Here is a 72,089-nt window from a genome sequence, read left to right as displayed (position 1 = left end):
GGGTTAACCCGCAGAATGATTTTTGATGTGTTTTTCCCCAGTGGCATGAGTTGGGCAAAATACTTTTGTCACTTCAATGGTAAATTGCAATACAATTGTTTCTCTGCACTACTCACTTTGTATTACATTTGAGCCAGCACCTTAGGGGTTAAAATGCTCATACAAGCCTACATACATTCTTTGAGGGGTGCCCTTTCCAAAATGGGTTCACTACTTGGGGGTTTCTATTGTACTGGTACCTCGGGGGTACCCCCCATTACCAATCTAGTGAAAACAAAGCTTGAAAACCTAAATTGTGCTTCTTTCTTCCTGACCCCTGCCGTGTGCCCAGCCTGTAAATTATTGGCACATGTGTGGTATTGCCGTACTCGGGACAACCCGCAGAATGATTTTTGGGGTGTTTGTCTAAAGTGGCATGGGTTGGGCACAGTACATGAGGCACTAAAATGACATTTTTGAGATAAAAACACAATTTTTACTCTGCACCATTTACTTTGCATTCAATTTTGGCCAGCACCTTAGGGGTTAAAATGCTCATACAAGCCTACATACATTCTTTGAGGGGTGCCCTTTCCAAAATGGGTTCACTACTTGGGGGTTTCTATTGTACTGGTACCTCGGGGGTACCCCCCCATTACCAATCTAGTGAAAACAAAGCTTGAAAACCTAAATTGTGCTTCTTTCTTCCTGACCCCTGCCGTGTGCCCAGCCTGTAAATTATTGGCACATGTGTGGTATTGCCGTACTCGGGACAACCCGCAGAATGATTTTTGGGGTGTTTGTCTAAAGTGGCATGGGTTGGGCACAGTACATGAGGCACTAAAATGACATTTTTGAGATAAAAACACAATTTTTACTCTGCACCATTTACTTTGCATTCAATTTTGGCCAGCTTGTGGGGGGTTAAAATGCTCACCACAACCACCGATAAATTCTGTGAGGGGTCTAGTTTCCGTAATGGTATCATTTATTGGGGGTTTCTATTGCACTGGCACCTCATGGGCCCTGCCAACATGACATGGCACTCCAAATCCAAACGTGTGAAAACGGAGCTGGAAAATCAAAATTTCACTCCTTCCGTTCTCATCCCTTCTGTGTACCCAGTCTGTAAATTATTGGCACATGTGTGGTATTGCTGTACTCGGGACAACCCGCAGAATGATTTTTGGGGTGTTTGTCTTAAGTGGCACGGGTTGGGCACAGTATATGAGGCACTAAAATGACATTTTTGAGATAAAAACGCAATTTTTACTCTGCACCATTTACTTTGCATTCAATTTTGACCAGCGTGTCGGGGTTAAAATGCTCACCACAACCACCGATAAATTCTTTGAGGGGTCTAGTTTCCGTAATGGTATCATTTATTGGGGGTTTCTATTGCATTGGCACCTCACGGGCCCTGCCAACATGACATGGCACTCCAAATCCAAACGTGTGAAAACGGAGCTGGAAAATCAAAATTTCACTCCTCCCGTTCTCATCCCTTCTGTGTACCCAGTCTGTAAATTATTGGCACATGTGTGGTATTGCTGTACTCGGGACAATGCGCAGAATGATTTTTGGGGTGTTTGTCTAAAGTGGCACGGGTTGGGCACAGTATATGAGGCACTAAAATGACTTTTTTGAGATAAAAACGCAATTTTTACTCTGCACCATTTACTTTGCATTCAATTTTGACCAGCGTGTCGGGGGTTAAAATGCTCACCACAACCACCGATAAATTCTGTGAGGGGTCTAGTTTCCGTAATGGTATCATTTATTGGGGTTTCTATTGCACTGGCACCTCACGGGCCCTGCCAACATGACATGGCACTCCAAATGCAAACGTGTGAAAACGGAGCTGGAAAATCAAAATTTCACTCCTTCCGTTCTCATCCCTTCTGAGTGCCAAGTTTGTAAATTATTGGCACATGTGTGGTATTGCTGTACTCAGGACAACCCGCAGAATGATTTTTGGGGTGTTTGTCTAAAGTGGCAAGGGTTGGGCACAGTATATGAGGCACTAAAATGACATTTTTGAGATAAAAACGCAATTTTTACTCTGCACCATTTATTTGCATTCAATTTTGACCAGCGTGTCGGGGGTTAAAATGCTCACCACAACCACCGATAAATTCTTTGAGGGGTCTAGTTTCCGTAATGGTATCATTTATTGGGGTTTCTATTGCACTGGCACCTCACGGGCCCTGCCAACGTGACATGGCACTCCAAATGCAAACGTGTGAAAACGGAGCTGGAAAATCAAAATTTCACTCCTTCCGTTCTCATCCCTTCTGTGTGCCCAGCCTGTAAATTATTGGCACATGTGTGGTATTGCTGTACTCGGGACAACCCGCAGAATGATTTTTGGGGTGTTTGTCTAAAGTGGCACGGGTTGGGCACAGTATATGAGGCACTAAAATGACATTTTTGAGATAAAAACGCAATTTTTACTCTGCACCATTTACTTTGCATTCAATTTTGACCAGCGTGTCGGGGGTTAAAATGCTCACCACAACCACCGATAAATTCTTTGAGGGGTCTAGTTTCCGTAATGGTGTCATTTATTGGGGGGTTCTATTGCACTGGCACCTCACGGGCCCTGCCAACATGACATGGCACTCCAAATCCAAACGTGTGAAAACGGAGCTGGAAAATCAAAATCTCACTCCTTCCGTTCTCGTCCCTTCTGTGTACCCAGTCTGTAAATTTTTGGCACATGTGTGGTATTGCTGTACTCAGGACAACCCGCAGAATGATTTTTGGGGTGTTTGTCTAAAGTGGCATGGGTTGGGCACAGTATATGAGGCACTAAAATGACTTTTTTGAGATAAAAACGCAATTTTTACTCTGCACCATTTACTTTGCATTCAATTTTGACCAGCGTGTTGGGGGTTAAAATGCTCACCACAACCACCGATAAATTCTTTGAGGGGTCTAGTTTCCGAAATGGTGACATTTTGGGGGGTTTTCTATTGTACTTTTACTTCAGGGGCTCTTCAATTACACTGTGGCACCACAAAATATTTGCAGCCAAATTGGCCTTCCAAATTCCCAGTATCGCTAACTCTGGACATCGCTGTGCGGGGAAACAGCAGTTGACATCCACATGTCTGGTATTGCCGTACTCGGAAGAAGCAGGGCAAGAAATTAGGAATATATATTTACCTCAAATTCCTTCTGAATGTATCCATGTTAGGGCTAAATTGGAAAGATTGAAATCAAAAATTGAAATTTCAAAATTTCCACTCCATTTTCATATGCTTCCGGAAAAATAATTAAAGGGTTAACAGACTTCTTAAATGCTGATTTGAATAGGTTGAGATGTTAGGTTCATAAAATGGTGTTACTTGTGGGGGTATATAGTACATAAGTCTTTATATGGCACTTCCAAACTGAATTGATCACCAAAAACTTCGCATTTTTCAAATTTCAAGAAAATCTGAGAAGTTGCTACTAAAACTTCAAACCTTCTCACATCCATAAAAAAAATGGAAACTTGAAACAAATCATGGATATAAAAAGAAGACCAATGGCAAAAGGTTTCTATCAAAAAAAATTTGTGGTATCACTTTTTGTCTAAAAAGTATAACATTTGAAACTTTGAAAATAGTCATTTTTTTAAAATTTTTCCTAAATTTTTGAATTTTTACCCCCCAAAACAGGAACGGATCACCGAAATGACACTACTATCATAAACTACAATGTCTCACGAGAAAACAATTTCAAAATCACAGAGATATCTGTTGAAAAGTTATTACCACAGGAAGAGACACTGGTCAAATTTCAAAAAAAAGTTGCGAGCCTTAACCTGCAAACAGGCTGCGTCCTTAAGGGGTTAATCTATAACACAGAATCCAAATAATCTGTCACTTGGCAAGACAAGCAGGTATAATACAGCTGACACCCACCAGCCAGTGAGCTCTCTCCATACTCCCCCCGCAGCAACAGAGGGGCACATTTACTAAGGGTCCGCAGCCGTGAATCCATCGGGTTTTTCCCGAATATTTCCGCTTTGCGCTGTATATCACGGGATTGTGGCGCACGCGATTGATTTATGGCGCCGACTTTCACGCGACAGAAATCGGGGGGCGTGGCCACCGGACAACCCGAAGGATTCGGAAAAACCGCGGAATTTAAAAAGCTATTTGTGTCGCAAGATCAAGCACTCACATACACCAGAAAAAAGCAGGTGAACTCCGGCGGACCTCGGCGCAGCAGCGACACCTGGTGAATATCGGTGCACGGACCTTAGTGAATCCCGGCAGAACCCGAATCAGCGTCAGAGAACTCGCCGCTGGATCGCGACTGGACCGGGTAAGTAAATGTGCCCCATAATGTTATACTATATCCTGGTGCGGATAGGGGTTCAAAAGTAATTCAATTGGATCTTGTGCACCTGGTCTTAGGCTGCATTAACATTATGTGGCACATTTAAGGTGATGGCACACATGCGTTTTGGACCGTTTATAAGCAGTCCGTCACAAATGCATGCATTTTTGCCACACTGCCTAAAGAAGCCCAAAAACGGGTTCAAAATGCCACATGTACCACCACCCTCACTAAGGGCTGTGCGCCATTTTTCTGGTGGACTTTTAACATTCTTTCTACGTTGGGTCGAGGGGGCCCCATTTGGAGTTTTGCCCCAGGCCCCAGAGGACTCTAGTTACACCACTGATTGCAATGTGTGAATATATCCAGAGGGTCAAAAGCCACCATGACAGGAAGACAATTAAGGACAGCTGCATGCCATTACTCATTGGGGATTCTCCCAGATCTGTTGGGTGTGGAGAGAAACCTCAAGTAACTTTTTCTTGTCCTGCAAGATGCTTTGATCTCCAAGGAAGATATCTCTGCATATCTCTGGATATATGTCACACTCTACATCATCACTGGATAGGCCAAGACAGAAATTGAGTTGTTCCAGGGATGCTCAATGTTTGCTTGTTTTTCATGACAGGAAGACAACAAAGGACATCTGCATATCATTAACCCCTGGGGGTCATCTTTTTATCATGCAAATCAGATGACTGCTATGGAGTGTAAAGTGTAAATCTATTATTGAAGTGGACATGTCATAAGGATTTAGGCCTACAAGGCTGACAATAATATCTAAATTCTTGGATGTTCAGCATTCTAAAGTTTACTATTATCATCTGCACCATTGATTTATACGATTTTGTTAACCCCTTAACGACCAGGCCCTTTTATGTTTTTGCATTTTCATTTTTCACTCCCCACCATTTCCATGTAGAGAGCTGTATGATGACTTGTTTTCTGCATGACAAATTGCACTTCATAGTGACGGTATTTAATAAAACATGTCATATACTGGGAAACGGGAAAAAAAATCCAAATGCAGTGAAATAGGTGAAAAAATGCATCTGCTCCGTTTTCTTGTGGGCTTGGATTTTGACATGTCTACTTTATTCTATGGGTCGGTACGATCATAGGGTTACCAAATTTATATAGGTTTATATTGTTTACATACATTTACAAAAATTAAAATTTCCTGTACAAAAAAAAAAAATCTTTATTTTGCCCTCTTCTGGAGCTAATAAATTTTTCATGCTTTGGTGTACGGAGTTGTGTGTGGTGTAATTCTTTGTGACGTTTGATGACATTTCCAATGCTACCATTTTAAGGACTTACAGCCTTTTCATCACTTTTTATTGATTTTTTAAAATATTTTTACAAATGGCAAAAAAGTGGCATTTTCGCTCTATTTTCCATTACGGGGGTTAAATGCTGTGAAAATCCATTATTATATTTTTCTAAATCGGACATTTTGAGATGCAGCGATACCTAACATATTTATGATTTTTACTGTTTATTTATATTTACTTTCAAGGGGAAGGGGGGCGATTTGAATATTTAGTTTGTGTCCAGCAGAAGAGAAGGTTATGCAACAGAACTCCCTACCCCCCCCCCCCTCCCCCCTTTATCTACTCTCCACATATCTCCCATGTGATCTATTCAGGTCCCAGAAAGTATATAGCCTGCAGCCATGACGTCAGGCTAACAGAACGTGACTGCGGCCTATCACTGGGATGTTTTGCTGAGGCCGATGATAGGCTGCAGCAGTCATCTTCCATAAAACAGAGACTGGCATTATTGCTGGAAAGAACGGAAGAGAGCTGAGTTTTCTATTGCTATTTTAACCTTTTAGAGCCAAAGAAAAAAAACTGAAATTATTAAATTAGATTGCAGCCAGTCAGTTTCAGGCAGTTGTAATAATTTGCTTTTCCTAAAAAATAACTATTTGTAGTGAAACTCAGAATCCACTAAACATTTCCCTTTGTGTTTACAGCAGTTAAAGGCATCTTCTATCATTATACCTGTGCCAGATACGCATTGTTTTTCTCCCCCGATGTTATCATTTCTTTTCAGTATTAATTATACCCTATAGATTATCATCACAGTTTATCTTATATTTTTAAACTGCACATAAAATGCCATGGGGAATGCGGACGGCATCATGAAAACGTTCTTTGTGATCTGGATGTTGGATTTAAAAAAAAAAAAGAAAATTCAAATACATTAACCTTTTTGTATGTATTGACAATGATCTGATTGTCAGATCAGACCTGGCCTTTTTTTTTTTACGCTAATATTATGACTTCCGATATAGTGTCCAATATAAACACTATATGTCCCAGGAATTTCTATTACTTGGCAGGCCAGTTAATTGCATTCAGCCAACTCCCCAATAAAGAACAATGAAAAAACATTATAATGATCCAGGGCACAACATCCTCTGTCACCCACTACATAAGTGACTATAAAAGGTAACACAGCTACATAAACACTGCCATCCAGGGGCATAACTAAATGGGGCTGGGTCCCATAGGAGACTTCTGCATGGGCCCCCGCTTCCTATTAAAATAACATATTTGTATACACACTGGGTTTATACAATCAAACTAAACTGATATATAAACTAATTTATATAATCACTGTTTATACATATATTCTTTGTTTATACACACACGTGTACACTTTTACACACATACATACATGTATACATTCATACACACATGTATGTACTCCCAATTAGATTTAGTGGCAGTGGAACATGGGAGCTTACTGTGGCTACTGTGGGGGCCACTGTAACTATTGTCTGCTGTTGGGGGCACTGTGACTATACTAGCTACTGTGCTACCCCTATAACTATATTGGCTACTGTGAGGACTAGGTAACTATTTTGGATACTGTGAGGCCCATGTTGGCTATTGTTGGGGGCACAGTTTTTATATAACTGTGAGGAGAACAGTATGAAGTTTGGGTTCTAAAGTTTTTTAAAATGTTTGTGTTAATATAAAAAGATAAGTCATGGCTGAAAGAAGCTGAATTGGTGGTCAATAAGAAGAAAAGGAGAAATTCTCTAATCAAATAGTCATCCGTCACCAATATAAGGCCGTCTGTCTCACTCTGCGTGGTTCTATTGCCGTTTTTCTGTAGTGATCTTGATTCTGGTAATGTATCTATGTAGTAACTTGGTTTTAGTGCTCTTTCTATTTAGTAATCTTGCTTCTGGCCCTATCTCTATGCATTATCCTCTGGTGCTGTATTTATGTAGTAAGCTTGCTTCTGGTGCTCTATCTATGTAGTAAGATTGGTTTGGTACTGTCCCCATGTAAAAAGTTTAGTTATATTTTAGTTCATATGCACACATTTTGGTAAGTTACTGCTTTTATGCAGTAGAGACAAATAAAACAAATATTTACCAAGAAAGGAGGCACTAAGAATTGGGGCAAAAAAGAGGACATTTACTAAGAAATTGGGATTAAACACAAGATCAGATGGAGGCAACAAAGAAGGGAGCAGTAAACATAAAAGGAAGTAACCTAAAATTGGAGACTAGTTAATGCCTCATGCACATGAACATGTTTTGGGGCCATGTGTTAGCTGTTTATTCAGCTGCTGGTACAAAGTCCCTTTACTTTGTATGGGTTTATGCACATGGCCATGGATTCCATGGCCATGTGCGTGAGCCAACTACCCAAGCCAGAAAAGATAGAGCAGGTCCCCAATCACCAATGACAGATACGCCACAAAACCTTAAGATACTACATGTAGTACACTACAATACACGGAAATGGGAGGGGGCTCCATTAGGAAATTTGCCCTGTTACATTACTGAAAGCAGGTATATGCACACTGACCATCAAAGTGTAACACAGATTATTAATATTCTCTCTCATCAAGCGTGTGGGCGTGTACATTGAGCATCAAGGTACAAAATGATCAAATAATGTTTTATTAAAAATGAGAAAAAAACGGTTCAAATTAAATCTTCCTAGTGAGAACATTTGATTAGCAAGTTTTTTAAATGTGATTTTACCTTTCTAAATGAGCCAAATACCAATTTGATATATGAATTACTGTATATACTTGAGTATAAGCCAAGTTTTTTAGCACAAAAAATGTGCCGAAAAACTCTTATTCAGATTATACTCTAGTCTATGGGAAAAAACCTTCTGTACTCACCTTTCGGATACCCCCCGCAGGTCCTCTTCTGTCTTCCGAAGCTCTGGTTCCGTCTTCGGATCCCTGCTGCGTCGCACACACCATGACATTAGCCTCTTTGCTGACATCATACTGTGTGCGCCTCAGCACACAATATGATGTCAGCAAGCGTCTGACATCATGGTATATGCATCAGCAATGCACGGCGACCCAGAGACGGAGCTTCAGAAGCAGAAAAGTACATACTAGGGGGTGTCGGAAAGGTGAGTACAGTTTTTTTTTTTTAATAGGCTGGGCATAGGGGGATGCTTGCTATATACTAAGGAGGCAGACACTTGCTATATACTAGAGGCAGAGACTGGCTATATACCAAGGCTTTGACCAAGGCTTTTTCCACTTAAGTCAGTAGGTTTTCCCAGTTTTTTGTGTCAAAATTAGGTAAAACTCCAGTATATGAGGTAGGTTGTTCATTCCTGCAGCTTTAACCACAGTATCCTCTGAGGTTCTTGATCATAACTTCACAGCTTTTTTTGTAAAAACATATGATTAATGACAAGGGCACCCTTCCTTATCCCACAAAGCCATTTCCATGACATTGCAAACACATGGTCAGCAGAGCCTCCTTGTGTGGCATTCCCTATAGGGAATGCCACAGCCAATATTAATTGCTTTTGCACCAAGTCATTATTCTTTCACACAGACTGAAAAATAGGGCATGTATGTCAGTTTTTTCATTGTTTTTTTCACATTTTTAGGCCGTTTTTTCCTTCCTCTTCTGCAAAAATGATCTACTTGTCATTCATATAGCATCTGTTCTTGCATATCTGCAAAAAACGGAAGGCTCACTTAAATTATGTCATTGGCTTCTTGCTTCTACTGCAACTTGGTCATATGATGATTTCCTTGACATGTGAGTTGTATCTAAATGGTCTGCAAAAACAGGAGACCATAGATTTCTACAAGAAGGCACTAGACGCAAAACCAGCTAAAAATAAGACAGGACCTGAGATTACAGTCACACAAACACAGCACTAGAAAAAAAAATAAGCAAGAATGAATTCTTTACACAAAACAGAGACCTAAGTTATCCGCAAATACTTGTAAGGGAAAACAGATTACAAAAATTTTTATGTGAAAGGAGCCTAAGAGTTTCATGGGCCTCGAACTGTAAAGATTATAATAAGATTGTGGACCTCCCAAAATGTCTTGAATTTTTAGATGTTGAAATGTTCAGTGCACAAAAACAGTAATATAATATAACTTTCTGTGTAGAAACAATAGCATAACTGTGTTACAAAACATAAGCTTATAAAATACAGTACTAGAACATAGATTACTACATAGATAGCGTAACATAACCAAGATTACTATATAAGATAGAGGACCAGAACCAAGCTTACTACATACACTCACCGGCCACTTTATTAGGTACACCTGTCCAACTGCTCGTTAACACTTAATTTCTAACCAGCCAATCACATGGCAGCAACTCAGTGCATTTAGGCATGTAGACATGGTCAAGACAATCTCCTGCAGTTCAAACCGAGCACCAGTATGGGGAAGAAAGGTGATTTGAGTGCCTTTGAACGTGGCATGGTTGTTGGTGCCAGAAGGGCTGGTCTGAGTATTTCAGAAACTGCTGATCTACTGGGATTTTCATGCACAACCATCTATAGGGTTTACAGAGAATGGTCCGAAAAAGAAAAAACATCCAGTGAGCGGCAGTTCTGTGGGCGGAAATGCCTTGTTGATGCCAGAGGTCAGAGGAGAATGGGCAGACTGGTTCGAGCTGATAGAAAGGCAACAGTGACTCAAATCACCACCCGTTACAACCAAGGTAGGCAGAAGAGCAACTCTGAATGCACAGTACATTGAACTTTGAGGCAGATGGGCTACAGCAGCAGAAGACCACACCGGGTGCCACTCCTTTCAGCTGAGAACAGGAAACTGAGGCTACAATTTGCACAAGCTCATCGAAATTGGACAGTATAAGATTTGAAAAACTTTGCCTGGTCTGATGAGTCTTGATTTCTGCTGCGACATTCGGATGGTAGGGTCAGAATTTGGCGTCAACAACATGAAAGCATGGATCCATCCTGCCTTGTATCAACGGTTCAGGCTGGTGGTGGTGGTGTCATGGTGTGGGGAATATTTTCTTGTTACAACAAGATATCCCCTTCCACTAGGGAGGGGGAATATATATATGGACCCCGTTAGTGTATACTCCAATGGTGGCTGGGTAAGTAAACTGCTCAATTCAAATTCCAAAAAGTCGCACGGCCAGCGACCATAAATACCCTTTAGCCACCAGGGCTAGGTATTAAAACTCAACTTTTATTGATTTTGTATTAAGATTTAGGGAACAATGAAAACACTTTAAAATTGACAGACTGACAATAGGGATGGGTCAAAGAATTAGGAAGGATGCTTCATTCAGGCTATAGTGTGATGTTTTCTCATAAGAAAACATCACACTATAGCCTGAATGAAGCATCCTTCCTAATTCTTTGACCCATCCCTATTGTCAGTCTGTCAATTTTAAAGTGTTTTCATTGTTCACTAAATCTTAATACAAAATCAATAAAAGTTGAGTTTTAATACCTAACCCTGGTGGCTAAAGGGTATTTATGGTCGCTGGCCGAGGGAATATTTTCTTGGCACTCTTTGGGCCCCTTGGTACCAATTGAGCATCGCTGCAACGCCACAGCCTACCTGAGTATTGTTGCTGACCATGTCCATCCCTTTATGACCACAATGTACCCAACATCTGATGGCTACTTTCAGCTCCTACTGTTTGAAGAGAAACTACAACAAAAGTCCAAATTTACCCTTCATCTTTCAACTGTATTGGTGTCCTCAGGAGGCCAATACAATATAAATTTGTTGCAGAACAGGGAGCAATTCGAAATGAGCGATCCCACGTTCCTTTGCAGGGCACGGGTTTGGCTGTCTGACTTAGACATTTTGCTGCAGTAGTGGCCAAACAGCCAATCCGGCAAATTGAAGCTCCTAGCTTCAGCTATGATTGGCCAGGGAACTCCCATGGCTATTTGTTAGGGGCCTGAATTTAATGGATTTCAGGTTCAGCAACCAATCCGGCAATACATCCGGGTCAGGTCGCCAAACCCAAACATGAACGTCGGGTCCTCTCATCTCTAGTACCAATAACTTACTACTGAAATTGCTGTTTTGGAACTTTGCAATAAATAAGTGGGTCTTGCTCGTAGTTTGGGCACTTATTCTCTAAAATGTTCGCCATCACTGCCCTAGAGCTTGAGCAACATAACAACTTCATATGAACTAACAACTTCATAGTTGTTTTGTTGAAACAGCTTTCCAGGCGTGAAGGTGGTGGATCGGGGCAAATAATCGAAAAACCTAGCAATAAGCTAGCATCTGGGATTATTTCAGGGCCTCTGCGCCACTGGTGTGGCACAGAGGTCCTGATAAATATGCCCCCTGGTGTCTCACAATTATCCAGTCAAGTTCAGCAAAATACACTGACATGTACAGGGAAGATTTATCAAACTGTCTGCAAACTAATTCTGTCACAATTTTCACGAAGCATCATCCTAAAACACCTTGTACCACATTTTTCAAAACCTTTCAGAGTCACAGTTTTTAGTCACATATGCGACAGATGTGAAATAGGGGTGTGTCCTTGGTGAAAAAGGGGGTGTGTTCTGAACTAATAGGAGGGGCAAACTTAGAGTAGATAGTCTTAAACAACACCAGAATTATTATCCAGCATGGACTTTGACTTTTGATACATCTGGTGCAGTGTAAGACTGTCTGCCTAATTTTGAGACACTTCTGATAAATCGAACCCCACTGCGTGGCTATGACAGTGTGACAACACATGCAGCCAAAGCCCCCACCTACCTACAGTGTAGCTGCTTAATTACTGTTATACTACAGCCTTCCCGCTTTCGGACATTTTTTTCTAGATTAATGGAGAAGGCCAGTATATTCTCGTACATCTTTTTTTTATTAACCTTCATTTCATATTCCTATTAAATATGACTTATGAATTGTACATTAACTCCTTAAAACATCCAATATGACTTAACTAAGGCCTTAAACTTGTACATACTCACAAGTCAACTATGCCTATGTCCTACGCAATTCAGATATATAATCCCTAATATACTGCAGGAAATAGAGACTGTGCCACCTATGAGGTTTAAAGACTTAGGTTTTTTCTCTGAAAACTGATGGAAAACTGTAAAAGGGGGGGTATGTTTACGGTTTGTACACCAGAACACTGGTATACAAGCCATGACATAGTCGCAATTCCTGGTGCAGAATCAGGACTATTTCTCCCTCTACATCATGCGGGTGGGGAGGCGATGGTGCCAGGCCACAGAATCGGCTAACACGAGGAAACCTGCTCCTAGTCACCGCTCACTCTGTGCTGTGGGGTAAACATCTGGAAAGTTCCTAGTTATATGTATCCCAAAATGGTAACAATAAACCCTACAGGTCTTCCCAAACAAAATGTCATAACTTTTTAAAAAAAATTGTCTTGAAAAAGAAAAATATTTTTGATTTTAGTAAATGGGTTTTTACTAGAGATGAGCGAGCACTAAAATGCTCGGGTGCTCGTTATTCGAGACGAACTTTTCCAGATGCTCGAGTGCTCGTCTCGAATAACGAACCCCATTGAAGTCAATGGGAGACCCGAGCATTTTTCAAAGGGACCATGGTTCGGGAATAAAATGTGTTATTTAATTGAAAAAGAATGTCTTCTGATAAGTGATCAGATGTATGGAAACATCTGCAATCTATTCTTCACTGTTCCGCGCGTATATTATCTCCCGACAAGTTAACAGATGTGAAGAACAGTGAAGAATAGAATAAAAACATTGAACACAGGATGATTTAAGTGAAAAACGCAGTGAAAAACACAGTGAAGAATAGATTACACATGTTCTGCACATCTGCTTACTTGTCGGGGTGATACGCTGTCCCGGGATCTGCTCCTCTTCTTCCACTGAACTCTCCCCGTGCTGCCCAATGTCTGTCTCCCCCGTGCTGTAATCTACATTACATCTGTAATCTATTCTTCACTGTGTTCTTCACTGTCTTTTTCACTTAAATGATCCTGTGTTCACTGTTTTTATTCTATTCTTCATTGTTCTTCACTGTGTTTTTTTAATTAAATGCTCGATCTCGAGCAGGGGAAATACTCGTCCGAGCAACGAGCCGTTTCGAGTACCTTAATACTCGAACGAGCATCAAGCTCGGACGAGTATACTCGCTCATCTCTAGTTTTTACTGTGCAAAAGTAGTAGAACTTAAAAAAAACAAAACAAGCTTGTTCAATGTACCTATAAAAAGTACCTTTAAAACCTACAGTGATGGGAAATAACTTCTTTCTCTTCTAGAATTTATTTTATCCAGCTGCAATGAATAATTGCTAGGTTTCTGAGAAAAGTGCTCATTAATTTTGTTATCTATTTTTGGCGTTTCATACATTTTCTAACAAGGTAGGTTAATCTCCTGATATACAGTGTATATTTTACGGTTTATGTGATTTTGACCTACGGTATGTTTGAGATATAAATAACTAGTTTATTCTCTCTACACATGTGAAGCAACAGGTGCATGAAGAAAACGCAAAGGCTTTTTTTTTTTTTTTTTAAACATGCCTGATTTTTAAAGAGAACATGTCACCAGGTTTTACCCCATATTTCACATAAAAGACAGAATTTAGAATATTTTCATATACCCGAGGGGGCTTCCTGATATCGAATACTACTATAAGGCAACTCGCCTCACAAGGTTAGTGGACTGGTGCAGATATGGCCCTTACAAGGCCTGGGTAACTCTTGAACACAGCCAAAATGGTATCCCCCTCCCATGTCTCCCTTGAGTTAGCAGGTCTCACTCGACTGGACTGACCTCACATCCAACAATTTTTCACTGAAGGTCTTTTATGGCAGCTCAGGGGTCCCTTTGATATCGCCCTCTCCTTCTCCCATGTTTCTTACACTATGAAACCCTGACTTTTCAACAAGGGTCCCGGGAACCTACTTTCAGAAACTGGAGACGCTCTGGCAACTCTGTTTCATGCAGAGTGACAGAGGGGTATTACTATCCATGCTCTACCAGATGATTTCCACTCCCCTGGTGGGCCACACCCCTTCTTTTCTGCAGAAGTTGGAAAGAGACGCTTTCCAACTCCTATCAGGAAACTTACTTCAAAATTCTGAGCAGATAATGTAGGGTTCCACATGTCCTCCATAAAATGTTCCCAAAAAACATTGCCACTGGGCTGGAGATGTCGTTCATCAGAGGGAACCATAGTGCACATCTTTTGGGAATGCTCTAGGCTCCGAATATCCTGGGAAGAGGTGGGGTGCTGGACAAACTGACTGGACACAACCTAACAGACAACCCTGCATTGTCCCTCCTGCATCTTTCAGAGCGGTCACTACCTCAGTACAAAAGTCATTGACGTGACATTTACTAAACGCAGCATGTGCCTGTATCCTGATACGATGGAATTCGGCGGATCTCCCTCAGTGGGGCACTGACTAAACAGGGTTAGTAAGCGCTTCATCCACTCTCCCCAGCTGCCATAAACAGAATACAGCATTACTCAATATGTGATCATAAACGTAAGTCAGGGAACACAAAGTGGGGCTCATAAAGGGAAATAGCGCCACTTATCTATGTTGCATTTGCAGAGCTCCTAAGATAACCAGGACAATGAAACCACCTGCCCCCAAAAAGTAACCTTATTTTAGAAACTACATCCCTAAAAAAACAAAACATGTAATATACTAAATATTGTGGTTAAATATGTACTTTCTAATTAAGATGCAATGGCTGCTGCAAGGTGAAAATTGCAATTTCTTTCTACATTTGAATTTCAGGTTCCCAATACGTCATAACTAGGTCAGGTCACTTTAAAATATTGTGTTTCTTTCCTTTAAATTTATCCACAATCCTTTGCCAGTAAATACTTTTTATCTTCTAGGTTCTATTGTAACGTATGTATATGCATCAGTTGTGCATCAAAATCTGTGATCCAAAGGCCAAAAGCTCTCCTTTACTTGTATGCTTTTACTTCTAAGAGCAATTTACCGTACTCCCAATTTATGGCAGCTTTGTGGGTTATTCTGGGAGAATGTAAGTATAAACTGCCGTTTAAAAAAATGCAAAGAGCCAAAAGTAGGAAAAATATTATTTTTTTCAAATGTTTATTTAGATGGCTCCATTTTATGGATGACATGCCACACTTGAAAAAAATCATTTATGTGGAATCAAAAAACATTAAACATTTTGACCCTGCAGTTATTGCAACAGGTTGTAAAGAGAGCATTGGATACATCACACATCCGACTAACTCCAAGGACGGCAGGAATTCTGGAAGTCACGTCTGGTGTTCTTGTCCCCGTAGACACTAAACTTGGTGTGCACGCTGATGTATGCCTGCACTGCTTATGTTTTTAAGATATTGGGAGGCGCGGTGGTTTAAAAAAGCTGGCACATATAATAAGAGGCTGCCCAGAACTGACACCGACTATAGCCCCTCCGAATTGGCATGGAGGTGGCCTTCCGGCTGGGAATTGAGACTTTCTCAAGGCTTTCACATCAGCTCAAGCCTTAATAAACGAGTGTATGTTCTTACAGGCAGCGCCCTTATGCTTATTGCTCCATGTGACGGATTATACTCTGTAAAGTAATATTATATTTGTATATTCCCCCTTTGATTTGTAAAGTGCTACAGAATTTGATGGCGCTATATAAAAATGATAATAATCCTCTCCCATTGTTTTATACAACACCTAATGAAGAGACTGGCTTAGCCTCAAAAGCTTGTAACGGTCATCATATGGTTTGGTTAGCCAATGAACTGCAGCATTGACTGAATACTATTATCAATCTATCACCTGGCTAACACAGTACAAAGAATCTTTCCGCTTTTATTTACAGAAAAAGACACTTTACATCAAGTTTCACATATCTTACATCAGTTTCTTTTGGCTAGTATAGTACAATTATCATGGACACATGGTATCAGCAGCCCAGCAGCCCTTTCTGCAAAAAGTCATGGTGTTAATTAAAAACAGAAACTTAAGCATTCCGTGTTTGGTACAAAGTGAATAACGTCAGGGAAAGAAAAGTAGACCTCAACACAAAGTACATGGTTCTTTTAATAAACCTCAAGATAAATTACAAGTTGTATTCTAAGCAAGACAGATGTACCCTTGCAAAACACACTTCTTATATAATTTTGAGGATGCCACACTAAAATTATTGTATTATTGATGGATTAAAGGGGTTGTCCACTGGCTGCAAATAAATGTTTGCATAATGAAAAGTTATACAATTTTGATAATTAATCAATTCCTCAGTTTGCTGTCATTCAATAGGAAGCGTTATAGTTAAAGGGGTTTTCCCATCTGGGCATCCACATTTAATTTAATTCATTTTCCATATGTAAACATTTCTTCAAATGGATGTGATTTAAAAAAATGTTCCTGTGTGAAGATAATTTCTCATAAATGTAGCCATGTTGTCCCTTAGAAATGAGATAGCTTCCTCGGATAGGACCATACCACACTCTGGCAGCAATGGCCAGACTTGCGCTATTGAGTCCTTCCTGACCACCTGGCTTCAGCGATCATTACCACAGGATGGATGTGGGACATCCAGTAACTGCTGGACATTTCATATACAAAAACTTTTTGTTTCTTTGTGCACCTTTCTCCTGCAGTGGTGGCCATATCCAAGGGCACAGTCTTGTCTCTAAGGGCCCATATAACTGCATTTATAAGAAATTATCTTCACACAGGTAATTTTTTTTTAATATTATCTTATTGAAGAAATGTTTATATATGGTAGATTAATGAAACTGAATGTGAATGCCCAGACGAGAATATCCCTTTAACTTCCAGTGTGTAAACCAATCCATAGTCATGTGATCGCACACAGGTGCACGATTCATTAACAGAGGGCATAATTAGAGCTATGCGTTATAAGAAGTATATTAGAAAATTGTCAAACTTTCAATGATAAATTATTTTATGATATTAAGGATGATATCACTTTTTCTGCAGCAGCATTGAAGATGTGTATGTTTTTTTCCCTTCACTGAAGGCCATGGATAATTTGGCAAGGTTTTGGCTTTCATGATGATTTTTAACAGAAATAATATCAGATCATTGGTGCAAAACGGTAATAAACTGGATAAGAAAAGATGCATGTACATCCACACTACATAAACCCTCATCAATTACTTGCATATAAATTTGTGCTCATTTAGGGCAATTTTCCACATGACAAATTTTTAGAATTTTACACCAGCCATAATCCTTACAGTGTGGCTTTCTTCACAAAAATTCATATGTCAATTTTACAACATGTATGCAAAAAATGTAGTGCTTCTTCCGACTATTGTTTAGTAGTTTTCTTCTTTGAAAGCTTCATTGTCATTTTCAGTTCTCCCTGAGCTGTTTGGGTTTAGTGTAGAAAATACTTAACCCTTTACCCAATTGGAATTTTATCAATTTATTCTAACCACCCATTTATTTTTTGGAAACGATCATATGTACCATACAATGAATACAAAGCACATATTTCACGCATTAACATTTCAATCACTGCGCGGGTTCAGCTTTCAATCATTTCTTTCAATTGCAGTCTGTGGAAACGGGCTCATATGTGGGTACAAATAGTGCACCTTGTATAGAAGAGGACTTATTGCATTAAGTTAGGTGGTCTAACTTTGTTCTTTAATGCAATGTACACATTTGACCACATGTATAAATAGAACAGTATAAAAAAAAAAAAAAACCTTGAGGACGACATATATCACCAGGATCATGGACTGTAAACCAATCACACAGATATACTAGTGTGTTTTTAAATGAGGGAATAACAAGCTAAAAGAAGAGCGGATCCAGCCAGAGGGGTGATACACCAGTATGTTAGTGTGATTTATAATCCTTGATCCTGGTGGTAGATGTCCTTTAAAAAAAGGAAACTATTTTTATGCATTTGCTAAAATGGCTTTTTTTGGGTTACATCTCTGGTTAGGGCACATTTGATATATATAGCTAAGGGCGACGACCTCCTTATAAATCCCAGTAGGTGGTAGGGCTGCACTGCACAAGCAGGACAGTTCTATGGAGAGTCTAGCCTGGCGTAAAACTGCCCCTGCACAGTCTATAGCCAGTCCACAGGGATGGAACATTCCTGCCCTCCACATCGCAAGCTGTAACCAGCTTCACGCCTATTAGGCATTGGTGGGGTTATGCAGGAAATGGGCGCAATTCCTGGTTGTGCACCGGGAATTGCACCTATTTCAGGTGTAACAGCCCTGTGTTATTAAAAAACATCCTACGGCAAATTCATATGTGTGTGTGTGTGTGTGTGTGTGTGTGTGTGTGTGTGTGTGTGTGTGTGTGTGTGTGTGTGTGTGTGTGTGTGTGTGTGTGTGTGTGTGTGTGTGTGTGTGTGTGTGTGTAAGAGGCAGTTTCCATCACATTAGAGATGCCATTGTTCTAGTGCAAGTGGAAGCAGTAAGCTGACTAAATGCTATTCGTAACCTTTTTTTTTTTTTAGAACGGGATCCATCTAGATTGTAAGCAAAACACATTAATGCTGGAAGATACAAACTAAAATATTGAAATGAATAAAATATCACACTAATAAAATGGGATTGAAAACTTTCTACAGCTGCCAACATGGTCCCAAAACTACACTTCAAGGGGGTGGGGGGTTCACATGTTTTAGAAACTGGCCTCCGAACATACAAATTGCAATGCCAAAGTATAAATTCTTTAGTACACCAATGAAACATATCAAGTTGTAGAAAGTATAGGACTTGCATCACCCTAAAAGACCTGTATTTAGCCCAACACATTATATTTATCTTTCCTAGAGAATTCACTTAAATCTACATCGAAAGTAACAAAGCAAAAACTTATTTTAAACCACAAAGTGGCCACAGATTGTACATTGCAATAAAAATGTGACTATTAGATGTGATGCACGCAGGGCAACACCGCAATACTCAACAGCATATGGCCCTAGCTTTATAATAGAAGCCCACTTGATAGCATTGCCATATATTTGGAAAGCCAACACTATTAAGTAGTTCCTTCTGCTTCTATCCCATAATACCTATGACGATTAAGGATTAGCCATGCTCTTTACTCCGAGATCTGCTGTTTAATTACAGTTCGTGAAGTTATATGGTTGGCTTATATTCCCCAAAGGAGCAAGTTTAGCTGATGGCAAATCAATAGGCTGTTAGGTCACATAACTTTAGGGTAGCTTTCTCTAAAAAATCATCCAACTGTATTTTAAAAGCAGCTTTGGGCATGAAAGGAGAAAAATGCATAACATTAATATTGAAAGCAGTACAAAAAAACAAAAAACAGTAAGCCAAGTAAAAGCAGGTACTCAACATTTCATTTAGACGCACTGTGCGCACAGCTCAAAATTGGGTAATCTCCAATACAACTGGATAAACTAGGGTTAAGTTAATCTTGCTACATATTATTTTATAACAAAAACAATGAAAATTGTAATACACATTAAAATACCCCAAAGAAAAATAATTGTAAAGAGAAATATGTTCAGTAAAAAAGTACTATGGACAATACAGTTGAATCCAGGATACCTGGTTAAAAATGTACATAATAAGTTATCCCAAAAACTGACAAAAAGTCAAAAGGAAGTATAAAGAAGGCACATTTTTTCAGTGATCACTTTTTTATCCACAATTTGGAGTGGAAATTACGAAAAAAATTAAATAGAAATGTTCACTATGCTCCAGGCCTGCCTGGGCTATTGTGCGACCTACGCTTTACATTGACCAGTTCAGACATCTAGTTGCAACCAGCCTTTCTCATAGTCCTGCAGTAGTTCTAAGAAATAGCGAGTGCCAGGCTCTTCATCATACCACACCTCAAACTGTGTGTCACGCGGGTTACTTGAACGTCTGTGTACTCTTAACACCCTACCACGAAACCAGGCTTCTTGCTCACCATCATCAAACAGGTGTAGGATGCGACGCCCAACAAGATTTGGAAAGCTTTTACTTCTACGCCGCTTCCTTTTCTTGTAGGTAAACACAGGGCGAGCCCTACTCAGTTTCTTGCAACGAGCAGGACTATTCCGCAGTTTATCCTTCTTTTGCAGAGTCTTTGGATTTTGAGTCTTGTACACTTGGATGCCAGAGTGTTTGACGACTCTCTGTAACTTAATAATTAAGGAACTTTTTACTTTTCTGGGCGAGGCACTGTGTGGTTCCTTCTTTGGCGAGTCTGCAAATTTAAGCTTCTCTTTATTAAGACTTTTTGTTATTTTACCTGAGAAATAATATATAAAAGATAATGTTAGAAAGAAAAGTATAGAGTAAAAAAAAACAAAACAAAAGGCTTATCAGTTGTTATGATCTAGCAAAAAAATAAAAATAAATAAATAATATATACAGCTGTGCATGTGGAATAAGAAAGGTTTACTTTTGCTTCTCCCTGTCACAGAGATTTCCCTTAAGGTCAGCATTCACATGAATCTTAAGCTATAAAAAAAAAAGACCTTCATCCATTGTCACCAATGGTATAACAAACAGCTTAGATCCCAATGTAGTGACTGGGCCAGGTATCTGCAGCTCAGTTCCCATTCACATGAGATCCAAACTTCACACAGCTCAGCCAATATACAAGAAACAAACCTGTTCTACTACCTCCTAAAAAAAAAAATTTAAACATGCTGGGAGGTTTTGTCCCAGCAATCCTTGCTGCCAATTAGAACTTTATTTTCTAGTTGATCCTGACATGTCAAGATTAGTGCCGGACAGCGGAAAAGTCAAGCGGAAGCAGTAATTTAAAGTGAAACCATGTGTCTTTATGTCTGTAATATACCGTATATACTTGAGTATAAGCCGATGGTGGGAAATGCATTGGTCACAGCCTCCCAGTATATAGCCAGCCCCCTGTAGTATACAGCCTGCCCAGCCCCCGGTAGTATACAGCCTGCCCAGCCCCCGGTAGTATACAGCCTGCCCAGCCCCCGGTAGTAAACAGCCTGCCCAGCCCCCGGTAGTAAACAGCCTGCCCAGCCCCCGGTAGTAAACAGCCTGCCCAGCCCCCGGTAGTAAACAGCCTGCCCAGCCCCCGATAGTAAACAGCCTGCCCAGCCCCCGGTAGTAAACAGCCTGCCCAGCCCCCGGTAGTAAACAGCCTGCCCAGCCCCCTGTAGTAAACAGCCTGCCCAGCCCCCTGTAGTAAACAGCCTGCCCAGCCCCCTGTAGTAAACAGCCTGCCCAGCCCCCTGTAGTAAACAGCCTGCCCAGCCCCCTGTAGTAAACAGCCTGCCCAGCCCCCTGTAGTAAACAGCCTGCCCAGCCACTGCCCGCCCCTCCTGGACAGGTCCTCTTCTATACTGCGATGCTCCTTCATCGGCTTCGTGTCCCGGTGCGGTCCGTCGCAGGGATCCTGACGTCAGCCATTCACTGACATCGTGTGTGCCAAACGGCCGACGTCCCGATCCTGGAGACTGCGCGGGGACACAGAGCCGATGTCGGAGCATCGCGGTACAAAAGAGGACCTGCCAGGGGGGCGTCAGAAGGGGAGTACAGTGTTTGTTTTTTCTTTCATGACTGGAGTATTAGCCAAGGTGAAGTTTTTCAGCACATCTTTTGTGCTGAAAAGCTTGGCTTATATTTGAGTATATACGGTGCATCTTCTATTTATGAGGTTGTCAGACATAAATACAATTTTATTACTGAAAATAGTCATATTCTTAAATACTTCTTTACTAAAAAACTAGTTTTCACAATTCTTCTCGAAGGCTGGTTTCACAAAAATAATGCAGTTTTACATCTGTGTTCCGTTTAGTATTTCATCCTAGTGTTATTTTTTTTTATCCACAAAAATGAAAAGCAAACAGATGTTGTCTGCTTTATTTGCCATTAGCCTTTCAGCTGAACATGGAAAGTACACAGATTACTTCCATGTGCAGTCTATCTTTTCTGTACCCCTATAGACTTGAATAGGAGAGACTATAACAGCGTTTCTCAACCTGTGGGTCGCGACCCCAGAGGGGGTCGAACGACCAAAACACAGGGGTCGCAATCCTATTACGTTTTTAAAAACTGAATATTATGTGTGATAACTCACTGCTTGAGGACCTTCCTACTGTATACAGGAGAAGCTTGAGGACCAGTGGTGATATCATCACATGACCCTCTGGCTTCTCCTCTATACAGACTCCCGCGGAACAGACTACTCTCCTCACAGTGAGTAGAACCTGAAGCAGCAGGAGGGGAATCACCAGAACTGGGGGCAGGAGAAGGGGCAAAACTGGAGACAGGAGGGGGACACACCAAAACTTCTTCTCCTGCTCTCTTGCTCCTCCCTGGGTAATCAGGAAGCAGGAACTACAGTGAGAGGGGAGACCAACTCTGCTCATTGTAGCAGCCCCTCAGGCTCTTAAGCATTATTTGAATAGTTGATTTTAGAAGGAAGGAGGCCATGGATAACAAATATAAGAAGATTACTGCAGCCACGGTGCCTGGATCCATGAGTGGATGCCCCTGGTTTATCATGCTTGATTTTTATGGTAGATTTCCTTCAAACCGATGCTATGATACTATCCATTAACCATAACAACTTACTTCTATTTGTGTTCTCTAAGCAATCTGCGTCTGCAGCAGGTTGGATTGCATTCTAAAACTAAAACCTAAACCAGCGTGTCATTTTTTTTTTCCTTTAAAAGGACATATACCACCAGGATATTTGTCAGACCTGAGACTGTATGGCTATAATATAAGTAAAAATATAAAACGGAAAATAGCTCCCAAATGTCCGAAACAACACTTTCCCACCATTTTACACCACATAAAAAATGGTACCAGAGAAGACGTCGGCTCATCTTGCAAAAAATTACACCTCACACAGCTCCGTATACCAAAGTATAAAAGTTATTAGTGTCAAAAGATAAAAAAAATGTATTTTGTAAACATTGTTTTCATTTTTGAAAATGTATTAAACTACACTAAAACCTACCGTATATACTCGTGTATAAGCCGAGTTTTTCAGCACAAAGGCTGGGGTGGCTGTACACCGCTGGGGGGCAGGCTGGGCTGGCTATATACTACTGGGGGCTGTGACCAATGCATTTTTCCCCCCTCGGCTTATACTCGAGTCAATAGGTTTCCCCAGTTTTTGGTAGTAAAATTAGCGGTCTCAGCTTATACTTAGGTTGGCTCACACTCGAGTATATATATGTATGTATGTATAGAATAAAGTAGACGTATAATTTTTAGTGCACATGAAAAGTCGTAAAAACTGAGCCCACAAGTAAGTGATGCAAACACGTTTTACCACAATTGGAATTTTTTTCAACTTCCCATTACATGGCATAGAATAATAAACAACGCCACTGAGAAGTAAAAAAATTGTTACAATAAGCCCTCACACAGCTCTGTAAGCAGAAATATTAAAAAGTTATAGATTTTTGAAGTGGGGAAGCAACAAATTAACGTAAAAAAAACACTGCATCCTAAAAGGAAACCTGTCATCAGAAATTAGCCTGATAAAACACTAGTAGGTTGTCAGGGTTTTATGAAGTCAGGGAAGTGGAGAGTTTAACACTGAAGTCAAGCTTTCCCTGTCTTCCACTGTAATTGTGGTCCTACGACCAGATCTTCTGACTGGTCTGGTCATGATGTCAATCACATGGGAGGCAGGAAAAGCTCTCCACCTCCCAGACTTGATACAACCAACACCTCACTTCATGGATGATTTTCTGGATGATTCCACCACACTGGGCCATTAAAGAAACATGATCTAGAAGCTGTTCAGCTGCTTCACAACATACTGATAGGGGTTTATTATGCAAATTTCTGATGACAGGTTAGGGGTTAAAGTTGCACAAGTCATGAAAAAAAATAAGTACATTTTTTTTTACAAAGATACTGTCTTTTTATAGTTAAAACAGATAACAGAACTGGGGCTGATGAGGATCTTTCACCACTTTCTGCTACCCTTTAAGAGATGATGCTGTTCTGCAGTTAGAAAAAAAAAAAACCACTAACTCCCACCATAATCCATCAATTGCAGTAGAATCTGTGTATATTAAAAAGAGCTGAAGTCCAAAGAGCTGTTGAGTGGATCTCATTGAAAAGAAATTTGAGATCTTTTAAAGGAAACCTACCATTTGATTTCATGCATTATGAAACAAACATACTTTGAGAAAGCTGTAGCTAAACTGATGCAGCAGCATATCCTGTATAATTCCGGAGTGGAGTTGAGTTTTGACAGTCAGGACCTTGGGAAAGCTGGATTACATGCTTCTTGCTGTACATAAACAGATTACACAGAGCTTCATGAACTTTCCAGACAGGACTAATCAAGCAGAGCTGGATCACTCAAACAGCAGCAGGGGGATGGTGCATCGATTGATTACTTCTGCTTGTTAGTGATTACATCAGTCTCCTGAGCAGTGCAAGAAGAGAAGTGCTGAGCCAAGCAAAGGAGGGACAGAGACTCATTATCCTGAATGTTGTTATTGTTCTTTGAGCAAAACCACTCAGCTCAGGGATTAAACAAGATATGTTTCTGTATCAGTGTAGCTACAGCATTCTCAAGATATGTTTGGTTCATAATGCATCAAATGGTATATTTTCTTTAAGTGTAATATTTTTCAAGGTTTGCAATAGTAGAAAATGGAAATCAGTATACACGTAAAGCAGTTCTACATAGTTTTCTGCACTTAAGAACAAAAATAAAATTCTGCAAATTGAATTCTTCATTTACTGAACTATTTTTTAATAACACCTCCTTTGGGAGTAATTGGACTCAAAACATTTCTTGTAGCCAGCTAAAACTAAAAAGGTAAAATCCAAGGTAATTGGATTGGAAAAATTAAAAGTTACAAAAAGTTAAAGATAAAATTAAAGTACCATTCTTACAGTATGGTAGGAAGCAGAGCTTTGACTAGGAAGGCTTTGTTGCTGCATGGCAAAATGGAGACAATTGGTGGTGTCAAATGACGCGTCTCCCCTAGTGACTAGAATGGTAACTCTTTATACACACACTAGGATTTCCTAATCTGCTATTGGGTTTTACTAGTCTGCATACCACCTGAATACCATATGTGATCTCATAAATATGTAAACATAGACTAATTAACACACACACATATCACACAATTAACATATAAATATTACTATTGTAAATGTTGACTCAGCTGGCAGATACAAGAATTCAATGGGAACCCTGAGGCCCATAATGCACCATGCAATGCCATGATAAATGACACAATCGTTCAATATAATGAAGGAATTAGCATTTAACAATGGTGACTCACCATCTGCCTTTAAAATGTAATATACTTATCATATATATATATATATATATATATATATATATATATATATATATATATATATATATATATATATATATATATATATATATCTCTCACACTCACCGGCCACTTTATTAGGTACACCTGTCCAACTGCTCGTTAACACTTAATTTCTAATCAGCCAATCACATGGCGGCAAATCAGTGCATTTAGGCATGTAGACATGGTCAAGACAATCTCCTGCAGTTCAAACCGAGCATCAGTATGGGGAAGAAAGGTGATTTGAGTGCCTTTGAACGTGCCATGGTTGTTGGTGCCAGAAGGGCTGGTCTGAGTATTTCAGAAACTGCTGATCTACTGGGATTCTCACGCACAACCATCTCTAGGGTTTACAGAGAATGGTCCGAAAAAGAAAAAACATCCAGTGAGCGGCAGTTCTGTGGGCGGAAATGCTTTGTTGATGCCAGAGGAGAATGGGCAGACTGGTTCGAGCTGATAGAAAGGCAACAGTGACTCAAATTGCCACCCATTACAACCAAGGTAGGCAGAAGAGCTTCTCTGAACGCACAGTACGTCGAACTTTCAGGCAGATGGGCTACAGCAGCAGAAGACCACACTGGGTGCCACTCCTTTCAGCTAAGAACAGGAAACTGAGGCTACAATTTGCACAAGCTCATCGAAATTGGACAGTAGAAGATTGGAAAAACATTGAAAAAATATTTAGTGGCACTTATCAGACTTATAAAACCGTTCTTATGTGCTACCACCTTAACCCTTAAACACCAGAAAAGGGAAAAGAGAAAATTGTTGGTTTGTGAAATTGGTGTATAGGTGGGCACTAATAAGAGCCGGTGCCAGATTTCTTAATATGAAAATTTTAATTTATGTAATCTAATTATATACAAATAAATACAAAGATCATGCAAAATCTGACCTACAGACGTCTGTACATAAAAGTTTGGTCTTTATAACAAAAAACAACTGGTTTAAAATAAAGTTTAAAAAAAAAATGGTTTAAGGATAAGTATTTTACTTATATTGTGAGGTATAAGAGAAAAAATATTTTTATATAAAAACGTTCATATGCATATGATAAAAAAGTGGATATCCAGGAGGTATCTTTTGCAACTGGCAGGATATAGGGCCCTATATCTGCAGTATATGTGGCTAAAAAAAAAAAAAAATTTTTGTTATAAAGACCAAACTTTTATGTACAGACATCTGTAGGTCAGATTTTGGAAAAACATTGCCTGGTCTGATGAGTCTCGATTTCTGCTGCAACATTCGGATGGTAGGGTCAGAATTTGGCGTCAACAACATGAAAGCATGGATCCATCCTGCCTTGTATCAACGGTTCAGGCTGGTGGTGGTGGTGTCATGGTGTGGGGAATATTTTCTTGGCACTCTTTGGGTCCCTTGGTACCAATTGAGCATCGTTGCAACGCCACAGCCTAGCTGAGTATTGTTGCTGACCATGTCCATCCCTTTATGACCACAATGTACCCAACATCTGATGGCTACTTTCAGCAGGATAATGCGCCATGTCATAAAGCTGGAATCCTCTCAGACTGGTTTCTTGAACATGACAATGAGGTCACTGTACTCAAATGGCCCCCACAGTCACCAGATCTCAATCCAATAGAGCATCTTTGGGATGTGGTGGAACGGGAGATTCGCATCATGGATGTGCAGCCGACAAATCTGCGGCAACTGTGTGATGCCATCATGTCAATATGGACCAAAATCTCTGAGGAATGCTTCCAGCACCTTGTTGAATCTATGCCACGAAGAATTGAGGCAAAAGGGGGTCCAACCCGTTACTAGCATGGTGTACCTAATAAAGTGGCCGGTGAGTGAGTGAGTGTATATATATAATATTATCCCTTGTAATTCATTTATGTTGTAATCCTGCAAGAAAACTTCAAGAACAAAACATTTGGTCTCGCCCTATGCTAAAATATTAATTATGTTAATATTTCACAATATGTAGAATAGATGGGGATCTGCAACATCGGTGTTACTGCAAATGCCCCTTCAAGTGTTTAACGGAAGAACCTTCTCTGAGAAAGTGAAGACAGATGACTAATCAACTGTGTAGTATAAATACTATAGAGGTTCACATGGCCAATGCCTGAACAGGGATTGTGACTCTTGTCCCCTCACTAATGGTGGATCCTCATTAGTCTGTTTTGGACTGCAGCCTAGGGAAAGCAGGTTTTCCAGATGATAGCCAAAAGATGTGACCTTATCAGCCATAACAAGAGAAGTTGGTTGCAAGTCTGTGATGTGTAACATCAAACTCATATGAGTTCCGTCAGAAGGCTGATCAACCTCAAAAGACGAAATTCAAGAGAACCTAGGGTCAGGGATACTCGGGCTCATTTGCATCATTTTAAGAGTTGATTTAAGAATTAAGGGGGCCATGAAGAATATAAGAAGATTAGGAAAGTCTTTTAAGGGAATGGAATAAATTGTTTCACAGTGGTGTAATAAAAAAAATCCGGTCCCCCACCCTTGCCAAAGAGCCTTTTCAGAAAGTAAGGAGGGTTGGGCAAAGCTTTTTACCCAAATGGAGTGGAAAAAGTTGCATCAGTGCTTGAGGCCCTATATTTGTTTCTATAAGTAAATAGATTACAGGTTTTACTGAATTGTAAAGTCTACAGCTAAGATTGCATTTTAGGCTTTCAGGCTTGCTTTATCACTACTGGAAATAACAATACTGCTCGATTTTACTGGCCAGTACAGAGTGGTTTGCCAAAATGACACCCCATGTTAGACATCTCATTCTGTAGTTCAGCTTTGCCTCCTGCAGCCTGCACCTGAGTAGGCTGTCCTGGAGGTACCACTTAAGCCAATAACAGAAAGTATATTATATTTTTAATTAATATATTATATACAGTATAATAGAAAGATTATTCAGGAAGCAAGGGGTTTGACAACTTTTTGTAAGGCCATTTTGAATTTGCCAGTGGTCTTAAATACCACTAAGACATTATGAACAATAGAACTTAGATTTACAATCAAATCGACGCAAGAAGAGTAGTCTCCTCTAAAGCCTTTTTCTGATTCTAATCACTTATAACTTCTCTTCATAGGTTTCATTAAATACCTGTACTAAACCAAAAGTAACAATTTTGGAGCATCTTTTATTAGACTAAGGCTTCATACACATAACCGTGTGCACTTTACAGGCGGCAGACAACAGGCTGGGTGCGGTTGTTTGCAGCCTGTAGTACATTGGTGGTTGAGCACAGGTCACCCCATCAATGTCCTTTGAAAGTGTCCGTCCATGCCACAAATCAGGCTGGAAAAGGACTTGTTCTATAAATTGTGGCAAGGCTGCTAGGCACATTCAGGGTGTTGTGACACACATGAAGTTAATGTGGGCCGTGAATTAGATGCCGTTTGTGGGAATAGCCCCCAAATACAGCATGTTTTTTTTCTTTAATGAAGTACCGTTATTTACTAAAATTGACATGAGAGGCGAGAGTTCCTTTTTAAAAAATTAAATGTTAACTATCATTAAAATTCTGACTTCTGAATACTATAAACACAACTGAATTTAAAAAAATAATTAAATCAGTCACAAAAGAGAAACATGCACAAATACGCACAATTGTGTATACATCGGCCCACAATAAAACACACTTCTAAACCTCCCAAGTAGTTTGATTTGCAAAGAACGCATACGTACTTGAGTGTATGCTGCCCAGACTGTGTACGGGAACCTGGAAGATATAAAGTTTAGGGACATGAGCCCAAAAGAAATTGGAAATACAGGAAAGCCCTGTGTTCACAGGGCAGACAACTCCAGGCAATAGAAGTCCGTTGTAGGGGTTTTTCATCTTCTTGATATTGAGGATCTATCCATAGATTGACCATTAACATCAGATGTGTGGAAGTCTGCCACCTATCAACCAATTTTGGCTTTCTCGGATGATGGACACAAGAAAATGTAGGAGACTAACTACAAAAACTTGGCCTGATCATTACACAGAGATGCCAGCAGCAGTTGGTATCCACCAAATAGTGGGGTTCCTGAGTGTTAGCTCTCAAAGATCTGATATCAATGACTCATCCTTTGGATAGTTCTTCAGTATGTAGACGCTGGAAAACCCCTTTGAATGACAGCGTTTGTATTTAAATATTGTTAAGCCAAAAGGTGTAGAATTAAAAATGAGCAAGAACTCTGTTAGTAATTAAAGATGATGGAAAATGTTTTTTGTCCCAAGAGGAAAGCTGGAGTTGTACACCCAGATTCAGGGTTACCAAGCCTAGCAAGAGAAATAGGAGGGTCATGCAGATGAATTCTGCAAAGGAACAGCAGCTGTCTATGAACTAAAAAGAAATAACTTTACCCAAAAACATCAAAGCAAGAGATTGAATCTTCATTTATCAGCGCTCCTTTTCTGAACAATCTATTAGACTGATAACACCAAGTCTAAACTAAATGTATGAGCTACTATGCATAGATTCTTAAATTAGATGGAAAGTACAGGTAGGGTGTTAAATCACAATTCTAAAAGTTGCTTCAGCTCAAGAGGGTCAAGGTCTAAAGAAACCCATACATTTAATGTTCAGTTAATAATCACTTTTTTCACCCATGAAGGTAAACTTTTCTAGCTGGATATGCATCCTTTAAAAAGTTATTTTTAATCTATTGCTGAATTGATATAAAAAGGATTGTGCCACTACTCAATACAGCAGGAAGAGCTGATCAAGAGCTACCGTTTTTTAAAGCTGGTTCAATAAACATACAGACTGTCAAATGCTAAACAAGATCAGCCACTAAATTGTTTCCTACAAAATTAATACTTTTCTCAACTATCTTCCAAGCATGTACAAGTGGAAACCGTCCCTTTCATTTATAAGCACGCAAGGGCCCCTGATTACCTCTTTACAATCTACCCAAAATTACTGCTATGTCATCTAGGGTTATTCCCACACATTCTAAATGCAAAGGTGCCAGTTGGATTTTAGCATTTTATTATGCTAAAGGAACAAGCATATCTATTTGATTCATTTATGACTCTGATGTTTTTACATCCAGGACCTTTCTTATTGTTATCATTTGCATATGACAAATGGCTAAACATGAAGATCCTGTCCAACAGTTTTCCCTTCGCATTTCAAAGAAAAGAATATTCGTCCAGTTGTCATCACAACTACTTAATGTAAATTCCAGCTGCAAACTTTCCCTTCAATTGGTGGTGTTCGTTTCAGCCAATTAATTATCCTTCCCGTTAGTTTAGGAGGAGGAAAGAAAAGGGGGAAGAGGGGGAATTAATGTAGATATTGATGAAATGAGGTATAAAACTTGGGTATTTGCGTACATACATCTATAAATACAACCAAGACATTATCGCGGTCTCGGAGCCTGGAATCCTAAAGGATCGGTGAGCAAGGAGCAGCTGGAAAATAAAATAAGGGCATAGGTGACATGTGTGGACATAGCCCTATACATAAGATAGCAGTTAGTTTGGTAGGTTTATTGTGGTGATACAACCAAGTCACTTAGCAGAACACTTCAACTGCATTTGTTTACACTATTAATATAAAGAAAGTAAGTCTCATAGGAGTCGGACCCACGCTGAAAAGTTATTTCCTACTCACAAAGATCAATGGGGACTGCTGGGTTATTCCCAGCACCCTTACAGGGCATAAAATTACAGTGGCAGTACCATGTGCTACCTACCCCCAGTCTTGAGAAAGTGCTGTCCCCAGTTGTGCACTATGCAAATTATCCTGTGGCAACCTGGACTAGCCTCCTTTAACTATGTCTTAATTCTAAACATACATACCAATGTATAGTTTTTCATTTCAGAGGTTTTTTTTATAGTCTGATTTAGCTTTCCAAGGAGAAAAATATTTTACCTACAAAGTATACCAGCAGTACTTGCCACTGTTTCTATTCTACTGGTCTTGCCATACAGGTCCTTGTGGCCATCAAGCCATCACACTGACAGAAGATATTTGCAATGGCAGAATGGTAGCAGACAATCACAAGTGCCAGATAATCATTGGAGTAAAAGTTTTAGTCTGTTTTTCTCCTTTCACAACAAAGACCAAAAAGACAACACATTGGGACAAAATCCTGACACTTTCAATGCTACAAATAAATCTGCAAAGCTATCCTTTTTCATCATAAGTGCTGTATGGCATATTAAAAAAAACCACAACCTCAAAAGCACAAACACTGAGGAAAATCCTAAATAGAAAAAAAAATAAAATAAATTGTTGCCTCTAGCAATCATCCTCCAAAGAACAAGAATTTTCCATCAGCATATGATATAAAACAATGCATTACACCTAAAGGGCAATATTGAGACATAACCCCAAGTTAAAAAAAAAAAGCCAAAGGCTTACTACCCTGTTTCCCCTAAAATTGGACATCCCCCGAAAGTCCTAGTACTATTTTGTTTAATCTTAGAAATATAAGGCTTCCCATGAAAATAAAACCTAGCAGCAGTCACTGCTACATCTCCCCCCAAGCCGTACATTAGGATCAGTAGATCTTTTAGATGCTGCAAGAGGTTGTGACATAGGTGAAGAATTTGTGGAATAAGATCACTGACTGCATGGACATGAAGTGGTCATTTAAGGAAAGTGCTATTGCTAAACATGAGAGATTGAACTATTGGAATATTTGGCCCCAGAGTTTGGAGAGTTAAGGATGTTTGAGAAGTTGATTTTTTTGTGCACCAATGTAAATTCTTGTTCATGGAAAAATAAGAATCCCCTGAAAATAAAACCTAGTGCCTCTCCCTACGAGTAAAAATGAATATAAGATGCTGTCTAATTTTCGATGAAACAGGGTAGGACTAAACTAATGAAGGCTTTCTGGCCTAAGAACAGTTTGTCTCACAAAACCAACTGACATGTTCTCTTAAAACAATGCTATAGAAGAGATGCATGTGTAGACATTTAGTTAGATCAATTTCTCTCCATTTTTATAAAATACTTTGATATAATTGCTAGAATATTGTAAACTAACATTTGTATATTATATTGCGTTTTACCAAACCCAAATAGCAAGTTTGTAATAAAGCAGCATCTAGTAGACAATTGTAGACAGAGATACTCACCAAGCTCCTGTTGTATAGTGTTTCTACAAAACAGACACAGCAAGTCTGGATACACATCAGGCAGTTGCTTAAGGGCAAGTAGTTTTAACATGCGAGAAGAACAAGTCTTTAGCTCAGTCTCTCGGAGTAGTTTTTCTTCAGACAAAGTAGTTGGACGAAGTTCTACCTTGTGCTTCTGCAATATTCTATCCACTGAAGGACCAAGCAAATCTGGGAACAAAACTCCTTTTACAAGATGGATAGGGATAAAGATTGCCCCAGCTCGTATCACATGAGGAAAAGGACAACTCCGAGTAAACATGAATGTTTCTAATTGGGACAGCAGCTTATGAAGTAGTAAACGAACCCCATCGAAATCAAGCCATATATCATGGCCTGGCAAATCTGTAGATTGGTCGGTTGACCTAAAACTATTCTTGGTCTTTACAGGTGCCTTGCTTAACTCTTCCTCCTTTGTCTTTGATAGCCAGTCCTCTAATAAACTGGTAGAAGATCTAGCTACAGCGCTAGTGATGGTGCTCTGCACAGAACGGTGAAGTTCAGAGAAGTGTTTACCAGAGCTACTAAGAGATGATTCTCCAACACTTGCCAAAGACACATTCGCTTCTCCTAGAGCTGGAGAGGATTCAGGTGCACTGGGAGGCAGGGACTGTACAGTTTCGGATGAAAATGGATTAGGCAGAATTTTGGTAGCCGAGTCAGTACCATCTTTATGCGTTTCCTCTTCAGACGAGGAAAACCTCTTCATTTTGTACTTCCGAAACATAAATGATTTTGAACTGTGGAAGCCATTGCTTTCATTTTCTGAACCTGAGGGTGAAGACTGTGAATGGCAGGATTCAAGAGGATTTCTTGCACCTGACCCAGGTTTCTCAACAGGTGGTGGTTGTGGGGTGTGTAATGCCATAGTATTTGTAAAGTATACAGTAGGTGCAGAGGGAAGTATAATAGGCACAAGGGTGGTTTGAGTTTGCATGGTATTTACAAGGAGAGAAAATCCTGAGCAACTGGGATTTTGTATAGAACTATGAACAGGTAAAGCTGCTAAAGTTTGCCTTGTACTGGAAAGGTCTTGTTGTGGCAAGCTTTCAGGTACCTGAGAAGAATACTTATCATGAGGTAGGCATGGCACACTTGTGTTGGAATTTGATTTGTAACCATCATGAAATTTATAAACTTTGCTGTTATCTTGAGATTGGTGTTTCTTACGAAGATGTTGTGATAAGTGTTCAATCATCTGAGATGGGCATCTTTTTTGATGCTGCATGGGCATTCTCATAGCATTTTGTGAATAGTCCCTCTCCTGATGTCGACTGGACAGACTGTTAGTGGCTGAAGGCATGGGGCTTTCCTGTAGATTGCTCTTGTGCGTTTCTGCAGCATGAGGCTGCCAGTTTTCCTGAAGCTGCCAAGGAGATGCCTGGCTGACCCGAGAGGGAGTTTTCTGCCTGTGGCAGAGCAAGTCCTCAGACAGTCTATTCTGATTGTCACTCAAAGAAGGTGGGTTGCAGGTTTCTTGACTCAATTTTACCATTAAGTGAGAGGTTTGAGTAGGAAAGTTTTCCTGATGATCCAAATGGAAAATTCTATTGTTATCTGTACATATGTAGCCATCATGACCCTGGGCTGCTTGTTTAGCTTTACCTAAGCAATTTTCTGCGGCAACAGTATTTAAGGCATTTTTGTTCTTGTATGAATTATCCTGCTGGCCACTTGAAGAACCTGTCTGAGGTAACTTTTTTAAACTAAGATCCAGAACCTCCGATTCTGTGCCAGTATTTTCTACTGACACTTCACCATTTTGTACACATTCTACGTTTTGATTTTTTACAGCATTCTTATTCTCAGCATGTACTACTTTAGTGATGCTAGAAACCCTTTCTGCTTTACCTGTCCTTTCATCAGAATCTGTGAAAGCAGAGTTAGATGCTAGATTTTCCCCTTCAGATTCTTGATGAGAACCAAAAGGATGAGGAGCTTTGCCTTCCAAATAAGCACGGTATGGGGCAAGGCTAAACACATCATTAATAACTGGCATTGGTGGGGATTTTGGATTTTCAACATCTTCATTGCCTGAAGGAGGAATAGATTTTGGTTCATCAGCATCTAAAGCATTATTATGCGGAGGTTCCTGGTTGGTAGGTAACTGTTCAGCTGCATCAGGCCTTATCCGTAAGTTATTTTGATGCATCTGATATTGGCTGCCAATTCCAGAGGCAGAAGATGGACTTTGAACAGATGATTCTCCATGTTCTATACCTGTGTGTGTTCTACTGCTATGACTTGCGGCATTGTTTTCTATTGTACAAACACGACTAACTCTACCATCATCCATACAATGGATTGAGCGATTCAAAGAAGATTCTTCCGACCTAATTGAATGCCTACTAGCATGTTCACCAGAAAAACCTTCATGATGGGAAACAACTGGGGCAATAACAGAACTTCTACTTTTTTGAACAAAAGCATGTGAACCCTGTCCTGTAAAAGGATCTCGATAGGGAATTTGTTCCTGCAAACTCCTATTTCTTGGGTTTGAGTTGAACATTTCCTGGTCTACTCTGTTAGACATCCCACATAGATCTGTATTCAACTGACCAGACTGACCCCATTTTTTAGCTCTTTGAGGTGAGCACACTGGAATCTCTGTAACAGTCTTGTGCATACTTTTGTTTATTTGGAAGGCTCTGTCACTTGGTTGTAAAGTTCCATCAAGTTGAGATGTTTGTACTCTTAGCTCTCCATTCATATACCCTGAATGCATATGTTGTGCTCTATTTGGATAACCTGAGCTTCCGCTTACATTGTGAGTAGACCCTGTTGAATCCATACTGCAAGAAAATGGAGACAATCTTTGGTGGATACTGTTTGTTGCATTATTGTAGAGATTCTTTGAATACAAATGCCCCATTCGATGGTCTAAGTTACCTTGATAGGAACTAGGTTTATTGTTTTTCTGCTTTGGAGAGGGAGTGGTAAAGGCCGAGGTTCTCGGCCTTCCTAATGGTACAGTGCCTTCACTATACAGAAGCTGAACATTTTGTTGAGACACAGAATGGCAGGCATCTGTGAACATGTCTTTTTTGGAATATGTTGAAGAAACCCCCACTGCAAGGCTCATATCAGCTCGGTGTCTATACACTGTATTTTGTTCAGCTAAGCCCCTTGACAAAGAGGATGGGCTCCCAGCTACTTCAGGGTAAGTGCTAGAGGTGGAGAGGTGCTTTTTGGTTCCAGGAGAATATAATGGAGAAGTTGGAGGGGCAAATCTTCCCGAATTCCATTCTATAGCAGGTGGACAAAGTGGTTGAGATGCTACACAAGCACCCAAAGGGTGCAGACTCCTTGGACCATAAGATGCATCAATAAAATTGCCTGGACTTCTGTAAACAGGTCTGGGCATAGCAATTGGAGGGCATGTGCGTGGGCATGACAAATGGTAACCATGTACTGAAGGACTGTGGTGAACAGAACCTTGATTTGGGTTATCTGACAGTTGCAGAGGGTTATGCTGACGTTCAACTTGTGGTCTTTGACACTTCAATGAAGCTTCCCTAGTTTGTAAATGTTCACTCAGGGCACTGCCTGCATATTGCAAATATGCTGTTGTAGAGCTCCATGGAGAAGAAGATGCATGTCCATCACTATCAGGCATAGGATAAGATATAAAGTTCTGACATGTCTGCAAATCCTGTGTGGTTGCAATCCCAAAACAGGCTGTAGAACGCTGTGATGCCATTTCCAATCGAGATAATTTATTGTGAATCATATGATCCACAGCACCAAAGTGTCTTTTTTCAGCCATTGTAAATACAAGCGGATATTGGTCTTCAAGTCTTTCTTGAGTGCTGGTTCACTTTCCCTGAAAAAAAAATAAAAAATTAAGAGTTTTCAAAGCCAGTACATGTGATAAAATCTGAATTCTACTATTGGTGGTAAACCCTAAAACATAATTTTGGTTCTTCAGCACCAATGATTTGTAAGATTAATTTACCCAAACAGATAACTGTCCATTATTTCTGTTGGGACTTTGTTGTAGACACTACTAACATTTTATGAGTAAGAACAGCCATTTAACCTATTAGATACTGCTGCCAGTGCACTGTGACCACACTGTGCCAATGGTCATATTGCAAGCAGAGACCATGAATTTGTTAGTATTAAGCCATGCTTATGTTACTTACAAACTCAGTGTGGTTTCCCCATTTATTTCTATAAAACTGCCAGTGTACTTAGTTTCCAAAAAATGTGTTCATTAAAAGGAGGACTTTTTCTTCCTATCTATGGAATACAATGTTAAATCTTACACCTTTATAAAATAGTATCCAGTTGAAAATCCTTATTAGACAAACTTTTGGTGCAGGTCTACATATTTCATACTAGACTTTGTCGATTGCAAAGTGTGATAGGATCCAACCTTAAGTCAAAAGGGCATCGTAGTTATGGGCAGCATTTTATAGCATGTGTGCTTTTTCTTTTATTTCCAGGCTTGAATTATGTGGCTACTCTTGTACCGTCTGTAGACCAAATTTGTGCATTTAAAGGAAATTTACCATGAGATTTACTAATGGTAGACATGTCCTTATAACAAATTGCCCAGGAAATATGTTCCTCAGGACTTCCTTTACTAGAACTCTATAAAGTTAAAATGTTACTAATTATTCTGGGGTGCTCAGTCTACATCCCCGAAGCGCTTCACATACTTTGTCTATTAATTTATTGACTCCCCCTGTTCCGATACAAGTCCCGCCTGTCCACAGTGGATAGAGCAGTTGACGGGCAGGACTTTTATTGGAAGGAGGGGAGTGAATAACTTCATTTTTCAGTAATGTAGTGTGTAAAAAGCTCCTGCGTGATGGGTGGCATTGGTGCCATAGCCTGTCCATTCCCCAGAAGTGAATTTAATAGAGCATATCAGGGACATTAGGCCAGATCTATTAAAGTGGCAGCACCAGTTTTCTGTATAACCTTAAAGGGAAAATAACATCTTTAGAACTATCACATGTGTGCCAACAAAACAGAAAAATGTGCACCTAAAGGAGCGTGTTAGTGCTTAGTTGGCGACACAAAAAAAAACAAACAAAAAAATCTATGGATACTCACCTACACTCCTCTTCCTCTTGATCCTTTGCTAAGCTAGACACGCCGGGATCACCTAAACACAAAACTTATAATTAGCAGCTCGGAGCATGGGGACAAGATGTCTGGCGCTCCGGGCTGCTAAGTGTGCACGCCCCAGAAACTCCCTAGGAGCATGGGAGAGGCTGGTGACGTTGCGCATATGAGTGGAGGTGCGCGGGCATGCTGCCAATTATAAGTTTCTAGGCATGCAACTGGACTTGCTTTTGTATATTCTCTCCCGATATTCTGCTTACAGTCTTCTTCTGTGCCAGAATTATCACGTTGTCCAATGCTGGATGATAAATTTATAGCACTGTCAAACCGTACTTTACACCTTCTATTACTAGTTTGCTACACCTGCGATAATTTATTTTGTCAAAAGCCACATTTCATTTTCCAAGGTCACACCCCTTAATGATACAAGTCGGAAAAGTGCCAAATGGTCTAAAACCTTTGAAGAAAAAAAAAAAATAAATAAAAAAAAAACATTGGTGGCCGGAAGGGGGCTGCCTAAAAAAAAAAATTAACATTCACTTGCCTCCGTGGTCCCTCCAGGTGTCCACACTGCTGTCTCTCTGGCCCGCGCCCTTGTAAACAAATAGGGGCACGAAAGCTGTGTTGCGTTCAGCTTTCGGCCATGTGAGGTAATCAGCTACGGGCGTGGCTGGCCGAGAAGGAGATACAGCAGTAAGGGATACCGGTAGGGACCGGGGAGGTAAATAAATGTAAATTTTTTCATTAAATCAGGCCCCTCCCAGCCACTTTTTTTTCTTTTTTTTTTAAGATTCTCGGACAACTCTTTTACTGCATGTGGAGCAATAAATTTTGGACAGTTCCAGAATTCTGGCTTAGGCTACATTCCCACTGCCGTGAGCCCGTAGCACGGCGGGCACACGGCAGCACGGGGAGAGGAGGCGGTGGCGAGCGCAGCTTACTCCCGCCCCTCCCCATAGCGATGTGTGGCCGCGGCGCCGTAATACGGGAAAAGATAGGACATGTCCCGTCTTTTCCCGGGCTACGGAGCGGTACGGTGCCGCACGATACCGCTCCCGTAGGGCGCCGCGAGCCATAGAAGTGTATGGGGGACGTATATAGGCCGCATATACGTCGGCCATATATACGCTGCCATACTGTAGTGTGAATGCAGCCTTAGACAGATGATACATCCCAGCTTGAAACACCCCAAAAAAAAAATCTTATAATTCGCCGCCTGTGGTGCAAGGACAAGATGTCTGGCCTTCCGCAATGCTAAATATGCACGCCTCTGGCATGAGGTCACCTCCCTCTCCCACCAAGGGAGTGCATGGCATGCATAATTAGCAGCCCGAAGTGCTGGACATCTCGTCCCCGTGCTCCAGGCTACTAATTATAAAGTTTTTTCTTCAGTTGCTCCCAGCGTGTAGAGCTTAGAAAAGGACACCACTGGGATGAACATTAAGAGAAGCTTAGATAAGTATTTGTAGATGTATTGGTAGACTTCCTTTAAGCACATGGATAAATCTCCCCTAAAGAGCCTACAGAAGGTACAAGACTAGCCTCTCACATAATTAAAGCTTGAAATAGGAGGAACTTACAGAAAGAGCACACATGGTATACAATGCTGGCACACATTCACTAGTCTGGATAGCTACCATGCCCTTAGGACTTAAGGTTGGATCCCATGACACTTTGGAATCAAAACAATAGTCTAATCTAGTCAAGGAAACGTAGAAGACAAACAATGAACACTAAATAAATACAGCCACATACTGCTTATGTGCTTCTATGCAACCTAAAAACAGTACTGTTTTAGTGAACACTCCACATAACTATAAAATATGTATATATTTTGATTTTCCAGGCCACTAGTGAATGCATATTCGTGCAAAGTGCTATTTTAGAGCATTCAGATGCACGTTACTGGTGAATACAAATAATATAGCAATACCATGTGCAATACTTCAAAAATTGTTATTTAGGAGTAAATGAGCAGTTAAAGAAAATCTACCATTAAAATCAAGCATGATAAATCCAAGGACTTTTACCATGCTATAATGAGCCTGAGCGGCAGCCTACAGGTCCGGATCACAGAGGGACTAGGGGGCTCATTAGCATGATTTTAAAGGTTGATTTTTATAGGAAGGAGGCCATGCATAATAAATATAAGAAGATTACCAGAGTCACAGTAACTGGATATATGAACAAGCGTCCCTGGTTTATCTTGTATGATTTTTATGGCAGATTTCCTTCAACCATCTGCTCTACAGAGTGTGCGAGTTCATCTGTCACCAGATTAATTACATATTATAAGGCAGCAGTGCAATATAATCAATATCTAGGAGACACTATATTGATTAAGGCAGTTCCCAGGGGTCTAATGTTAATGACCTAAAATAGCACTCTAGTGATAGAATAGCACCCTTAACAATCATCCTTTCCATACACGTGCAGTGATAAAAATCTGCTGCTTCTTCAAGCTTATAGCAAGCTCTTTCTGCTCTGAGCACTGTGTGTAACCTGAAATACAGAATCATAGTCATCTGGGATGCTGGAAGTCCCTGCCTAGTGCTTTTTACTAGGAAGATGTTTTCAATATGGGACATAGCCATGGGAGACTACTAGCATAATCTTAGATGGCTAACATAATGCAAGTCCAGGTCCCCAGACACTGTTCAGTCTGGGAAATCTAGCCAACTCACAGACTCTTTCCAACCTTAAAAGAACTCTAAACCTAAAAATGAACAACCACCACATCTGAACAGGAGATAAATCTAACCCCCAATAATCTTAACCTTTAACATTGTTGGAGGTGTCCGATAAGAGTAGTGGGTTAGACGCAGCCAAAACGATTGCTGCCATTTTTACAGAAAAGCTAAAATCAGTGTCAGTGATGCTCACTTTCTTCTTATAAAGTACAAAGAAAAGGGATCGGCACCACCCAATAAACACAAGTCAAACACACTAAAGCCAATAAGTAGACATACAAAATGACAGATGTGTGTTAATATAGGCAGTTCATTTTATTATACAACATAAATATACTTTTCAACTATACAACGACGCTAGTGCAAAAAGGTAAAAAATACCACCATAAGACCATCTTCAAAGGGCGCCACATCTTTACAGCGATACACACGGAGACTCATTTGTTGTGCAGCTCCCACCTTTATCTGGATGCGTCCATAGGTATATATGTAGTGTTTTCACATTGGTTTTGCATATTGTATAAATTTGGGATATTTGTTAGTGGAGCCATAAATAAGAGGCTGACTTATATAGACTGTCATTTGCACTACTCTACATGGTCATATTATGTTTGTTTTTAAACTTGTACTAGTCTTGTTGTATCCTTGCAAGATAATTTTATTATACAACATAAATGTAACTGCCTATAGTGACACATCTGTCTTTTTGTTTGTCTACGCTTACTACTGAAGAATCACAGAAAATGACTAATACATCAAATAATCCGATAAATCCTTCACTTTCCCTCCTCTGCCAAGCCTTGTGTGCCATGGCAAAGCGGACTGCATGACAGATTTGAACTGTAGGCCGATTTTGGTTGTCTTACTTTGGACATCTGCATCTTGTCTGCGCCTGCGTCTGAGGAATTGTTTGTAACAGTTTATAAATTGGAATTGTTTAGAACAGAGACAACCATTTATAGTAAGCTCATGTGCGCCCCCTAGTGGCAAACATTTAAAAAAGAATAAAACTAGGCCAGACAGGAAAAAACAGTAACAAGTTTGTCACAATAGTTCACATTGTTTGATAAATTTGGCACATCTTGCCACATCAGATACTTTTATATTCCTTACTGCAGCCTCCTGTAGGTTTTACTTTACAACGGCATTTTGCACCAAAATGCAGCACACGCCGCTATAATATCTGGTGCTTGCCTTAACCGCATTGAGCTGTTTAATAAAGCGCAGTAAGTGTTACATTTAGGGATTCTATATGCCCTACCTCTAAAACATCCACTGTATTAGCCGCTTTTACCTACTAAATAATATCAATTGACTTGCCCTACAAGTTCCCAACATCCACTCAATACCTCACCCCCCTTACATTTGTGGCTTTTAGTCATCTTGTGGTTTCATGCTCATACGGCTTGTCGGTCCTCCTTGTGCATCTAGTAGTTTGCTTTTTTTCTTACAGCATCTTCCGATTTTGTTTACCATCATTTATGAAGGTAGTAAAACAACAAGTACAATGTATAAAAGTGTAGATACTGATACAGTAAACATAGCAACATATATTCTGGCATTAGAGGGGACTCTCACACGAAAAGCACCTACATTTTAGATATAGTTATGCAATGGGTGTCCTATATATTAATAGATCAACATAGGGAGATGCAGAGACAGATAAGAAGCCCTCTGTTTATTATTTGTCACACAATACTATTGTTTGCAGGAAGGATATAAAACCGCATGACTGAAAAGGAAAGGCAACACTTTCGCTTGTCAACGCGACTATATCTCTATCCCTGATCCAACAGTGACTGCCCGGCAGCGAGGATGGTCCATGTACTGCCGCACTATGTGAGCACTGTCCCCTTCATTCCCAGAACCAGTGGGGTCACAGGAAGCATACACTGACCTTCCAGAGTACTACATCACATTCCTGGTTTTGCCATAAAAACACAGCTATCAAAATACTGAGCAGTGTTAACATAGCCAAGCCTTCACACACAGATTTGTTTGCCGCTTATCAGATACTGAAACAATCTTGAGAAGTGCCTAGCAGAGCAGTGTCATGTGTCACCGGAGTCTGCCTGCTCTGTCTATAGGGCAAAGAGCACTGGGTTAGGGAGACAAGCCTAACATGAAAAAAACATTACTTTTTTTTGCTTTTTTTTGTTTATTCCCTGTTGTTGATGACAAAATATTTTACACGCTGAATATGCAAAGGCTTTTTATCTGAAAAGAGTCATCTATATTGTGGACTTGAGATCTAGGCATCCTCATGGATTTCCATCCATTCTGGGTATCACATCTTACTATACCCTATACACAGCACATCAATTACACACATTCATAGTGAAATACATGTTTTTGACATATTTCGGGAACAGAGGCATCTTCCGTCTTAAAGGAGCACCCCAATTTCCTGAAACTGCTGTCAATAAGCAGAATATATGGGTTCAGCCCTTTTTCTAACATAGGAATATCCCAGTATGGATGAAACACTTATGGTCTAGATCTATATAACCTTTTAACATGGAGGATGCCTTTGTCTCCCTAATCATTTTTGTTTGTAGAAACCAATAAGGGTTTGACCACTACCTTAGTGGCTGCACCCCATTCTTTCATTCCCATGCAAGTTTTCACAATAATCACAAATGGGTGCAGTACCAGGATGCTGCAGAGGTTCCTGTATACACCACAAGCCCCTGGCCACACTGCCTTCTATATACAGCCCCATGCCAGCATGCAGGAGGCATCCCTCACACATGTACACAGGAAACCAAACAAAGCAGAAGTGAGTACAGAGGCGGACAGCAGTACTCACATGCGGGAGTGCAGTCCTCAGCAGTCTTCTCTTCGCCTATACAGCTGGACACTAGTTCCCAGGCGCACATCCAGGCTGTGCCCAGCAACAAGTGGCTGTAGTGCTACCCTGTGCAAGCTGCCCGCTGGACACGGCGTCATAGTGTCAGCAGCACATCGTTGTGTACACCCTGCACGTTGTCACCCAGCGAGGAGACTGAACCGGGGGAGGGCACAGCCGCGAGTCAGGAGGAGGGGGAGGGGCGCACGTGTGGGGGAGGATGATAAAACAGAGGAAACGGCCCGCGCTATGGGGGGCTGCATAGTGGTGAAGAGAGGACAGGGGGCTTACCTTCACAGCACCGCCCCAGGCGCCAATTCTTTACAGGGCGATGTGAAGGGAACGCGTTTTCTTTGCGTATTTGCATATATACAAATCTCATAGGATGGACTCCTGCCTCATTCACATGCCAAGAACTAAAAATACACGTCCACAAATATCTATGAAAATAAAAGTGCTTCCATTATGACATAATCCTAGGTTATTCTGCCCTGTGTCAGGGGAGCAATACGTAAATACTGACCCGTGTGATAGGAAGGACAGGACACTATGGACCATTGGGCTCAGATATTGAGGTACATTGGATTGTATTGACGGTGATAATTACAGAGGAACTGAGGTGCACAGGACTACACGGCCGTGCAATCTACTGAGGAACTAGACAGTCAGATATATATATATATATATATATATATATATATATATATATATATATTACTGATCCTAGATGTCCAAACTTACCAGCTCCTAGGGATGGAAACCTCTTTACTATCATTTAGGAACATCTGGATTAGTGTATATCCAAAAAAATGCAACGAGGCAGCACTCCAGTAGGTATAAAGGTGATCTTTCTTCACCCATGCCAAAATAAGGTGCAACGTTTCAGCTCATCCATAGAGGTATGCTTGATAATGGCTCTATGGATGAGCTGAAACGTTGCACCTTATTTTGCCATGGGTGAATAAAGATCACCTTTATACGAAGTGCTGCCTCATTGCATTTTTTTGGATATCTGATCTTACAAACCGGTGGATCGGGTTTGTTGGAGGCCTGCACCCACTACTGGACTTGATCCATTATACTCGCTATGCTGCTCCACAATCAGACTGATTGGATTAGTGTACATTTATAAAAATATGCCTATGCACATTCGTTCTGGCTATGTCACTGCGGCACCGCTCTGCCATCTGATAATGTATGCATGCCCCCCGCTCTGTACTGTGCTGCCTAGTCCCCGCATCTATCGTGATGTTGCATTCTTTGGATATCCTTTAGGAATTCTACCTATACTGATCGGCTACATTAGATCGTATTGCCTGTGAGGTTTACTGAGGAATTGTCCCGGCTTGCCCAAACACTACACAGATGCCTCCAGTTTGTGGCAGTCACTGCACTGGCTGTCTGTCTTCTTTCGAACATAGTTTAAAATCATAACCCTCATCCACAAAGCTCTGCATAATGCTGCACCTCCCTACCTCTCCTCTCTCATCTCAGTCTATTGTCCAACCTGTGCTCTTCGATCTGCTACTGATCTTAGATTAATCTCTTTAACCTTAATTTGAAACTCCCACGCATGTCTCCAAGACTTTTCCAAAGCTTCACCTATTCTTTGGAATGCTCTGCCTCGGACTATCAGACTAATACCCAACCTCCAAAGTTTCAGACATGCTGTTAAAACCTTTAGGCAGCCTATAACACTCGTTAACTGCATGAAGTTTTAATTCTCTTTACTAACCTGTTCTGTGTCCTACTCCCATCTGTTATCTAGTAACCACCAGATATATACCAAGCTTCAGGCTTCTCTGCAGTCCCATTCACCTTGGACTTTGTATATAAGATGACCGCTGATGACTGGGTCAAGCAGCAGCATTTTTATTTATTATATTTTGCTCTATTCCCTTATGAAGAATGGCCAGGGGTGGAGTGGGAATTTAAAATAGCCCTTGGAAAAACTGTAAAAGTGGCCCCATTTTTTGGGCGGAGTCAAAACAAATGGGTGTGGTCAGATACTGTGGGTGGAGTTATAACAGACAAATTGTTGGTAGATGGCCTTAATGCAAAACAAGAACATCTTTTGCTAGTAAGTGAGTCTAATGGGCAAAGAATGTGACCTGTCCATCAGTAAATGATGGAAACACACGACCCGGTAAGCCTTAAATACCTTTCCCCTGTACCATACATGTACAATTCAGAGAAAGAGTAGATTGATACTGCCTACTATGTACAGGGATAATGCTACAATAACACATTTAGAATAACACATTCAATCCTGTCAACTATATACAAAATATAACTACTACAATACCTTCTCCCATATACAAGCCAACTACTATAATACTGCCCCCTATGTACAAGAATATAACTACTATAATACTGGCCCCTATGTACAGGAATATAACTACTATAATACTGCCCCCTATGTACAAGAATATAACTACTATAATACTGCCCCCTATGTACAAGAATATAACTACTATAATACTGCCCCCTATGTACAAGAATATAACTACTATAATACTGCCCCCTATGTACAGAAATATAACTACTATAATACTGCCCTCTATGTACAAGAATATAACTACTATAATACTGCCCCTTATGTACAAGAGTATAACTACTATAATACTGCCCCCTATGTACAAGAATATAACTACTATAATACTGCCCCTATGTACAGAATATAACTACTATAATACTGCCCGTTATGTACAAGAATATAACTACTATAATACTGCCCCTTATGTACAAGAGTATAACTACTATAATACTGCCCCCTATGTACAGGAATATAACTACTATAATACTGCCCCTATGTACAGAAATATAACTACTATAATACTGCCCCCTATGTACAGAAATATAACTACTATAATGCTACATATATACACAGAAGCGAACATGAAAAAAAAAATCAGTATTTGTCATATACAGCTACAGAAAACACATGAGATCCTCACCTATTGCATCCAGTGACATCAGGTGACGTATCCTCTGATTGTACTCGTTCCTCATCTTCTCCATTAGTTCCACCATCACCTTGTCTCTTCCTCCTGTTCTGCACTTTCCCATTGTCCCTTAACTGTCCATTCTTCTGCTACCACCAATACTGTGCCCCAAATAATGTAATAGAGCCCCCTGAAATATTAGTACCACACAAACAGTGCCCCATAATGTAACATACTGCAATGGTAAGGATAATTTATTTCTTCTTTCTCTTCTTTAACCCCTTTAATCCCCCCACCCCAGTATTGATAGAGCTCCTACTATGACCCAGGCTTAATAATAATGACCCCAGCCTTCCCCAGTCATAAAATGAATGCCCCCAGCCTGTCCCAGTCATAAATTGAATGCCCACAGTCTGCCCCAGCATTGAATTAATGGCCCCAGCCTGCCCCAGACACTGAATTAATGGCCCCAGCCCGTCCCAGACACAAAATTAATGGCCCCAGCCTGCCCCAGACACAGAATTAATGGCCCCAGCCCACCCCAGACACAGAATTAATGGCCCCAGCCTGCCCCAGATACAGAATTAATGGCCCCAGCCCGCCCCAGATACAGAATTAATGGCCCCAGCCCGCCCCGGAAACAGAATTAATGGCCCCAGACCGCCCCGGATACAGAATTAATGGCCCCAGCCTGCCCCAGATACAGAATTAATGGCCCCAGCCCGCCCCAGATACAGAATTAATGGCCCCAGACCGCCCCAGATACAGAATTAATGGCCCCAGCCCGCCCCGGAAACAGAATTAATGGCCCCAGCCCGCCCCGGAAACAGAATTAATGGCCCCAGCCCGCCCCGGAAATAGAATTAATGGCCCCAGACATAGAATTTATGCCCCCAGCCTGGCCCAGACACAGAATAATGCCCCAGCACGCCCCAGAAATAGAATTAATGTCCCCAGCCCGCCCCAGCAAGAAAATGAATGCCCACAGTCATAAAGTGAATGCCCCTAGCCTGCCTCAGATATAGAATTAATGGCCCCAGCCCGCCCCAGATACAGAATTAATGTCCCCAGACCGCCCCAGATACAGAATTAATGGCCCCAGCCCGCCCCGGAAACAGAATTAATGGCCCCAGCCCGCCACGGAAACAGAATTAATGGCCCCAGACATAGGATTTATGCCCCCAGCCTGGCTCAGACACAGAATAATGCCCCAGCACGCCCCAGACATAGATTTAATAGCCCCAGCCCACCCCAGAAATAGAATTAATGTCCCCAGCCCGCCCCAGCAAGAAAATGAATGCCCACAGTCATAAAGTGAATGCCCCTAGCCTGCCTCAGATATAGAATTAATGCCCCCAGTCTATATAAAGTCCACTCTATAACTAAAAATAAAAACAACATAATACTCACCTCTTCTCCCTCTGAGAAGGTTTCTTCCTGTTCAGTAGCTTGGTGTAGAGACCCAGGATAGTGACATGAAGGGATTCATGAAGGGATTTAGATGATGGTAGATATGCTTTTTGTTGGTCTAATTTTGCACCAAAAAATTCACCTAAAATTTTTTTGAGAAACTAGACGTGAAGGAAAAGTTTTAGAGTTCAAAAACTGCACACAAATTTGAGCGATTAAAAAAGCAGATAAAAAATGCGCCTCTATGTGCCATAAACGAAATTGTCGTTAATATTTACAGAAAATACATATTGAGATACATAGGATTTTATCCTCAGTGAAATTTACTGGGGAATTTAGGTGCACTTGACTATACTGCCTGCGACATTTTGTGAAGAATCTAGGACCATAAGGGCTCATTCAGATGGGTGCGTCCACTGAAAATAGATCAGTGTTCAGTCTGTATTGTATCCACATCCCTTTTTTTTTCACTTCCATATGTCATCCGTCTTTTTCACATCTGCAAAAAAACGGATGGGTTTCTAGCCTACTTAAGGACCACTTAAGGATGTCATCCATGACTTCTATGGAGGTCCGGGGTCTACAAGTGAGAAAAAAACAGTGAATGCTGCAATTTTTCTCTCACTGTCTGCACATCTGTGAAAACAATAGAATCTATGGTTCAGTACGCCATCGGCAAAACAACTTATTGCATACAGACCTCAGACCTCAAATGGGCCCTGAGACAAAACTGTCCATGAGATTTTCTGAGGGATTAGGAGCTTAAGTTTCAGTAGGTGTGTGTATATATAAATGCGCTTTGTGCAATATTGTCTGCACTGCTCAGTTTTGGATCTCCCATGAGATAGGAAGGGAAGTACACTATTTAACTGCATTGTGAGTCAAATTTACTGAGGAATCGAGGTACAATACATTTTATGGCTTGAGAATTTTAAAGAGGAATTAAAGGTCCTTAGACTATGTTGCTTGTGATACTTGCTGAGGAATCGAAATGCACCTGACAGTGTTGCTTGTAATATTTACTGGGGGTGCAATCACATGCGGCGATTAGAAGTGCAGATCACAAACGCAACCATTTTCAAATTCACAAATACAGACCTTAGAAAACGCAATGGACAAAACGCAAAGCGACACACCAGGATAGGATCACCTAGAAAAGAAAGCTATAATTAGCAGCATGGAGACAAGATGTCCGGCTCTCCGGGCTTCTAATTATGCATGCTCCGCTGAAAGCATGGAAGAGGGGGGTGTGGGAGTGGGCATAATAAGCAGCCTGGAGAGCCAGACATTGTGCCGTGCTGGTAATTATAACTTTCTTTTCTAGGTGATCCTGGCTTGTCAAGACTAGCGATGGAAAGCACCGGGATCAAGATGAATAAGAGCGCAAGTTTGTATTTCTAATTTTTTTTTTTTTCGGGTGGTTGATTTCCTTTAAGGGTGCTGTCCGACGTTAGCGTTTAGATTCCGTTTTGTAACAAAATGAAAGTGCACTGGGCCAGGCCGTGGCCAATCCCATATGCATTTGTATGCAAATGCATGTGATCAGCAATCAGCACCCGGTGTCTACATGCAGCCAAGGCCCGCCCCAGTGCTTTTTGATTTAGGTACAAAATGGATTCAAAGTGGGAGACCAACCTACAATGCAACCAAGTAACTAGTAACATGTAAGAATGTGCCTCTTGTAGTATATTTATGTATCTGTAACATTAAACCCATCTCTAGCTGTGCAACAATTTCTAGAACACTATGTACAAAAGAATTTCCCCCCAGGGGATCAATAAAGTTGTATCGTATCGTAAGATAGGTGATCACTAGGAGATTGGTAGACAACAACTGGTATCCTATCCATCAGCAGTTTAGAGCTTGTATGTCACTCTTTACAGACCAGCGTTAGACTGTGGACACACAGCAATTTAGGGGGCACACATGCGTGTCCTTGATGTGTTTTTGACAAGTAGGACTTTCATTGAACACTGACCCATTGGGGCAGATTTACTTACCTGGTCCATTCGCGATCCAGCGGCGCGTTCTCTGCGCTGGATTCGGGTCCGGCCGGGATTCGTTAAGGTAGTTCCTCCGCCGTCCACCAGGTGGCGCTGCTGCGCTGAAAAGCATCGGAACGCGCTGGAGTTCACCGAGCCGGGCTGAGTGAAGGTAAGTGCAAACTCTGCAATAGATTTTTTTTTTTAATGCGGCGGTTTTTCCGAATCCGTCGGGTTTTCGATCGGGCACGCTCCCCCCCCATTTCCGTTGCGTGCATGCCAGCGCCGATGCGCCACAATTAGAGATGAGCGAGCACTAAAATGCTTGAGTGCTCGTTATTCGAGACGAACTTTTCCAGATGCTCGAGTGCTCGTCTCGAATAACGAGCCCCATTGAAGTCAATGGGAGACTCGAGCATTTTTCAAAGGGACCATGGTTCGGGAATAAAATGTGTTAATTAATTGAAAAAGAATGTCTTCTGATAAGTTAGCAGATGTATACTAACATCTGCAATCTATTCTTCACTGTTCCGTGCTGCCCGATCTCTCCGTGCTGCCTGCTGTCCGATGTCTCCCTGCTGCCCAATGTCTCCGTGCTGCCCGATGTCTCCCTGCTGCCCGATGTCTCCCAGCTGCCCAATGTCTCCGTGCTGCCCGATGTCTCCCTGCTGCCCGATGTCTCCCTGCTGCCCGATGTCTCCCTGCTGCCCGATCTCTCCGTGCTGCCCCATGTCTCCGTGCTGCCGCTGCCCCATGTCTCCGTGCTGCCGCTGCCCCGATGTCTCCGTGCTGCCGCTTCCCCGGTGTCTCTGTGCTGCTCCCCGGTGTCTCTGTCCTGCTCACCGTGTTCTTCAATGTGTTCTTCACACATATATATTGTTCTTCACATACTATTTTGTTCGCACCGTTCCGCGCGTATCTTCCGACAACTAAGCAGATGTGCCGAACATCTGTAATCTATTCTTCACTGTGTTTTTCACTTAAATGATCCTGTGTTCACTGTTTTTATTCTATTCTTCATTGTTCTTCACTGTGTTTTTTTAATTAAATGCTCGATCTCGAGCAGGGGAAATACTTGTCCGAGCAACGAGCCGTTTCGAGTACCTTAATACTCGAACGAGCATCAAGCTCGGACGAGTATACTCGCTCATCTCTAGCCACAATCCAATTGCGTGCGCCAAAATCCTGGGGCAATTCAGGGGAAATCGGCGCAAATCGGAAATATTCGCGTAACACGTCGGGAAAAGTGGGTTTTGTCAAGTAATACAGGCAGTTGCCTACTTAACCCCTACGGGACGCAGCCTCTTTTGGCCTTAAGGACGCGGCCCCATTCTTCAAATCTGACCTGTGTCACTATAAGTGGTTATAGTTTTGGAACGCTATGAGATATCCAGGGGATTTTGAGATTGTTTTCTCGTGACACATTGTACTTCAAATTAGTTTAAAAATTTGGATGAAATCTTTTGTGTTTAGTTATGAAAAAAAACAAAATTTGGCAAAAATTTGGAAAAATTCTTTATTTTCAACGTTCTAAATTCTCTACTTTTGATGCATATAGTCATAGCTCCCAAATAAATTCATAACTTACATTTCCCAAGTGTCTGCTTTATGCTGGCATGGTTTTTTAAGATTCCACATATTTTACTAGAATGTTCTGAGGCTCAGAATTTAGGTATCATTTTTCACATTTTTTGTAAAATCACCAAAACCTGTATTTAGATGGACCTGCTCAACTTCTAATTGAGACTGAGAGGCCTAAATAATAGTGAGACTCGTAAATTACCCCATTGTGGAAACTACACACCTCAACGTATGAAAAACCACTTTTAAGAAGTTTGTTAACGCTTTACGTGTTTTATAGGGGTTAAAACAAAATGGAGGTGCAGTCTCCAAATTGTAATATTTTTTCACAATACACCCATTTTGGGTGGAAAATTAAACATTTACAATGGATTAAATGAATAAAGGCTCCACAAAGTTTGTTACCCAATCTCTCCCGAGTACACGGATACCCCATATGTGGTGGTAACCTGCTGTATGGGCGCACGGCCGGGCATAGAAGGGAAGGAGGCGCCATCCAGATCAGATTTGCTATGTCACATTGTACAGGCTATAATTTTTTTCTTTTTTTTTATTGTGGACCTATAGGGGCTTATTTCTTTTGCCACATGAGATGCACTTTTCTGGTACGTAATTTGGGGGAATTTATAGGCTAATTGGTGAGATTTTATTAACTCTTTGTTGGTGGAGGAAATGAAAATCATCACTTTTCAGGAAGATTTTTATGGGTTTTTTTTTTTTGGCTGTTTACCATACCATAAAAATAGTATATTATTTTTATTCTATGGGTCGCCACGATTACAAAAAGACCTCATTTATATAGATTTTTTATTTTTTTCCCATTTTTACTGCATAAAAAGTAATTTGGCAAAAATGTTGTTAATTTTAGCATCACCGTCTTTCATATGCATAACTTTTTTATTTTTTGCCTCACAAATCTGTTTAAGGGCTTATTTTTTGCGAGAAGGATTGTTCTTTTTAGTGGGCTTATTTTAGAGTGCATAACATTTTTTAAATCCCTTTTTAGAGCATTTTTATAGGGTATTAATTGAAAATGATCTTTTTTCTGGAGCTTTTTTTTGTTTTGTTTTTTACGGGGTTCACTTTGCGGATCTAATAACGATTCTGTTTTATTATAAAGATTGTTACGGACGCAGGGATACCAAATATGTGGGGGTTTTGTGTATTTTATTCAATTGTACTGAATAAAAACCAATTTGGAGAAAATCTTGTTCATTTTAGCATCACCATCTTTTCATATGCATAACTTTTTTATTTTTCGGCTGACAAATCTGGTTAGGGGCTTATTTTTTGTGAGAAGAGTTGTTCTTTTTAGTGGGCTTATTTTGGAGTGCATAACATTTTTAAATTACTTTTTAGAGCATTTTTTTATAGGGTATTAATTAAAAATTATCTTTTTTCGGAACGTTTTTGCGTTTTTTTTCTACGGGGTGTACCGTGCGGGTCCAGTAACGATTCTGTTTTATTATACAGATTGTTACGGACGCGGCAATACCAAATATGCGGGGTTTTTTGTGTTTTTGTGTTTTTTATACTTTATTAAGTGTTTTTATGGGAAAGTGACATTTTAGGGGCTTATATTTTTATGTATTTATTTTTTATTTATTATAATGTGTAGTGTTAAGTGTTTTTGCATATTTTTACTTATACATACTTGAACTTGAACCAGTGATGCTCTGATCACTGGTTTAAGTTCAATACACTGCTCTACAATACTATTTTATTGTAGAGCAGTGTAAACTGTCTGAGCAAGCTTGCGCATGCTCAGACAGTTTACAGTCAGACCCAGAAGGGGTCTGGCTGCCATGGAGACCGGGCAGCTCCGGGGCACATGCCAGTCCTCGGAGCTGCCCAGAAGTGGATCGGATCCCCCGGTAAGCGGCACGGGGGATCCGATCCACAGCGCAAACACCCTTACACGCCGCGGTCATGTTTGACCGCGGCGTGTAAGGGGTTAACACCCGCGATCGGAGCCGGCTCCGATCGCGGGTGTAAGCGCAGGCTGTCAGCTGTACTAGACAGCTGACAGCCGCTGCTTCTGGTACCGGCTCCGTTCGTGAGCCGGTGCCAGAAGCAGGACGTTATAGAACGTCCCCGTGCGCTAAGCATCTAGCCCCGGGGACGTACTATAACGTCCTGGTGCGCCTAGGGGTTAAGAACACCTGACTTACAGACGATCCCTAGTTACAAACGGACCTCTGGTAATTGGTAACTTACTATACTTTAGCCATAGGCGACAATAAACAGCTATAATAATTATATTAAAGGTGTCTGCAATTAAGTTTTATTGTTAATCCCAGATCGTATGATAATGCAAATCCAATTATCAAAGAGACCAAAAAAATTTGTCTGGATCTACATTATAAAATATACGTATTCTTATAACTTAAGAACAAACCTACAGAACCTATCTTGTACGTAACCCGGGGGCCTCCTGTATTACATTACAGAGTCATTTGGAACAATAGGAGAGAGAGCTTTGCTCACAAGAGCTTACAGTCTAAAAGGAAGCAACTGAAAAATGCCTCCTACAAGTCAATTGCATCAAAAACACCTTTCTCTCTGAGTTACATGAAAGTGCAGTTTGTTTTTCACTGATCTCTTTCCCTAGAAAACATAAGGGGACACTTTTGGACGGTTTTGTTCTTGCCTGATTTATCTTAGTGGTTCATAAACGAGGGATGTAAATCTGTTGGTTTTTTGAGACTTTTGTCTGAAAGTCACTCAAAAGTCTCAAATGTTTAAGCAACCCCTTGCCTACACCTGCTTTGTACTGGAGGTTATTTGCACACAAAATTGTGACTTTCTACCATGATTGCACAAACATGTCCACATCTGTTTCTTTTATGATAAATCAGGTACTGCAGTGTAAAACTCTGTGGTGGCGAACTTTGAGAAACAAGTGAAAAAGTCGCAAATTTGCTAAAAATTATGCTAAAAAGTCCCAAAAAGGAGAGGAAAAAAAAACTAAATAGACCTCATTTATCAATGCCATAAAAACTGACACACTTAAAGGACATCTACCCCCAGGGTGCGTTCACACATTGCAGTTAAAACTGCATCTCAATCAGCTTTGAGGTGGTTTTAGGTGCAGTTTTGTCAATTGAACAGGTGAAAGACATGAACTGAACGAGTGAATTTGATTTTGAAGAGAAAACCTGTTCCACAAATGTCATTCACCTGTTCAGTTCATGTCTTTCACCTCTTAAATTGACAAAACTGCACCTAAAACCTCCTCAAAGCTGATTGCGATGCAGTTTCTGCCAGAGTGGGGCACACACCAACATCTCAGTGTGCTTGGTTTACAGTCCTTGATCCTGGTGGTAGATGTATTAACAAACTCTTACTGAAAACTGATAGACCTCTGATCAAACTCTGAATGTTAGTGTTAAAGGGGCCTTAATTGCAGATGGCCTGCATAGAACATACATACAGTGGCATTGTACTATATGGGATTTAATAAAATCCCACACACAGAGTGTAGAAAATTAAAATGTTGAGCTCTCCCTGCCGTGGAAAAAAAACGCTTTTAGATGCCTGCAGGATTTTTGTGGAACAACCGATTCCCTTTAAATAAGAATTTTAACACCACCATCACCATTGATACTAGGCAATAAGTCTCCTCTCTTCCACAACAATTCTGCTATGAAGGTTGTAAATCTATCAGTGTACGTAATACTATATATGACTAATTCAATGACATATGAGATTCTATGCAAGAGTGTATCATTATAGTACTCTCTCAGGGTCTGACACCTGTACAGATGCCGTCCAGAAGCCCATAAATAACACAGAGGTCAAATAATTCTCTTTTGGTCTCTGGCCCCAGAGAGGGTTTAAAAAACACTTTAGATAATACAAAATGAAAAAATATAAAGATACAACCAGTATAAGCTGGTTTATACTTAAGAGTAACTAAAACAATTTACAGGGTATGACCCCTTTCACCCAAATAATTTTTTAAGTTTGTTTTTCGGACCTGTAATCATGGATAACCTAGGTCTCTATTTTGTTTAATGAATTAATTTTCACTTAGGCCCACACATGTCCAGAAAATCATCACATGATCAAGTTTAACCGCTTGACTTATTGGGGATTTTTCTGTTTACAAAGCTATATAACAAATTTTGATCTGCAAGACAAATGGTATACTCTGTGCAATGTACTGGAAAGATGGAACAAAAATACTGGAAAGATGGAACAAAATGTGATGGAATTGGCAAAAAAACACAGTTGTACCTTATTCTGATGAGCTGTATTTTTAAAACCTGTCATTAAGCTCACCTCCTTTTTGTGCCACTTGAGAGCCGGTGCAAGGAAGACTGTGTGGAGACCAGTACTGTTTAATCCATGTAGAAATAGGAACACCGTTAAAACAAGCATGAAATCTGACACATTTTGGCTCTCAAGCATCGATGCAGCATGCAACATGTGTTTTTTGGTGGCGCCATGTTTTTCATTTTTTCCAAATATATGTTCTTGTTTTAACAGTACTAGCTCTTGCTCCCTTGCCACACTAGCTAAATAATAATTCTTTATTTATATAGCGCACACAGATTACGCAGCGCTGCACAAAGCATGTCAAATTGGTCCCTGTCCCCATGGGGCTCACAATCTAAACAATCTAAGTGTGGGAGGAAACCGGAGTACCCTGAGAAAATCCATGCAAACACGGAGAGAACATACAAACTCTTTGCAGATGTTGACCTGGTGGGAATCGAACCCAGGACCCCAGCACTGCAAGGCACTCAGCCACCGTACCGCCCAATTGTCTTACTAACTCTCCTACACTTTCGGTATGGGCAAAAATGGAACTATAATATGAGACCAACCAGATTCAAATGTAATCAAAATTTTAAAAAATATTTAAGGCCAGTACAGGGGCCCTGGGCTGTATGAATATAAAAGTCGCTACAAGTCTGGAATCACTTCCTACATTTGGTACTAGAATTAGCTTCCTGGGGAATAGAGAATGGGGCAGATTTACTTACCCGGTCCATTCGCGATCCAGCGGCGCCGGGTCCGGCCGGGATTTATTAAGGTAGTTCCTCCGACGTCCACCAGGTGGCGCTGCTGCGCTGAAGAGCATCGGAACGCACTGGAATACACCGAGCCGGGCTGAGTGAAGGTAAGTGCAATTTTCGCAACACATTTTTTTTTTAAATGCGGCGGTTTTTACGAATCCGTCGGGTTTTTGTTCGGCCACGCCCCCCCCCCCCCCGATTTCCGTCGCGTGCATGCCGGCACCGATGCGCCACAATCTGATCGCGTGCGCCAAAATCCCGGGGCAATTCAGGGGAAATCGGTGCAAATCGGAAATATTTGGGTAACACGTCGGGAAAACGCAAATCAGGCCCTTAGTAAATGACCCCCAATGTGTCTCTTCTGTCTGCTTTGAGGGTGCTGCCACACATTGGGGGTCATTTACTAAGGGCCCGATTGCGCCGATTTTCCCTGTATTGCCCCGGGATTTTGGCGCACGCGATCGGATTGTGGCGCATCGGCGCCGGCATGCACGCGACGGAAATCGGGGGGCGTGGCCGAGCGAAAACCCCGTCGCATTCGCAAAAACCGCCGCATTTAAAAAAAGAAATGTGTCGCTTGGGACGCGCTTACCTTCACTCAGCCCGAGCCGGTGAACTCCAGCGCGTTCAGATGCTTTTCAGCGCAGAAGCGCCATCTGGTGGACGGCGGAGGAACTACCTCGATGAATCCCGGCCGGACCCGAATCCAGCGCAGAGAACGCGCCGCTGGATCGCGAACGGACCGGGTAAGTAAATCTGCCCCATTTCGTTTTTCAGAGGCAGTTTTTGATTCCCATCCAGGAATGGAGTAAAAGCAGTAGGAGTAATAGCTTCTTTCAATTATTTGTCTCAACCTTTTATTATCCGCACCTGCTTTTGGCTCCAAAAACTGCATCTGAAAAACTGAATGTGTGGACGCACTTGCAATCTGCAGTTTTAGGAACTTTGGAGGACCTTCAAAGGTCCTGAAATTGCTCTTCTGTACATGTGTATTGATAGCAGGAACAGATATATGAGAATTTCATGGGTGAAGATCCTTCTGAGTATAAACTTTGGTGGGCGATTTTTGTGGCCATGGGCCCCCTAGAAGGCCCATATTATAATTCATATTATAATTCACAACTGGGTTAGTATTAAATTTAGAAACACATTTTGCACCTTTATAATGGAGAATGCACTGGTTTGACTTTGAGTCTATTGACCAAGATGTATTTCATTCTTATGTTCACCACGGGTCTGAAGACCTGTACTAACAGCAGTATAGGAATCAATAAAGCTGTCACCTCACTGGTCATGTGAAATTACATCACACTGAGCCACTCAGCCATAAACAGGTGCAGAGATGCACTTATAATAGACTTCTGTTAAACTTGTGTAACAATGAAGCTCACACAAGGACAGTCACACAAATGATCCCAAAATAGGTTTAGTTTTGCTGCCGGACAGAGAAACATTGTACACTATGGATTACAGTGTGAAGACAGTGGCATTTGGATTGAGATTTAGCATTTCTTAAATGGTTTATCACATTTCACTGAATAAAAGTTATAGTTTAAAGTAACATATGTTTCCAATATTCTTTCTGCATTACTCAAGATTTGTTATCATTCAGTGAAAGCTTCATTGTTTACCACTTCCTGTGAATAAAAACTAGCCCATAGTCATGTGATGTTACAGGCACAGAAAGTAATCAGAACCCAGTGTTGTAATGAGCTGTGTATCTGTGTGTCCATCATATGACCATGTGCAGATTTTTATCCCATGGAACTAGACAATAATGGTATAAACTGAATAACACTAAGCAGTGATTTGGTAAACCATAAGAAATTACAGAAAGTACATTAAATCCTGACCGCCCACTATTATTTGACGGAGAGCGGTGCAGGTCCCAAGTCTATCAACATTGATGCAGTTTCACCTGCTCCTTTGCTGACTCCACAGAAGTGGGACGAGTCAGCCAGAGACCCTAGGGCAGTGATGGCGAACCTATGGCACTGGTGCCAGAGGTGGCACTCAGAGCCCTTTCTGTGGGCACTCGGGCCACCAGCCCAGGACAGAGTTCCCCAAACAGGACCAAATCCATTAAATCTTCCTGCAGTCTCAGGCAACTTATGAGATGCTGCGCTCAGCGCTATTTTACTGTGTCACTTCATTGACTGTTTGGAACTGCTTGAAAAGTGAGACGGTTTTGATAGAACTGCAATATCTGTGGAGATCCTCCTGCTGGACCCACCGTTCTTCCTAAACAGAGAGACCCTGGAGAGAAGCTACAATGAGAGTCTGAATTTGCCCTCCTTCTTTAAACTGTACTGGTGGCCTCAAGTGGCCGATAGAATTAAAGAAGTGGAAGAACAGGTATCAATAAGTTACTACTTAAAATGGCACGTTGGCACATCAGGGTAAATAAGTGAGTTTTGGTTGTAGTTTGGGCACTCGGTCTCTAAAAGGTTCGCCATCACTGCCCTAGGGAGACGGCAAAAGCTTATTACCGCTTCTGCCTTCTCCTTTCTTCACCGCATAGTGATGAAACAGAGCTATACACTGAATGCAGGAGCCGGCGCTGCTGCCAGCTCTATACATCTAGCAACAGGTCCGTTTCAAGGTACTTTGTTGTACAGGGCGAATCTCAAAAAAACAGTCTCCCACCAAGGTCTTTAAAATATAAAAAATGAACCCCGATTTTAGCATAAAAGGCCATTCCACCAAATTAAAAATATTAGACATCCATTTATGTGTATGCAGCCCTATCCCTCTAAGTTACCGTACACATTGCTCCCCCTCCCCACAAATTAATCCTAACATTTACAGGGACCCCTATCATTAAAATGTACAGTGTCTTTCAAAGTATAATATTGTGTATGTTATACATTTTTATAATAGTGGTTTACATATTAACTTCACCAGAAGAAAGCTTAGTACATAAATACAGCCCCAGTATGGAGTCAAATAAATACAAACTAAATTCAAAGAATCCAAACAATTCAGAACGGAAGCTTAAAAAGATCATAAAAATCGCCTCCCGAGTATATAGGTATCCAACACAATATCCCCCAGTATATATGTATCCAGCACATTGCCCTGGTATAAAGGTATCTAGTACACTGCCCCCAGTATATAGGTATCCAGCACATGGCCCCAGTATATGGGCATCCAGCACACTGCCCCCCAGTATACAGGCAGTCCCCGGGTTACATACAAGATAGGGTCTGGAGGTTTGTTCTTAAGTTGAATTTGTATGTAAGTCGAAACTGTATATTTTATAATGGAAGTTCTAGACAATTTTTTTTCTTTTGCCCCAGTGACAATTGGAGTTTCAAAATTTTTGGTGTAATTGGACCAAGAATTATCAATAAAGCTTCGTTACATACATCTTACAGCTGATCATTGCAGTCTGGGACTATAGTAAAGCATCCAGAGAGCTTCACCAGAGGTCACAATGGGCAGAGGGGTCCGTCTGTAACTATGGGTTGTCTGTAAGTCGGGTGTCCTTAAGTAGGGGACCGCCTGTATAGGTATCCAACACATTGCCCCCAGTATAAAGGGATCTAGCACACTGGAACCTCCATCCTAGTATATAGGTATCCAGCACACTGCACCCTCCAGTATAAAGGTAGCCAGCACACTGCTTCCTTCCCAGTATATAAGTATCCAGCACAATGCACCCCCAGTATATAGGTAGCCAGCACACTGCACCCCAAGTATATAGCTGGCCAACATGCTGCATGCCCCCAGTACATAGGTAGCCAGCACACTGCTCCCCTCCCAGTGTATAGGTAGCCAGCACACTGCTCCCCTCCCAGTATATAGGTAGCCAGCACACTGCACCTGCCCAGTATATAGGTAGCCAGCACACTGCACCCTCCAGTATATAGGTAGCCAGTACACTAGATCCCCCTCCACCCCCAGGATATAGGTAGCAAGCACACTGGCCCCCAGCACATAAAAATAATAAACTCAGTGGGTCTGCCTGGGGTACTGAATAAATTGGGAGAAGTGCCGTGCGAAGTGCCAGAAGGTGAGTACTTAATTTTTTAATTTTTAATATTTTCATTTTTTTTAATAAGGGCAGAATGTGGATGCTGGCTTACTCTAAAAGAGTTAAGCAGAGCTGCCTGGTCTAATAAGACCCACTACAGCTCCGCCCCTTACATTTGCCTTGACTAGGGGTCGTTTTCACTAAAAAAACTTATAAGGAAACTTGTAAGGAAAAAAAAAGAAAACTTTAAAATGTCCCCAGGACATATAAGAAATCAAGGAGAGTCAACCCCATCACAATGGTGATCCATTGTATCAGAACAATTAGCAGTGTTTGAGGGAGCCAATAGAGGAATTATTTCTGCTATCTATGGTCATCTTTTGTATACGTACTTAAAGGACATCTACCACTAGGGTCAAGGATGTAAACCAAGCACACTTACACCCCCTCTGGCAGGATCTTCTTTTCTTTAAGCTTCTCCTTGTTTTTTTTTTTTTAAAGGTTTTAATAACTATGCAAAGGAGCTTGAGGGCCTTCAGGCTCCATTAAAGGGGTATTCCCACGGAGACAAGATTCTTACACAGGATAACAGAATAACACATTCTGTAATTCAGTGTTATTAACAAAAATACAGCATTTCACAGATATAATTTTAACCTGTCTCTAACAGTCCTGGTGTATACAATTTTGGTTGCCCCTGGATACGACCGTAAATCTTCTGACTATGGTCGGATTCTTCTCATGAATAGCTTCTCTTGTCTTCACACTGCAAGCAGCAATGTGCAGAGACTTACTCTACAAACTACAGACAAATAAGCTCTTTATAGTAGAGCTGACTCTGTGTTTTATTGAGTAAGTGAGTTAGCAGAGCTGAGAGTGTCATTGCTTTTGTATCCATCTCATAGATCTCAGCATCTCTGATCTGTCTCATCTTTATATGTCAGATATTAGCAGAATGTTTATAAGCTAAATAAAAGTGTAGATAATCCTGTAGCCAGATATTCTAAGCACATTGTCAGCAAACAGCATCTCATAGCACAGAGGAATCATGAAGTGTCTGCTTAGAGAGTCCCCGCCCACACTCTGGAATTTTACAATGACTATCACTGAGGTATAGGTGATTTATAATCCTTGATCTTTGTGATACTTCTCCTTTAAAGGATCGTCCTGTCTCTATAAAGTAAAAGTGGGAGGCAGATGTGGAGAAAGTTTCGGACTAGTGGGAGGTGGTGCCTGTAGAGAGTTGCGAATTATCCAAGGAGGCATTTGATAATAAATATAAGAAGATTACCACATTATGTCTGGATCTATAAGTAGGTGCCCCTGGTTTATCATAGCTGATTTTGAGGGTAGAATTCGCCAAAAAATTGTTATAAATTATGGTCCTTAAATCAATATGTATGAAAATTCACTATTAAATAAAGCCTTTTGAGGCCTGGTCATTAAGCTTTGGTTCTTTCATGTTAATAAAAGCAAACAGATCAGAATCCTTTTTGATGCATTCTTATGGAGGACACAATACTGTAGAAAACACTCTATTACGTTTTCTAAAATAAAAAAGGCCTAGAGTATGCATGTAAGGCCCCTTACACACATACAAATGCTATGCCCGAGCCAGAAACTGAGCGTGTCATACGGCTGGCTGGAGAAGGGGAGAGTGTGCTCACTCTTCAAACAGCTAGCATATGGCCACCATATATGGCCACACGTTCGTGTGAAAGGGGCCTAACGGTCGTACTTTTCAAGACTGGTTCACACGCCTCTCCTCTGCAGAGGGCTTGCTAGATCTTGGGTATTTTTTGAGTAATGGATGGCTGCACCTATCAGTGGCCAGGGCAGCATCCTGGAACTCGATATATGCCCAACCTGACACCTGTCAGTGCTTGTTATACTGGTTTCTTGCTACTTGTAGCACTACTTTCTCTATTGTGCTTATTGCTGTGTACTCTGACCCCAGCTTTATTTGACTATTCTTTGTCTTTGATTCTTTACCTTGCCGCCAATCTGGTTTTGACCCGCATTGCCTGACTACGGAGGCAGCTGCTGCTAAAGCAAATAAAATCATGGGATGTCTCAAGAGAGGAATTTCATGATTGTCATGATAAGGACATAGTTTTGCCCTCATACAAACCACTGGTCAGACCACACATGGAATATTGTGTACAGTTTTGGGCACCGGTAAGTAAAAAGGACATAGTCAAACTTAAAGGGGTTGTCCGAGTTCTTTAAAAAAAGCTAAAAGTGGCCGGGACAGGGCTGCTTAAAAAAAATAAAGATGTACTTACCTCCCGGTGCCCTCCCGTATCCAGCGCTGCTGTCGCTCCGGTCCGGGCGCCATGTAAACAAACATGGCCGCCGGAGCAGCGCTGGATTCAGCTTCCGGCCGGCCGTGGCCGGGCACGCCTATCCGTCCCTATACACAGCATTGTGTATGGGGGCCGGAAGGTTGTTGGGTCCGGCCGGAACTGAGTCCAGCTCTGCTCCGGCGGCCATGTTTGTTTACATGGCGCCCGGACTGGAGCGACAGCAGTGCTGGATACGGGAGGGCACTGGGAGGTAAGTACATCTTTATTTTTTTTAAGCAGCCCTGTCCCGGCCGCTTTTAGCTTTTTTTAAAGAACTCGGACAACCCCTTTAAACGGGTGCAGAGGAGAGCAACCAAGATTATTAGGGGAATGGGGGGACTGGAATACAATGACAGATTATAAAATTTGGGATTATTCAGTTTAAAAAAAAGACTGAGGGGAGACCTCATTACAATGTACAAATACCTGAACGGGCAGTACAAGGATCTCTCCAAAGATCTTTTTATACCTAGGCCTGTGACCAGGGGGCATCCTCTACACCTAGAGGAGAGGCAGTTCTACCATTGCCATAGACGTGGATGGCAGTAAGAGCAGTGAGACTATGGAACTCTCTGCTGCAGGAGGTTGTTATGGCGGACTCTATGTACATGTTCAAGAGAGGCCTGGATGCCTTTCTGGAGAGAAAAAATATCACGGGTTATGAGGAAATAACATTTGTTTAAGTCTTAAAGGTTGGACTTGATGGACTTGTGTCTTTTTCCAGCCTTAAATACTATGATACTATGATACACTAGAATCTGTGTGTCAATCTATTTTTTGTCATCTGTTCTGTGCACCTATCCAAAGTAGGGACCGTCGTCCCTGGGGGCCTGGCAAGTATGCATGGACAGGGGTTCTGGGTAAGCTCAAGGCCTCTTCCTTGTTTCGATAGAATAACCAGCCCATAATACTCTTCTCTGGTATAGAGGCCCTAGATGCTTTGGTCAGCCAGGTGCTGAGTCCGGTGCAGATGGTTAAGAACCTGAATGAATGTGTGTAGTTACAGTGTCTCCCTCACACTTTAGGTCAGTCAGCGTTAGATTGTAGAGTGAATTTACCTGAAATTTTGAGTGGAGACAGAAAACTTTTCTTTGCTTTTAGGGACAGTTGTAAACTTTTATAAGATCCCAGTCCAAATAGTAGGCATTATAATCTCTCGTTTGCTTGGAGAGCCTAAAGACTGGGCATTATCTTTAATTCCTGATGTTCCTGAATTGTGTTGGATTTATGAGTCTTTCTCTGCTTTGGGGTTGTTTGTATGAGGAACCTAACAATGCCTTATATACGGACAGTCAAGGCAACTGTCCAATAGAGAATTGCTGTATTGAATTAAAAGGTGATGTGTACACTCTGGTTGGAATGATCACGCTCTTAAGCTCAGTTCAGACACATAAGGTAGGGGTCAGTCACTGTTTGCAATATAATTACTTAAGGAAATTGCTGTGTATAACATAACTCAGAAAAAGGTTTTGTGTTTATTTTATGAAAGTCACAAGGACTGTATATAAACAGATCACAATCCTTTTAAATGCATTTTTGTGGAGGACACAATACCATAAAAACTGGTATTATGTTTTCTAAAATAAAAAAGTCCCAGAGTATAAATGCCAGCGCGCAGGGCTACCTGTACGGGGGGAAGGGGAGGAGGTTAGTTTGCTACCCTACCTGAAAACTGGGGGAGGGGAGCTGAGTGTGTCGGGCTACCATTATACTTGGGGGCATTTGCTGTGGCTACCTATCTGTATACTGGGTACGTTTGCTGGGGATACCTATCTATTTATTGGGGACATATTTTATGGCTATCTATATGCTGGGGGGAATGTGCTGAAGCTACATGCATACTGGTGGGGGGGTGTGCTGGGTCTACCATTATACTGGAGGGTCATGTGCTGGTGCTACCTATCTGTATACTGGGGCAGTGTGCTCAATCTGACTATCTATTTACTGAGGACAGTGTGTTGAAACTACCTATATACTGGGTACTGGGTACCCAGTACTGGGGCTATCTACCTATCTATTGGGGACATGTGATGGGGCTACCTACCTGTATACTGGGTACTTGTGCTACCTATCTATTTACTGAAGACGTGATGGGGATACCTATCTAGATATGAGGAATGTGTGCTGGGGCTACCTATATACTGGGGATGTGTGTTGTAACTACCTATCTATATACTATGAACATGCGTTTGGGCTACCTAGCTATATACAGGGGACGTGTGTTTTGGCTACCTACCTACATACTGGGGACATGTGATGGAGCTACCTGTCTATATACTGTGGGATGTGTGTTTGGGATACCTATCTATATATTGTGGATGTATGCTGGGGGTGGGGCTGCCTATTTGTATACTAGGAACGTGTGTTGGGGCTACCTATCTATATACTGGGAACGTGTGCTGGGGCTACCTATATACTGGGGCAGTGTGCTGCGGCTAACTATCTTTATACTGGGGAGATGTGCTGGGGCTACCTAGCTATATAATGGGGACATGTGCTGGAGCTACCCACCTATACACTGTGTTCCAAATTATTATGCAGATAATACTTTCTCATATTTTCCGAAATTACCTATATGAATTCCAGTCATTGTAATTTTCCAGTCATCAACTATTCAAGTATAATTGAAATGTTTTTGAACAAACAGCCTATGATAACAGTATATTTTTTAAAACAAATGAACACTCAAAATGCATGTTCTAAATTATGATGCACAGCAGAGTTTTCCATTTTTATTAAGAACAAAAAAATGGTCATTTGTGAAATTATTAGCATTAACAGGTTATTACAAACTGAAATCAAACATTTTTCAAGTTAAATATTCATTCTAGGTGATGTTACATTTGCACATAGGACCCCTTGTTTTAAAGGAGCTTCTGAACTCTCTCATCCATTGAATTTGTCAGTTTTTGGACGATTTCTGCTTCAGTTGTTTTGCATGAGGACAGAATAACCTCCCAGGGCTGTTGCTTAGATGTGAACCACCTCCCGTCACCATAGACTCTCCATTTGCTGATGCTCCAGAGGTTCTCAATGGGGTTGAGGTCAGGGGAGTATGGGGGTCATAGCAGCCAGAGATGCAGATGTGTTATTTTCAGCATGAGAAGGCGCATTATCATGCATGAAAATGATCTTGCTGCAGAATGCACGGTTCTTCTTCTTGAACCATGACAGAAAGTGCTGTTTGAGAAACTCCACATACATTATGAAGTTTATCTTTACTCCTTCAGGGATCCTAAAGGGGCCGAAAATCTCACTCCACATGATTCCAGCCCTAAACGTTACTCCTCCTTCTTCTTGTTGGCGCAGTAATCATGTTTGCATGGGGTGTCCATCAACCAGCCATCCTCCACTCCATCCATCTGGACCATCGAGCATGGCACGGCACTCATTGGTAAACAAAACAGTTTTGAAGTCACTCTTTATGTATTGTTTGGCCCACTGGAGCCGTTTCTGCTTGTGTGCAGTGGATAGAGGAGGTCAACAGGATGGCTTACACACAGATGCAAACCTCTGAAGGACCCGCACCATTGTTCTTCGGGGACTTGGAGGCACCAGCAGCTTCAAAAACCTATCTGCTGCTATGACAAGGTATTTTTGCTGCTTTTTTTTAACCTGACGTAATATTCTGTTGGAAAGAGTCCTGAATTTTCCCTTATCAGCGCGTACATACACTCACTGGCCACTTTATTAGGTACACCATGCTAGTAACGGGTTGGACCCCCTTTTGCCTTCAGAACTGCCTCAATTCTTCATGGCATAGATTCAACAAGGTGCTGGAGGCATTCCTCAGAGATTTTGGTCCATATTGACATGATGGCATCACACAGTTGCCGCAGATTTGTCGGCTTCACATCCAGGATGCGAATCTCCCGTTCCACCAAATCCCAAAGATGCTCTATTGGATTGAGATCTGGTGACTGTGGAGGCCATTTGAGTACAGTGAACTCATTGTCATGTTCAAGACATCCAGTCTAAGATGATTCCAGCTTTATGACATGGCGCATTATCCTGCTGAAAGTAGCCATCAGATGTTGGGTACATTGTGGTCATAAAGGGATGGACATGGTCAGCAACAATACTCAGGTAGGCTGTGGCGCTGCAACGATGCTCAATTGGTACCAAGGGGCCCAAAGAGTGCCAAGAAAATATTCCCCACATCATGACACCACCACCACCAGCCTGAACCGTTGATACAAGGCAGGATGGATCCATGCTTTCATGTTGTTGATGCCAAATTCTGACCCTACCATCCGTATGTTGCAGCTGAAATCGAGACTCATCAGACTAGGCAACGTTTTTCCAATCTTCTACTGTCCAATTTCGATGAGCTTGTGCAAATTGTAGCCTCAGTTTCCTGTTCTTAGCTGAAAGGAGTGGCACCCGGTGTGGTCTTCTGCTGCTGTAGCCCATCTACCTCAAAGTTCGACGTACTGTGCGTTCAGGGATGCTCTTCTGCCTACCTTGGTTGTAACGGGTGGCGATTTGAGTCACTGTTGCCTTTCTATCAGCTCGAACCAGTCTGCCCATTCTCCTCTGACCTCTGGCATCAACAAGGCATTTCCGCCCACAGAACTGCCGCTCACTGGATGTTTTTTCTTTTTCTGACCATTTTCTGTAAACCCTAGAGATGGTTGTGCGTGAAAATCCCAGTAGATCAGCAGTTTCTGAAATACTCAGACCAGCCCTTCTTGCACCAACAACCATGCCACGTTCAAAGGCACTCAAATCACCTTTCTTCCCCATACTGATGCTCGGTTTGAACTACAGGAGATTGTCTTGACCATGTCTACATGCCTAAATGCACTGAGTTGCCGCCATGTGATTGGCTGATTAGAAATTAAGTGTTAACGAGCAGTTGGACAGGTGTACCTAATAAAGTGGCCGGTGAGTGTATGTGTGCTGTGAATCAGCTACATACTTCTTGATTGTGTTATGAGCATGATGAAGTGTCATGGCAATGTTGATTGTAGTCACGCCATCACCTAAACACTCCACAATTTGTTGCTTCTCAGCAGCTGACACTTTCCCATTTTGGCTGAAAATGTAGGCTGCTTAATAATGTGGGACAAGTCCAATGGATGTATGTAGCGATGTTGAGCGTTTGAATGGCGCTAGGACGACCCAATTGGTATTTTCAAGATAGAGCATTAAGATAGACTTGATCTTGTGGGACAGACTTCTTAAGTAGTCTTGCCTTTAAGTGGACACACCTGCCAAACTAATTCGCACAGGCTTTCAATGATATAAAGAGCCCCGAGGGCGCATTCACACGATGTGTTGCGTCTCGTCGTGTGTTGTGTTTTTGACGCATTCCACTGGCTTCAGGCTTGATTACATGCTAAGGTTACATTGCATTTTAGCAGATGCAGTGGAAACAAAAAAACCTCAAAAACGCAACGCACGACGCGATGCAACGCATTGTGTGAATGCACCCTGACACACATCACCATCAATGAGAAACTGACAAACAAAAAAATTCTTACCTTATCACTCCGAAACACTTTTTGCATAATAATTTGGAACACAGTGGGGCTTATTTACTAATGGTCTGTGGATCGCATTTCCGTCAGACTTCCCAACATTTTCGGGATTTGCATGGCATGACAGGTATTGTGTCGGGGGACGGGTCGTCAGAGTATCCGACTGATTCGGACTGAGTGCAGGATTTAGGATTCAATTTGTGTCGCAAGACAATGCACTTACATGCACAAGGAAGAGGAAGGTGAACTCCACCGGACCTGAGCGAATAAGCGACAGATGCAGGATATTGGGTGCCCGATCTTAGTGAATCGCGGCAGATGTGCATTCTGGGCAGACAATACACTTTCGAGGATCGCGCAGGATGAGTAAGTAAATGTGCCCCAGTGTATACTGAGGACCTGTGCTGGGGCTACCTACTTGTATACTGGGGACGTGTGCTGGGGCTACCTATCTATATACTGGGTGACTTGTGCTGGGGCTACCTATTTGGATAATAGGAACATGTGTTGGGGCAACCTATCTGTATACTGGTAACATGTGCTGAAATGGGGGATTGTGTTGCAGCTACCTATCTATATACTGGGGGCATGTGCTTGGGCTACCTACCTATATACTGGGGATGTGTGCTGGGACTACCTATCTATAAACTGGGAACATGTACTGGGGCTACCTACCTTTATACTGGGGATGTGTGTTGGGGCTACCTATCTGTATACTGGTAACATGTGCTGAAATGGGGGATTGTGTTGCAGCTACCTATCTATATACTGGGGACATGTGCTTGGGCTACCTACCTATATACTGGGGATGTGTGCTGGGACTACCTATCTATAAACTGGGAACATGTACTGGGGCTACCTACCTTTATACTGGGAACTTGTGTTGGGGTTTCTTATCTATTTATTGTGGATATGTGCTGGGGCTACCTATTTGTATACTATGAATGTATGTTGAGGCTACCTATCTATATACTGGGGATGTGTGCTGGGGCTAACTATCTATATACTGGGAATGTGTGTTGAGGCTACCAATCTATATACTAGGGACATGTGCTGGGGCTACCTATCTTTATACTGGGGACATGTGCTGAGCCTACCTACTTTTATACTAGGGGCGTGTGCTGGGGCTACCTACCTATATACCAGGGACATGTGCTGGGGCTACCTCTCTATATACTAGGGATGTGTGTTGGAGCTACCTATCTATATATACTGGGAATGTTTGCTTGGGCTACCTATGTACATGGTAGTGGCGTGTGCTGGTTTACCTATATATATACTGGGGAAATGTGCTGGGGTATCTATATATACTGGAAACGTGTTCTGGGGCGTCCGATCTATATACTAGGGTTGTGTGCTGGGGATACCTATCTATATGCTGGGGGTGTGGGTTAGGGCTACCTATCTTTATACTGGGGAAATGTGCTGGGGCTACCAACCCCTCCTGTGGACAGTAGCCCTCCAGTAGCCACACTGCCCCCGCCCCCATACCCAGGGTAGCCACACTGCCCCCCTTCCCCCTGTAGACACACTGTCCCTCCTCCTGTATACTCACTGACCCCCCTCCTCCCCCTGTGGACACAATGCCTCCCCTCCCTGTAGGTATGCTGCCCCTCCTCCCCCTGTGGATACACTGTCCCCCTCCCTCTCCAGATACTCCCCACCCTCCAGAAAAGAAAAATAATTTGCCTTTCCTCATTCCCACGGAGCAGCGTCTGCAGCTGCCTTCTTTCTACGGCATGTACGCACCGGCTCTGGAGCCGCCACACGTGATCTGATGATGTCATGATGTGCTCCAGCTTCAGAGACGTCGCATACAGTGCTGAGCGCGGTTTCGGGGGAACGAGGAAAGGTGAGTTTTGGATTCTACTTCTATGCTGCTCTCCTGACAAGTGCAGCATAGAGGCAGAAAAGTAATCAAGTTGGATGGTGATCATTTGTACCAGTGTCTTGGAGCGACACTGGTACAATTGATCTGGGGGCCCGAGTGGGCCCCTCCAGCACCCCGGGGCCCCGGCACTTGCCCGGGTTGGCCGGATGCTGGCGCCGGCCCTGAATTGAGAGGCCATTGTATTTATCTAATAGGCAGCATAGTATATACATCTAATAGAGGAGGACACAGTATATATAGCTAATAAAAGGGGCAAAGTATATACAGACGCTCCCCTACTTAAGAACACTCGACTTACAGATGACCCCTAGTTACAACGGCCAATTCATAGTGTGCACAGGCACAGGGTATAGACAAGCCTTTGGCCATCTGCCGGGAACCAGCAGGGCGAAGGAGGACCTGGAAGCCGCTGGGAGAAGAGGAGCATCTGCGGTATACCGTTTTTTATTTTTAACGGGGCTGTTCTAGGGACATAATTGTGGGGGCTTGGCAGGGGGCATTTTTGAGGGGCTGGACAGAGGACATTACTTTGGGGGCTATGCAGGGGACATTACTATGGTGGGCTGGGCAGGCAACCTTATTGTAGGGGCTGGGCAGGGACATTACAATGGGGGCTGTGCGGGGTAAATTACAATGGGGGCTGTGCGGGGTAAATTACTATGGGGGCTGAGCTGGGTAAATTACTATGGGGGCTGAGCAGGGAACATTACTATGGGGGCTGAGCAGGGGACATTACTCTGGGGACTGGGCAGGAGACATTACTATGGGGGCTGGGCATGGGACATTACTCTGGGGACTGGGCAGGAGACATTACTATAGGGGCTGGGGACATTATTATCGGGGCTGCACTAGGGACATTACTATGGCGGCTAAGCAGGGGAAATTATTATTGGGGTTGGGGACATTACTATGGGAACTGGGCAGGGGACATTACTATGGGGGCTGGGCAGGGGACATTACTATGGGGGTTGTGCAGGGGACATTACTATGGGGGTTGTGCAGGGGACATTACTATTGGGGCTGGGCTGGGGACATTACTATGGGGGCTGGGTTAGGGGCATTGCTATGTAGACTGTGCAGGCCACATTATTGTGGGGGCTGGGCAGGGGACATTACTATGGGGGTTAGGCAGGGAACATTTCTGTGGGGCTGGGCTTGCAACATTACTAAGGGGCTGGGAAGGGGAAATTATTATCGGGGCTGGGGACATTACTATGGGAACTGGGCAGGGGACATTACTATGGGGGCTGAGCAGGAAACATTACTATGGGGGCTGGGCATGGGACATTACTATTGGGGCTGAGCTGGGGACATTACTATGGGGGCTGGGTTAGGGGCATTGTTATGTAGGCTGTGCAGGCCACATTATTGTACTCCAGTTTATATGGTATAAAAAGTAGGTTACAGAAAAAGGAGCACTATCAGATGGGGGCTACATAAAAGGGGCTCTCTAAAGGGGGGCTACAAAAAAGCACTATAAAGAGGGCTACAGTAATGGGAGGGATTACATAAAAGAGATGACTTTAAAGGGGAGCCACAGAAAAAAGAGGGAGCACGCAATTTTTTTTTTCCAGGGACAATAAAAGGTTGGGGACGACTGATATAATAGACAGAAATATTGTCACTTCATCAAGTACAAAATTCATGGCCTAAAAGTTACATACACATTTATTTTCCGGTGATAATTTCTTTTTATCATTAGGTTAGAAAATTTGCCTGCAGAGACTTCTGAAACTGCAAAAATCTTTGTGGGATCACATTCCTTGGCTGTTCATTTGTATAATTATTTTCACACACCTCCTACTTTATCGATTCAAGGACTTCAGTTATCTGCAGTTCTCCCAGACTTCATAATGTTTAGCATTTCTCATGTCTGAAAAATGTTTTTTTTTACTGCAGTTCTAGATTGTCCAAATGATTCCACAAATT

General features: G+C 41.6%; 1 protein-coding gene across 2 annotated transcripts; it reads right to left on the bottom strand.

Moving 5' to 3' along the window:
- Positions 1-16,595: 16,595 nt before the first annotated feature.
- On the bottom strand, positions 16,596-43,701 carry C4H15orf39 (chromosome 4 C15orf39 homolog). 2 transcript variants are annotated; one of them, XM_072147966.1, is made up of 4 exons: positions 43,485-43,701; positions 32,871-36,732; positions 29,480-29,513; positions 20,640-20,780 (listed from the first exon to the last, which is right to left on the bottom strand). In XM_072147966.1, exons 2-4 carry the CDS (start codon positions 36,673-36,675, stop codon positions 20,777-20,779), a joined length of 3,843 nt encoding a protein of 1,280 aa, XP_072004067.1. In that variant the 5' UTR covers positions 36,676-36,732; positions 43,485-43,701; the 3' UTR covers positions 20,640-20,776. The 2 variants fall into 2 exon arrangements, with proteins under 2 accessions (XP_072004066.1, XP_072004067.1); XM_072147965.1 differs by lacking the exon at positions 29,480-29,513 and having other exon boundaries at positions 16,596-20,780.
- Positions 43,702-72,089: the final 28,388 nt, after the last annotated feature.

This window comes from Engystomops pustulosus, chromosome 4 (genome assembly GCF_040894005.1).
Source record: "Engystomops pustulosus chromosome 4, aEngPut4.maternal, whole genome shotgun sequence".
Classification (NCBI taxonomy): Eukaryota; Metazoa; Chordata; class Amphibia; order Anura; family Leptodactylidae; genus Engystomops; species Engystomops pustulosus.
Note: the sequence above shows the minus strand (reverse complement) of the source record. Positions and strands in the feature narration are given on the sequence as shown.

Bases quoted from the DNA above. Each gene is read 5' to 3' on its own strand.
- C4H15orf39 (XM_072147965.1), bottom strand. From the start codon at position 36,675: ATGGCTGAAAAAAGACACTTTGGTGCTGTGGATCATATGATTCACAAT. The intron at 20,781-32,870 runs GTGAGTATCTCT...ATTATTTCTCAG, and splicing joins CACTATACAACAGGAGCTTG to GTAAAATAACAAAAAGTCTT.